Raw genomic sequence first — 56,775 nt, 5'->3', positions numbered from 1 at the left:
CACCACCCGTGAACCGTCATCGAACCAAAGTCTCTAGCCTCTCTAAATCTCTCAATCCACTCTACCATCAATCCAATCAATTCACAACTGTCACGATAAAAACTAGACTAGATTGATTACATAACCTCCTACTTATTAAGAAATATCAATGTTAAAAAAAAAAAAAAAATTATAAACGAAATCTCACTTATTGAGGGCCTCACACAAGATGACTCACAGCCCCACACCCCATGACCATTCGATTTTAGTCTTTTAGATAAGACCATTGAACCCCACTTTTTCCTGTACATTCTACACCTCACCCTGCTTTTACTTCTCACTAATCCATTTTTTCATCATTAAAAATAAAATGATGTCAAAACAAAATCCCAGAGAAAGAAGCAAGTGAGAAGATTCGAACACCTAGCTTAGACTTGGGTTTACACTACTCCACCCCAGTTCTGAATCCAGTGGCGGTGAAAGAGGTTTGAGCTCCGGCGGTGATCATCAATGGCGGTGAGGCTAACGACCTGGTTTGTGAGCCAGGGGATTAGCATTTCCGGTTCAAACTCCAGGCGCTCACATTCAAATTCGCGCTTTTCATTTGCTTCCTCCTCTCCTGCTTCTTCTTCTTCTTCTTCTTCTTCTTCTTCGTCCTGTAAGCTACGCCACCGGAATCTCAGGTATTCATTGCTTTTCTTCAATCTCTTATCAACTCTTTTTATTCAATCAACTAATCAGTTCAATTGAAACAATCATCGTGCAATATGATTATCAGAACGGTGATGTTTTCTTTCGTTTTCGATTTCGGCTTTTTCGCAGTTGTACTTGCCTGCAGAAGAGGCAAAGAGCTAGGAGGAAATCCTCTCAGGAACAGTCTTCTGCGGATTTCCTGCCAAATGGCGAAGAGGACTCTGAATCGGAGAGTGCTTCGGTCGGCATGGTCCCTCTCTTGAGCTCAGAAAGCGTATCTGATGATGATGTTAATACTATCAATTCAACCGATTCGATTTCGAATGCTCTTACTACATCTGATCAAGCAGCACCTTCGGTAATAGTTCTCTTTTATTTCTAGTTAATAATCTAATTTGGAAGTTTGATTAGTTGTCGTCTTACTATGCGGTTAATTGTTTTTGATATGCAGGAGTTGGTTGGAATGATAAGGAATGCGGAGAAAAGTATGATGACATTCTGCTCTGGTCATTTGGTTCAGTGTTTATGACTGTTTTGTGTTATGGATATGATGAAATATGTATGTGTATTTACTTGTTGTTTATAGATATTCTTCTCTTGAATCAAGCTCGGGTTAGTGCTCTTCAAGACCTTGACAAGATTCTATCTGAAAAGGAAGAATTGCAAGGAGAAATGAATGCTTTGGAAATGAAATTGGCAGAGACTGATGCACGTATCAGAGTGGCTGCACAAGAGAAAATAAGGATGGAACTCCTCGGAGACCACTTAAACCAGATGCGGAATGAACAGAATTTCAATGGTGATGGTGCGGAAACAAGCAATGGGGTTGAGATTTTTGAGAGTGAAAGTGAGCTATTTAATGAAGAAGCTCCTTTGCCATACAAAAGTAGCATCAATTCGCTTGTAGCAAATCTTAGTTCATTGAGATTAGAAAATGTGTCACTGAGGAATGATATACAGGAACTCAGAGAGCAGCTTAGTAATATGAAAAATACGGATGAACGTGTGGTCATGCTTGAAAAACAACGTTCGTCTTTGGAGTCTGCCCTAAAAGATTTGGAGTCCAAGTTGGTAGTTTCTCAGGAAGATGTTTCCAAACTTTCCAATCTGAAGGTTGAATGCAAAGGTTTATGGGAAAAGGTGGAGAATTTGCAAGTACTGCTAGATAAGTCGACCAAGCAGGCAGATCAAGCTATTATAGTTTTGCAGCAAAATCAGGAGATTCGAAAAAAGGTTGATAAATTAGAAGAATCTCTTGAAAAAGCTAATGTGTATAAGGAGTCATCAGAAAAGATGCAACAGTATAATGAGCTTATGCAACAAAAGATAAAACTAATGGAGGACCGGCTTCAGCGTTCGGATGAAGAGATACATTCTTATGTTCAGTTATATCAAGAATCTGTGGAGGAATTTCAAGATACCTTAAATACTCTAAAAGAAGAAAGCAAGAGAAGGGTGATGGATGAACCAGTTGATGACATGCCTTGGGAATTTTGGAGCCGTTTATTGCTTATAATAGATGGTTGGTTGTTGGAAAAGAAAATATCAATTGATGATGCAAAGGCGTTGAGAGAAATGGTATGGAAGAGAGATCGACGGATTCATGACTCATACATGGCATGCAAGGAAAAGAATGTAAATGAGGCTGTGACTACATTTCTCAGACTGATATCATCACAAACAAGGTAAACTTTCTACTATTGAAATGTAAAAGGTATATATTTATGATGCTATTTAATTAGACGTTGTTGATTTTTAGTTCAGGATTGCATGTCGTTCATATCGCAGCAGAGATGGCACCAGTTGCTAAGGCAAGTTCAGCTAACCTCTATTTGTTTTTATATCTTTGCTTAATTTATTAAAAAAATTGACTGCGTATACTACTTTTATTACTATATATTCGATTGTCAATTACAAATCAGGAATTTGTGGATCCTATTTCACATCCCTGAATTCAAAAGTTTCCCTTTTTAATTGGCATAGTGGCATGATGAGGATATTAGATTTTGACTTCCTAAACTAAGATCTTAATTTCAACCCATCCCGGTTGTAATAGCATCCTGCAATACCCCTCATGCCTTGTTGATAAAGTGTTTCTATTGCACTTTTATCACTTGTAGTGTAGCTTTTGCTATCTCCTTGATCTGTTGTGGCTATAAATTATATTTGGCGAAGGGTGTTGTGTTAGGTTGGCTAGCTTATATTTTCTATGAACTAGGGTGGATGGTCTATCATTTGTGAAAGAGGTCTTTGATAATGCATTTGCTTGATATATAATGTCATTAAAGTTGAATTCATTTAAATAATGTAATTATAAAATTATGTATAACTTAGTATTTTATTTTACAGGTTGGTGGTTTGGGTGATGTTGTAACTGGTCTTAGTAAAGCATTGCAGAAGAAGGGACACCTTGTGGAAATTATTCTTGCCAAATATGATTGCATGGAGTACGATCGTGTTCGTGACCTGAGGGTATGTTGTATCTGTTAATTCTTACTTAATTTGAAAACGATGTTTTTTCTACTTGGAATTCATAATTCTTTAGTAACACGTTCTCCTATACAGGCCCTAGATGTGGCAGTAGAGTCGTACTTCGATGGTCGACTATTCAAGAATAAAATCTGGGTTGGCACTGTTGAAGGTGAGCAATTTCAATTCAACTGTCTGCATGGCATATTTTAGTTCTGAATTCTCATTGTATTTTTTTGGGTTCTGCAGGTCTTCCTGTATATTTTATTGAGCCTCTTCATCCCGATAAGCTCTTCTGGAGAGGACAGGTTTATGGAGAACGTGATGATTTCAAACGTTTTTCCTTCTTCAGTCGTGCAGCCCTTGAGTTACTTCTTCAAGCTGGCAAGAAACCTGACATTATTCATTGTCATGATTGGCAGACAGCTTTCGTGGTATGGACCTTTAACCTCAATTTTTTTTTCTTTTACAATTTCTATAAACTATGAAAACTCTCTCTCTCTCTCATAAATTAGTAACCGAGTTGGTTCTTTTCTAGGCTCCACTTTATTGGGACTTATATGCCCCAAAGGGTTTAAACTCGGCTAGGATATGTTTTACCTGCCACAACTTTGAATACCAAGGGACTGCACCTGCTTCAGACTTGGCTTCTTGTGGTCTTGATGTCGGCCAGCTAAACAGACCAGATAGAATGCAGGACAACTCAGCACATGATAGGATCAATCCGGTTAAGGTATATAGTAAATGAAGATTTACCTCATACCAGCATACTTTAGGTGTAGAACTGATCCTTTTTACATCACACTTCTCTATTTTAGGGTGCAGTTGTATTCTCTAATATCGTGACAACGGTATCACCTACCTATGCGCAAGAGGTGCGGAGCGCTGAGGTATTTCTTTTGCTTCTGACATAATGTTGACTACTTGTATTTGAAGCTGAATGGACTTAGATCAGGCTCCTTGTGTTAGGTTTCTTAGGCTCTTCAGTATCACATTGATGATCAACTTATCATATTGAATGTATTAGTTACATTGGTCTCATTCTCACTTGTTGCATAAAACTCTATTATCTATGACTACAGGGTGGACGTGGTCTCCATTCGACACTTAATTTTCATTCTAAAAAGTTCGTTGGAATTCTCAATGGAATTGATGCTGATGCATGGAATCCTGCCACTGATGCATATCTCAAAGTACAGTACACTGCCAATGATCTTGGGGGGAAAGCAGAAAATAAGGAAGCTATTAGAAAGAGTCTAGGGCTTTCGTATGCCGATGTCAGGAGACCATTGGTAATTACATTTTCTGAAGTTCAAATGATTCACCTTGTGATTGTAGTAAATATGCACCTTTTACCCAGAACCTTGTTTCTCTTTATAGGCTTATGACTGTGCAAACAATAATAGGATGATGATGCAAAATATCACAGCAAGAACATAAGGAAACCACAGCACACACGAACACAGAATTTTATAGAGGTTCGACAAAAACTTTGCCTACGTCCTCTGTGTGATCTCTCTTGAGAATCACTAGCACTATGGAGAATAACAACTTGATTACAAGTACTTATTGAAATCCCTATGCTAATCCCCAACCCCTTTGCTAGATCTCTCTATCACCCTTGGCTCTACCTGCCCCTGTGTTTATATGTAGCTGAGAACTCTCTGAGATCTCTCTTTGATCTCTTCTCTGATCTGAGGACACCTTATGTGACCTCCTGCAGCCCTATTTATAGATTGTAGGTGCTGGTTACAAACATGTCACATTAGGATTCCTAAAACTATTAGAACAAGGAAAGAGAGCTAGCTTTTCTATTCCTAACTAGAATAGAACTTACTTTCCAGGTCTAAATCAATAGGAATAACTGTTCCTATTCCAAAACCCATTAGGATAATCCTAATCAACTTGGACATATCAACGAGCCAAATTCACAACAATCTCCACCTTGGTGAGTTGATACCAAACTGATTGCTGCAACCTCCAGGATATCTTGTACTTCTCGAAGTAATCCTGAAACCTTCAAGAACCTTCACCTTGGCAAGACTCTTCTTGCCTCAACACACCTCTAGTGAGGAGGTGCTCCACCTCAATCTCAACATGCTGTAAGAATGAGCAGGTTCAAGTAACACTTGAACTCCTCCATGGCAATGGTCCTGGTCAAACAATCTGAGACATTCTCCCTTGAATGAACTTTCTCAATTGTTATCTTCCTTGAGTTGACCCAACCTTCGCTGCGATGACTACGAACATCAACGTGTTTCGTCTCTGCTTGAAACACTTGATTCCTTGTCAAATTGATGACCCCATTCTTCACCACAACAACTTGTTGAATTCCAAACTCACTCAATAACCCATTAAGCCATAATGCTTCTGCGGAAGCTTCTGTTAGTGCCATGCAATCTACTTCAGTGGTAGACAACGTCGTAGCTGATTCTTTAGTTGCTCTACAGCTCACTAAACCTTCACCACAAGTAAAAACATAACTTGTTGCAGGTCTTCTCTTATCTATGTCTCCTGCCAAATCTGAACCCTCATGACCAGCATTGCATGCTTGTTCTTGTTGTCTTTCAAACACAGATTCTTGCTCCCTGGTGTCTCTCAAGTAATACAGAATCCACTTCACTGCTTGCCAGTGTCGTCTACCCGAATTTGCCATATACTTTGACACAATGCTCAATGCTTGAGCTAAACCTGGTCTTGTGCAGATTCTAGCATACATGAGACATCCCACTACTCTTGCATAAGACACATTCATCATCTCATCTAACTCCTTCGTAGACGATCTCTGCACACTCAACTGGAAGTGTGCTACCGGTGGAGTAGACACGGGTTCATATAACAGCCATATTTTTCCCACTTCTCTGTCCCTCCTTATCCTCACTCCTAGGATCTGTTGTGCAGCTTCTAGATCCTTTATGTCAAATTCCTTCCCTAGTTGTGTCTCTAACTTCGGAATTCTAGACATATCCTGACATGTAGTTAACATGTCACCTAAATAAAGTAGCAATAGTAAAACCATACTATCCTTGAACACATGATGATAAACGCAGCTATCCACTGTTGAGATTTGGTCATAATTGACCTTTACTTTCTGCGAATACTCCTTGGCCAATACCCGAGCTTTGAATCTCATGGCTTCCTCATCATGCATTCCTTCCTTTTTCCTATAAACCCACTTACAGCCAACCTGATTTCTTTCTTTGGGCTTAGGAACCGACTCCTGAACCAAGTCCTTCTGTATGGACTTCTTCATCTGTTCTAACATAGCTCCCCTCCAACTTTCCCGTACATCATTTGCTATAGCTTCCTGATACGTGGTTGGATCTCCTGGACTGAAACTTAGAGCATACTTGTCCAATGCTATGCTTCTCTGGAACTCCTGCCCAAGTGACTGACGAACCGAGTCGTAGGTTCGCAGTGCTAATTGCTCCACCTGAGCTTGTATTAATGACTGTTGTTGTTGCTCTAAGACTTCTTCCTCGATAACCCCTTTATCATGCTCCACTCGCTCAATTTGCTCCACCTGAGCTGGAGTTTCTTCCATGATCCCTTTGGTTAGAGGAACTTCGGTTGCTTTCTCTACAACATCAGTCTTCTTCTTCACCTCACTTGTCTTGACTTCATCGAACGGCATTGTCTCCTCATCAAAAATGACATGTCTACTTAGAACCCTTTTCTTGCTGACAATATCCCATAACTTGTAGCCCTTTACTCCTTTCTCAACTCCGAGAAATATGCACTTGCGTGACTTTGGCTTGAGTTTGGTTTGCTCATTGTTGGAAATATGAGCATATGCACTGCTACCAAACACCCTTAAGTTAGAATAGTCAACTGGTTCTCCAGACCATACCTCCTCTGCACACTTGAAGTCCAAGACTTTTGATGGTGACCGATTAACCAAGTAACACGCATGGTTAACTGCATCTGCCCAAAACGTGTCCGGTAATCCTGCATGCAGCCGCATGCTTCTTTCTCTCTCCAAGAGAGTTTTATTCATCCTTGTAGCAGCTCCGTTTTGTTGGAGATTCTCTTTCACCGTGAAGTGTCTCGTGATTCCTTCATCCTTGCAAAATTGTAAGAACCTTTTCATTCTATATTCACTGCCACCGTTACTTCTCAAATACTTGATTTTTCTGCCTGTTAGATTTTCTACTTCTGTTTTCCACTCCTTAAACTTGGTGAAAACCTCGGATTTCTCCCTCATAAAGTAGACCCAAATCTTCCTCGAAAAATCATCTAAAAAAGTAACAAAATACTTGAAGCCTCCCATAGACCTTACTTTTGCCGGGCCCCATACATCTGAGTGAATATAATCCAGCAATGCTTTACTTTTGTTCTCACAATTTGCTAACTTGAATGCCACCTTCTGCTTCCCAAGAGTACAATCCTTGCAGAAGTTCAGTTTGCAAACACTGACACCTTCTAGCTTACCTTTCTTGTGGAGTTCCTGCATTCCTCTTTGACTCATGTGCCCAAGGCGATGATGCCATAGCTCAGTCTTGTCTTTTACCTCAACAGAAATTACAACTCCCCCTATTATTGCAGTCCCTTGAAGCTTGTATAAGTTGTTAGATTGAATGTTGCCCTTCATCACAACAAGTGATCCCTTAAGAACTTTGAGTCTTCCCTCTTTAGAGCAATACCTATATCCGTCCTTGTCCAAAGTACCCAAAGATATCAAGTTCTTCCTTAACTTAGGAATATATCTGACATTCTCCAGCGTTCTAACAACTCCGTCATGCATTCTGATTTTCACTGATCCAATACCTAGGATCCTACACGGTGAGTCATCTCCCCTAAAAACCTTTCCACTGCTACTGTCCTCAAATGTGTCAAACCATTCTTGGATTGCACACATGTGGAATGTACAACCGGTATCCAAAATCCAATTGCTGAAAGCATTGGAGCTGGCTGCTACCACAAGGAGTTCACCGTCATCTTTATCTTGTTTGATGACTACATTGGCTGTGTTTGAACTCCTTGCCATCGCCTCTGCTCTCATCTTCCCTTCTCTGCAGTTTCTTTTCAAGTGGTCGGTAGCACCACATTTGAAGCAACCTTTCTTGTATTTTTCCTTGGATTTTGATGTACCCTTGTTACCAGATTTATCCTTCTTACTTGTCAACTGACCTGTCTCCTTGCCCTTGACATGAATGCCTCCTTGAGAGCTTTCGGTCTCCCTACTCATCTTAAAATAAGATTGAATAGCTTCGGTAATCTCATCATACTTGAGAGAATGCTTACCGGAAACGAGTCTGGTGATGAAGTGCTCGAATGAAGCTGGTAAAGATCTTAGCAGCATAAGTGCTTTCTCCTCATCTTTATATCTCACATCCACCTTTGATAAATTGGCAACACAAATCTGAAATTTATTCAGATGATCCTGCAGATCCCTGCCTTCTTCCATCCGAAGACTATAGAGTTCGTCTTTCAAGAAGAGTTTATCCGCGTCAACCTCTTTGACATTGTCCAATGTCTTACTGCTGTCCATATTCTCACCAATATGAACCTTACCTGCGTAAACCTTCTCGAGATAATCCCAGGTCTCTTTGCTGTTCATTTTCTCACCGGCACTAGCCAATACATGAACTAATACATGATCAGCAAGATGTAGCTCTATAAAGCTCTTTGCCTTCTTGTCCATCTTCTGCCAAACCTTGTCTGCCATATCAGCTGCCTTATTCTCTATCCCGAGAATAGCCTCGTACAGACCTTGTAGAATCAGGACACTTTTCATCTTCCTTTGCCATAATGTGAAGTTATCCTTCCCATTCAACATAATGGGCATCACATTGCTGCTTGCGTCTGCCTTGTCATCTGCCATCTCAGAAACACCTTGAGCCTAAGCTCTGATACCACTTTGTAGTAAATATGCACCTTTTACCCAGAACCTTGTTTCTCTTTATAGGCTTATGACTGTGCAAACAATAATAGGATGATGATGCAAAATATCACAGCAAGAACATAAGGAAACCACAGCACACACGAACACAGAATTTTATAGAGGTTCGACAAAAACTTTGCCTACGTCCTCTGTGTGATCTCTCTTGAGAATCACTAGCACTATGGAGAATAACAACTTGATTACAAGTACTTATTGAAATCCCTATGCTAATCCCCAACCCCTTTGCTAGATCTCTCTATCACCCTTGGCTCTACCTGCCCCTGTGTTTATATGTAGCTGAGAACTCTCTGAGATCTCTCTTTGATCTCTTCTCTGATCTGAGGACACCTTATGTGACCTCCTGCAGCCCTATTTATAGATTGTAGGTGCTGGTTACAAACATGTCACATTAGGATTCCTAAAACTATTAGAACAAGGAAAGAGAGCTAGCTTTTCTATTCCTAACTAGAATAGAACTTACTTTCCAGGTCTAAATCAATAGGAATAACTGTTCCTATTCCAAAACCCATTAGGATAATCCTAATCAACTTGGACATATCAACGAGCCAAATTCACAACAGTGATGCACTATTATTTTCTATAAGTTTTCAGATTAGGCATGTTTTCTCTGCTATTTGAATACACATGATTTTTACTACATTATGTCGCCAATTGAAAGAATTTAAAAACTTAACATGTTTGTGGGTTTTATAAGAAATCATACATGGGAAAATAATATCATAGATACAGCTCTATTATTTGTGTGGTCATTCCTACAGCTTTCTTGGAGCTTTATGTTAAACTCAACTTATTCATGGTAATTCTTAAAAGGGCAGAACCCCTTTTTTGTATGAAGCTATTGTTGTATCCATCTTTATTGTTTAATGGTCCGAGCTAGTCAAGATTAAGTCAGTATTTGGGCACTGCAGTTCTTTATTTTTGGAACTTGGTAGTACTCGAGATATCATATAGCTTATACAGGAGTTTTTGGTCCCCCGTTTGAGTTCATATATGTCCATTTTGTGTTAATTTTTCTCTGCATGTATATCATGTCTGAGATTTTGAGAATGACATCATTGACACACGTTATGTATTTTCATTAAGCATGACTGTTGGCTGGTGAAGCTAGGTGAATACTTGAACCTGTTTGATCTCTTGGATAGGTGGGATGCATAACGAGATTGGTGCCACAGAAAGGTGTACGTCTCATCAGACATGCGATTTATAGAACATTGGAGCTAGGAGGGCAATTTGTTCTTTTGGGTTCAAGTCCAGTACATCATATTCAGGTACTGTTCTACATTTCTTTCTATTATTTTATCCTGGCTATTTTCCTACCTGGGTACAGTTCTTTGGGTATTATGATTTTATTCATCTAGATTAGGGTTTTTAATTTTAACCTCCTGATCTAACCTTATTAGTATAAAGTATAAACCAAGCAAGGTGAAGGGGCTTACTATCAAACCCTAAACCTATCCTCTAAAGTGTCCTAGCCTTTCAAGACTCAACTCAACTTGGTACTAGAGTAGAAACTTTTGAGCTCGAATCCCCACAGCTGCAATCTGCAGTTTAATTTTACATGCATTTTAGTGGCTTGTTTGCATGCTTATACAATCAACAAGTGATAATAAATGTATGGCATTTGCTTAAGGTATAGTGGCTGTGTTCTCCTATATATGGTTGTATATGCTTAGTTATATCTCTTTTTTCTAGTGAATTGCTAGATTTGTTTCATTTTTCATACTTCGTCTAAATAATCACTTAAAGGATTCTTCTTTTATTTTGGTCTGCAGAAGGAATTTGAGGCAATTGCAAACCATTTTCAGAGTCATGATCATATTAGGTTGATATTGAAGTATGATGAAACTCTTTCCCATTCCATTTATGCTGCTTCTGATATGTTCGTCGTTCCATCAATCTTTGAGCCTTGTGGACTTACACAGGTGAAGTCTTTCTCTCCCCTGCGAAAATCTCAGCAGATCATCAATCTGTAGCTTTCTGTATTTTTTTTTTTTTTTGAGACTAGGGTATCCGAGTCTTTGACTTGACTAATCCCTAGGCCCACTGCCTCCACAACATTTGGGGAACTGGAAACTCTAGCAATTGCTAGGTGGGTACCGTGGGAGAGGGTCGAACCCCAGACCACTTGGGAGCAAACCAAGGGCCTGACCGCTAGACCAACCACTCTTTGGTAATCTGTAGCTTTCTGTATTAACTTCCTCTTTTCTTTTCTTTTTTTTCTTTTTTTTGGGTTTGCAGATGATAGCAATGAGATATGGTTCTATACCCATCGCAAGAAAAACTGGTGGTCTAAATGATAGGTGGGCACTAAATGACTAATACATATTTAACTTGCACCAAGTGGTTTTAGGTTATTGTTTCCATGGAATCTTTGAATTACTATATGTTTCTTGTACAGTGTCTTTGATGTTGATGATGACACCGTACCTCTTCAGTTTCGAAATGGATATTCATTTTTGTCTCCTGATGAACAGGTAACCATAAATTTACCTCTAGTAATGTAGCCTTCACGAATTTATAATTTCTTCTTTTCTTTTATCTGGCATTGATGCTGGAGGCTTCAGATCTGATATAATATCTTTGCCTCTCCTTAATCTTGTTAATTGTCTTGATTGTTCTCCACCTCAGTATACATATCATTCTAGTCTACAACTTAATGCATACTGGCTTCAAACTTGAAATATTGCCAGGGACTAAACGGTGCTTTGGAACGTGCATTTAACCACTACCTAAGTAAGCCTGAGAGTTGGCGGCAGCTTGTTCAGAAGGATATGAACATAGATTTCAGTTGGGATACTTCTGCTTCACAGTACGAAGAACTCTACTCTAAGTCCGTGGCCAGAGCAAGGGCGACAATTCGCCCTTAATCTCAAGATACTGCTAAACCAGACATCTCCATGCTTCATCCCCTGGAACATATTCTGCTTGGGACTCTGATAAGTTGGAGCTTGAACTGCTTTTTATTGAAGTAATCTTAGTAGCAAGCACACCAGCAGCTTGAGATATAATCCTTACAAATTTGATGCTCAAAGCGACAGGTGGTTTTAAGATGCTCTGCGCTGTCATCCAAATGCTCATTCTTTGACATTTTGATCACCATTTTTTTGTTCAGGCAACCTCTTTGCTGTATACTACTTACTAGGTTCTTAATTTGTTTATAAAGACTTGTTCATACCTTACATGGGCTGATGTGCCTTTTCTTTTCGGCTTTGACATCCATACAAGACTTGGATGTAACACTTAAACTCTATATATCTTGATGCAAGGTATAGATGAGATATGTAAATAAATAAAGAGAGAAAATTCTTACCTTTTTTGGGCAAACTAGTGTTCATTTGAGTACTCCGAATCTTTTTTCTATGTTTTTAGGTTATGATTCTCTCCTGTTCACCCTTTCACTTCCTATTTCCTCTCATTTCGTTTGGCCCCGAGCATCATATCTCCCAATTCGCAATGATGCAGGCCGAAACACCACTACATTTGGGGTTTCAAGAAAACCGGAAAGTTGGGAGCTGTAGCTTGTAGGTTGTGATGGGGTAATTTCTTAAACCAGAAAAGTTTTGCAGCTGCTAAACATTCAACTTTAAGAACCCTTCAATTCTGATCAAACTTGGAAGTCATGCTTTGAGAACTAAGAAAAGGGATAAGGCCTGAATCTTAGAAAGAAAACTTTGTTTCCTTTGTAACTTTGCAGATGATTGAAAGTTTTGCAATAGACTGATGCTTAATACTGTAGTTAGGTAATTTCATTATCATGCGATTCCTATAGTGTCTTTTACAGTTTGATTACCATTTTGATTAAAGTTTTAGTATCCAATTTACCTATTACTTGTTTGGGGAACATTAGTGACATTACAGAGCAACTAATCAAAGAATGAATTCTTGCACACAGATCAAATTAAGTTGTCCATTGATTGAAACAAATTTACATCACCGACAACATAGCAAACTAAAGATAACAATTCCAGGCTCTTCACTTTCCGGGGACAAAGTTGGTGGCGTATGACCAGGCATTGTTGTTGACTGGGTCAGCAAGGTGGTCGGCAAGGTTCTCCAATGGTCCCTTTCCGGTAACAATGGCCTGAACAAAGAAGCCAAACATGGAGAACATGGCCAACCTACCATTCTTGAGCTCCTTCACCTTAAGCTCAGCAAAAGCTTCTGGGTCATCAGCAAGGCCCAATGGGTCAAAGCTGCCTCCTGGGTAAAGTGGGTCTTCAACCTCTCCAAGTGGGCCTCCAGCAATTCTGTATCCCTCAACTGCGCCCATCAAGATGACTTGGGTGGCCCAGATGGCCAAGATGCTTTGCGCGTGGACCAAGCTAGGATTGCCCAAGTAGTCGAGCCCGCCCTCGCTGAAGATTTGGGCTCCGGCCTTGAACCACACAGCCTCGCCGAACTTGACTCCGTTGCGGGCCAAGAGCTCGGGGAAGACGCACCCGAGAGCTCCGAGCATGGCCCACCTGGAGTGGATCACTTCGAGCTCACGGTTCTTGGCAAAGGTCTCTGGGTCGGCTGAGAGCCCAGCAGTGTCCCAACCGTAGTCACCAGGGAACTCACCAGTGAGGTAGCTTGGGGGCTCGCCAGAGAATGGGCCCAAGTACTTGACTCTGTCTGGGCCGTACCATGGGCTTCCAGAGGAAACAGACTTGCCCGCAGTTTTCCTCATGGAGATCCTTCCGGTTCCAAAAACCTCGGCAGGGGCAAGTTGCACGGCCTTGCCGGCGAATGTTGGGGAGGAGAGAGCCATGGAAGCAGCCATTGTAAACTTGGAAGTAAGAAAGTAAAGAAATGGAAGAGGTGAGAATGATAGAGTTGTTGTGGTGATAGAACACAGCTGGATGAGCTTAAATAGGACCAGATCCCTTATCTTAGAAGATCAATAGGCCAATTCTCATTGGATGTGAAGTTTTGAAGTTTGATTTCCTTAGTCCAGTTGGCACCCTCAGCACCACCAACATTAACAGTGTAAGAAAAAATCTTAGACAACAATGTGTAGTACCACTAGTTCTTCCAATTGGGTATTGCCACTTGATCAATTTGGATAGATAGCCTTTATCTGGTGGAAGAGATAGTACAGGATATCCAGTGTAGGACCGAAGTACTGATTCTACCAGAGAAATGTCTCTTCAAATTTGCAATAATCTGGACCCCTCAAGCCTTGAATCGTCAATGAGGCTCAAGGGTTTGCACTGATAGCCATGAGTGAAGCAACTAATAGGGGCAATGTGCCACGTCCATTGATAAGTTTCTATAGGGTACCCTAGAGAGTTCTCACAATAAGCAGTTATTCTGAACTGAATAATCAATGGCAATGGTAATGTATATACTATTTAGCTCTGAATGTAATAGAGGGTTGATAGGTGAACAAACTCAATGTAGAAGTTGCTTATGTTCCTCTTTAGTTTTTACCTTAATCATACCAAACAAAGAAGATTCGAACTTGAGACCCTGAGCGTATTGTTTTGTTTTTATTTTTGAGATTTAGGAACATACATTCATTTTGTTCTAACGTAAAAATGATCTTGCAAGTAAACCATTTTTCAAGGTATCCAAAGTTTTATGAGATATTTTTCCTTTCTGGTGAGATATTTTGCAAAGACGTTCTCTGTCTGCCACTCAATTCTTCTTCAACCTTTTCTGGGATTTCACTTTCCTCAGTGACCGTTGAGACATCGTCACACGTCTCCAGTAAACCTCCAACCATATATACATCATTACTTTGTTGTATCTAGCTAGCTCGATCATGCATATTGCATAACATCAGTCTCAGACTTCCCTTTCAAGCTAGGTATTATTCATGATATGTTAAAGACTGGTATTATTCATATTTCATAATGCCATTTCATAAATCCATGCCCATCGATCCTTGTATATATCAAGGGTTTGTGACTAAATAAACTATTAAAGTGACTGATTGACCTGTAATGTAAACCGAAGATGTTAGACAATTATATGCTCTTCACCATTACTTACTGTCAAACTTAAACATCGATCTAAAAGATGTCCAAGCCATTCGATAATTAGCATAGATAATCTGTCGGGCACAACAATAAAGAAGCCTTTGGCATATACATCTACTCAGGGTATTGAAGTTGTTAATTATAGTTACATATATACTAGGTAAAGGATCATATTGAGTGTACCCTAGCCTATAGATTTTTGAAGATTGTTTCAAAATAGGAGGCTTTCAATGTTCTTGTGGTTGAATGTAACCCAGAACTAAGAATTGGTGATAGCCAGTGTTCAAAATTCGACCGTTGAGGGCGTGAGGCATTGTCAAATTGCCCCAAGTCTACTCCATCCCCATATACTTCATGTAACACTTCCATGTATAATTCAAGACTTTCAATATTAACCATGTTAAAGTAACCATGGTACGTAGAAATATCAACTGCACCAAACGAATAGATTTTTCAAGGTTGTTTAACTAGAAGGCTTTCATAATCATGTGGTTGCCAGCAACCCGACGTGGAAAACTCCAAGTGGTCACAGCCAGGGAAAATGATACGAGGACTTGGTAGACTAGACTATTAGAGGGTGCCACGTGGACAGAGCAAAACAAAATCAGAATCTTCAAGACCAATGAGAATAAAGCTTTAGATAGCCTAAGATAAGGAGCTTTGATCTCAACCTTCCTATTAATAATGTACCCAACCGGCCACCATTTTCATCACTCTCAATTCCATCCATCAAAGCTCATTACCTTCTCTTTTCTCTTTCAACAATGGCTGCTTCCACAATGGCCCTCTCTTCCCCAACATTCGCCGGCAAGGCCGTCCAATTGGCCCCGGCCGAGATCTTCGGAAGTGGAAGAATCTCCATGAGGAAAACCGCGGGCAAGCCCGTTTCCTCTGGAAGCCCATGGTACGGCCCAGACAGAGTCAAGTACTTGGGCCCATTCTCTGGCGAGCCCCCAAGCTACCTCACTGGTGAGTTCCCTGGTGACTACGGTTGGGACACTGCTGGACTCTCAGCCGACCCAGAGACCTTCGCCAAGAACCGTGAGCTCGAAGTGATCCACTCCAGGTGGGCCATGCTAGGAGCTCTCGGGTGCGTCTTCCCCGAGCTCTTGGCCCGCAACGGCGTCAAGTTCGGCGAGGCTGTGTGGTTCAAGGCTGGAGCCCAAATCTTCAGCGAGGGCGGCCTTGACTACTTGGGCAACCCTAGCTTGGTCCACGCGCAGAGCATCTTGGCCATCTGGGCCACCCAAGTCATCTTGATGGGCGCAGTTGAGGGATACAGAATTGCTGGAGGCCCACTTGGAGAGGTTGAAGACCCACTTTACCCAGGAGGCAGCTTTGACCCATTGGGCCTTGCTGATGACCCAGAGGCTTTTGCTGAGCTTAAGGTGAAGGAGCTCAAGAATGGTAGGTTGGCCATGTTCTCTATGTTTGGGTTCTTTGTTCAGGCCATTGTTACCGGAAAGGGTCCATTGGAGAACCTTGCAGACCACCTTGCTGACCCAGTTAACAACAATGCCTGGTCATACGCCACCAACTTTGTCCCCGGAAAGTGAATGAGGCTTTTAAGAGAGACGCGGATTTGAAATTTGAGTGTGGGATTTGTTCATGTTGTAGATTGGTGTGAAGTGTGAACCACCATGTGAATCATTATATATGGAAATCTGAATGGAGTAAATTTCTTATCTTTTTGTGTTATTTCAATTCTTGCCTTACATTTTGCACATGGATTGTATTGAAATATAATCGAACATGGGAGATAGGCGACCCCTGCACTTCAATTTCTTCTCTTCCCTGAAGCAGGTTCATCAATTTCTTTGTTACCCAGATTAAAGTTTTAGTCTTTTTGTATTTTTGGTGTTGAATTTGCTTTTATTTTGTTGGTTTTAATTGGATAGGTTGAGAAGAGATTGAAACTAGAACACCCATCTGAACAATCTACTGTATTACCATCTCCATTGTTGGAAAGCAACAAGATATTAACAGAATCACTAAGCTCACCCATATACCTTGATTTGGATCCTTCCAACAACAACAACCATTACAGTTCTAGTACACTCCAAGACAGTAGTGAAGCCCCTGAAGCATTCCTCTCATGCTCTCCACAGTTCATACCAACCCAAGAGAACCCAACTCAGCCAAATGCCCTGCCTGACCCCAAAACTATCAATGACACTGAAGGTGAAGCCATCGTCGAGGATATTGAACAGTTGATTCAACTCTTGGGTTTGTCTAGTTGCCAGGAAGGAGATGAAGAAAAGGCTGGTTTGGAGTTGAAGTGTGGAGGTAGTGAAAATGGGGGTAATTCTTGTCATTGTGAAGGCGGGTTTTATGAGAAGATTGTTGGGGTGAAGGGGCCAAAGTGTGGGAGAGAAGTGGAGAGGTTGGAGGGTTGGATTAACTACTTTTTGAATGGTGATGGGGAGGGAAAGATTGAGCCTTTCAGGCTAGCACATTTGCTTTTGAGTAAAGCTGCTTTTGTTTCTGAGGGTGCTGATCATGGTTTTGGAGGCTTGGACTTCCCTTCAACGATTGGGGATTTTCTGTGCAACGATCCTCCAACAGATTAATATGTCACAAGATCTATTCATTGTTATTGTCTCTCTTAAAAGATGGTGTTTCATAATTTCATATATCAGCTTGATGTAAGGTAAGGATGTTGAGAATATTACATTTGCAGAGTTTCTTTGCAAAAAGTTCTTAATGAATATGATTTGGTTATCCTTTTTCCAACAGTAATATGATTGTATTCATCATATATTTGATGTTGCTTGCATTTTAACATGGTACAGAAACATGCATTATTAGCTAATAACTGCAGGAGGAAACAGTAAGATGATGAGCAAATTCAGATTCTTTTTTATCTTTTATCTTATTTGATGCGTGGAACTCAATTTTCATTTGAAAAGCTTCTTTGGTAGCCAAGTAACCGTTGGACTTATGAAATTAAAGATCAGGATATGATTTTACAAAATCATGAATGAATTTGCTTGTAAAAGGAATTTTATTTCACAACAATAAACAATTATTACATGATCAGCATTGTTCCATCTCTGATACAACTTTGCAATTTCAATCTAACTTGTTCAAGATTCATAGTTCTGAGAAATACTATGACCATGGTTCTTGAACTATACTGCCTTTTTCAGCTTCAAAAGAGCAGACAACACCTCATTCACGATAGGTCGCTCCTCGGGATTTTGGTTGGTGCAAAACAAGGCTAGCTTGAGCAGCTCTTCTGCACTTGCCTCCTGTTCCTTGGAGATATTTGAAGTTAGCAATGGGTCCAGAACTTCAAGAAGCGAATCTGATCCATTTGCAAGGGCTTTCTCCACTAGTTGGTGTAAGCTCATTGGCAGCCCATTCTCTTCCATGAGTCCTGTCGGCCTTTGTCTTGTCATTAACTCCATCACTATTACACCAAAGCTGAACACGTCTACCTTGGTTGTGATTTTCCTCATGCATGCAAACTCTGCAGACATACGTTTTAAGCATATGAGTACCAGGGAAAGCATATGGCATTATAATTTTCAGAAGAAGGGTGAAACTGAAAAAGGAAAAAGAGAGAAAAGCTAAATGGAGATTAGTTTATAATTGTGAACAGCCAGCAAATTGTCACCTGGTGCCAAGTAGCCAATTGTGCCTTGGAAAGCTGATGCCGTGGAAAGGCTACTCCCATCCTAGAAGTGAACACCCAACATTCTAGCTGTTCCAAAATCACTCACATGGGCCTCCCAATCATCATCCAACAAGATGTTAGAAGGCTTCAAGTCGCAATGAACGATGGGAAAATCATAGCCTGAATGCAGGTAATCCAGTCCACTTGCTATAGAGATTAAAATATTGATTCTCTGAGAGAATGTCAATCTCCACCGATTCATCCCATCTTCATGTATAATGTTCTCCAGGTTCCCATTCTCCATGTATTCCAGAACCAAGGCCTTTAATTTCGGTGTATGTGAAGGTAATGCCAAGAATATGAACTGAGAAGGATAAAAATGCACAATTTCTACTTCCAGATACTAACCCCTTGTGATGTACATTGTTGTAGACATGGTGCATCGCAAAGCCTTCAACGAGTAAAGAAGCACTGGTCAACAATCTACAATATGCATGCAATAACATAAATGCAATGGATTGCAAGGCAATTCAAGAAGGAGATCCCTGCTCCAAACCTAATGATCTTTTGCTTTATGCTTCATTTGCCATGAATGCTTACTACCAGGCCAGGGGGAGGCACTACTGGAACTGTGACTTCGGCAACTCTGGTCTCATTTCCTTGACAGATCCAAGTATATATACCATCTATCTTGTGCCTTATTAAATTGCAGTTAGCATTCATTAGTTTGGTCGTGATAGTAATACTGAACATCTTTGTTTTTTCCACTTTTCAGGTTATGGTAATTGCACATATGAAGGTAAGTAATCATATACTAGAAGTGCAAAATAGCTGTGAACTGATATTTATTACTGGAAACGTATGAATAGTTTCCCATTGTTTGTCCTCTCATCCATTTTCCTTGGAAATTTGTAGGGGGAGAGACAGCGATGGATGACTCAAATTCGGTAATTTGAAGTTCCTTCACTAAGTATGTAATCAAAACAATGACACTTGAGTTATTAAAATGTTGACACTATTGTGTTTGTGGGAGTTGTTGCAGGGCAACTGGTGTGTAGCAAGCCCTTCAGCAAGTGATGATCAGCTACAAGCGAACATTGAGTTTGCTTGTGGCAAGGTAGACTGTAGCATTATAAGGTCTGGTGATGCCTGTTTCGAGCCAAACACTGTCAAGAACCGCGCCTCAATTGCCGTGAATCTTTACTATCACCAAACAGGTCAATCAGATACGAGTTGTGATTTTAATGGCAGTGGTAACATTGTTAGAACTGATCCAAGTAAGTATTTTCATTGTGAAAATCATTTTTAGTACTATCATTACTACTATGTGTGGTCATGATCTAGACTTGATTGTGTATGCTTGTACTGGTTATGGAGATTGCAAATTCAAGGGTAGCTGAAGCAAGATCAAGTGACTGCTCTTGTTTTACAATGATGTTGCAGTATAACCGATAATAGAGTAGGGATGAATGACTAATGTAGTTTCATGGACTTCAATCGTCAACCTTATTTTCGGACAAATAAATAAAGGCATCGGAACATTAGTTTCTGATATTGACTCTATTCATTTCCCACATTCTCCCTCAGCTGAGGAAAATTGATAAACGAAAGAAGTATGGATGCATGCCTTGCCATCTCTTTCTAGTTTCTACTATATATTAACCCCTCAAACCCTCTTCATGAATGAAAGCTTAATTGTAAGAGTTCACCACTCTGGCTTGAAATTCTGATCAAAGAAACTAGGTACTAGATAATGCTCAGGATATTCTAAATGCTTCTCACTATTAACTGATCACCATTATGGTACCACCTATTTTTTTTCCCAATGAAACAAAGCTGCAAGATAGCTCCCCTAATACAATCTAATCCAGACATATCGAAGTACAAAGCTTTAGGGTACCACCTATTTGCTAGCAATAATGCAATATGGTACCAACTGAAGTAGGCAAAGAGCCGGTCCAACTAGCAATATGGTACCACCTATTTGCTAATTGCTAGGTTTGCTTTGAGATTATCTCAATGGAAGGAATGTGGTACCACCTATTTTCCGAATGGTAGCAAATTAAGTATTCGCAAAAGGAAGTGCGAAAAGCACCAATAAAAGTGTGGATGGCTTTTCCAAAACGTCCACACAGTCCACGAGGTACCCGACAACTTTGGAGAAAGTGCAAAATAGATCGGTACCATGAAGTCCCAATAGCAAAATAGATATTCATGAAGGGAATCATGAAACAAAGATTATGGTCTCCTGGCCCAATAGCAATTTTGCTGAAAACATATACCAAACCAAATCCTCCAGGTGACCATTCAAAACCAAGGACTTATCATTGATATCCTTTATAATTTCTCGAAATTTCTGTTTTTTACAAGCATCAATATTAATTTTATCATCTTTCCGATATTTTATTTTTAATTTATTTTTAGTAAAATTTATATTGATATTCGATATTTTCTTGATATTTCTATCGATTTTTTTTTTTTTTTTTGAACTATCGATATTTCCATAATTTTTTATATTTTGGTCATTGTTCGAAACCATTGAAGCTCCTTATTATGCCTTGCAGATCTAGCAACATGTAGAAATAACTCAACCTTCCAAACTTAACAATTATCTCATCCACCACACTGAAAAAACTCTTTAACAAAACTGGATCTTATATTTCTATACTTTCACAGATTTGTAAGATCCAAGATAAATTTATAACTAAATGCTATATTAGCAACTTTAGAATGAGAAAATTGCAGTAATTTAAGATAGGATGGAGCTCTTCCTCTGCATTGAGAAGCCTGCAGTTTTGGCGAAGTTCATTAAATCCTGATCTCTAGGATCATCCAATGGTTATGCGAAAGCCACATCAGCTAACATTAGATTGTTAGTTGCCTACTTGCCTTCCTTCATAAAACAACGTTAGGCTGTCGTTGGTCCGTTAACTCCCCCATAAAATTCAAGAATCCATTGTTTTTTCCCCTTGAAAGACGAACTGGGTTCGGAATCCTTGATGAAGAAAAAAAATGCTAAAACGCTCTGTCCTCTAGTCCTTTCTTTATCTCTTCCCCAATTTCTATCACGAAAAGAATTTCAACTTTGAATTGCAAGATGATCTTGCTTTTATCCCTAAAACTATATCAGGCATCATTAAGACTTAAGAGGGCTCTTGAGATTCAAATCTGCCTGATGTTTTCTTTGTCCAGAAAGATAAGTTTTGAAGAATTAAGAGTTTAAGACTTCGATATGTTAAAAGAAGAAGAAGAGAGGAGAAAAAAAAAAAACTCAACTGGGGTAAATTCCTTTCATATAATGATGATTGCGAATTTGATTGCAGTATATCTTGGAAAATGGCTGGAAAGCAAGGCCTCTAGGTTCCCTTTTTCTTACTAGTTTATCATTACCTGAAAGAAGTTTATGGACAGTTTCATTTTGTATCTTCATCTCCCCTCTCTGCCCAGAAAGTGGTTGATTGAGAGAATGTTCAGTTCTTTTTTTTCTTTTTCTTTTTTCTGGAGTTAACGACGGTTAAGAAAGAAATACGTACCCTAGATAATATTGGCAGACGTGGCTCTTTCCAAAGACATTAGATTACTTGGAGGAAGGAGATTTTATTAACTTCACCAAAACTGCAGACGAGCTCGATCCATTTAGATAATTACATTAGCAATGAGTACACATGATAGGCATCGTGGTCTATCTTCAATCCAAAATAATGCGGGAAACAAAAGTGCTTTCTTAGTAACACAACTCATTATATTTGCTGGGGCTATATGTATAAATTACTGAAGAGAAGAAGTGGAAAATTTTCCATTTCCTTGTCCAAAGCTCTACTTCAATCGACAAGCTGGATCATGACTATTAAGATGGTGCTAATCATTGCCAACACATCCATCTCCAGAATAATGTGAGTTGATTGAAAACCTGCTTGATACCTTGTTTGGAGCCTAGGAACTGCTGCATAAAGCTCAGAAAAGAAAGATGGGAAAAAGGGAATAAAACTTATAGGTCAAGTCTGTCCCAACTTCCAAGAGAAAACACCAGTCAAGTCTGAGTGAACTATGTCGACCAGTGTGGTGGGGTAAGCCATGGATATCCAGATAAAAACAAACGCAAAAAGATTGTGTCACATCCGGGAACCGATCTTTTAACCTCTTCGTTTGCCAACGAGACAATCATCGGAACGAATTCCAAGGGGTTCTCAGACAATGGAGGGATACTATCTGTCTCCTCCCTATCTCCAGTCCTCTATAAATGCGCCTCTCAATGGTGTTCATCGCCCTCCAATTCCAATTCTATGCTGCAATGGCCAAGTCTATTTCCCTCTGCACACTTGCAGCCTCTCTGCTCGTTCTGCTTCATGCCAATGCTGCTTCTCCTGGTAACAATCCATCATTAGTCTAACATGTAAAGTTTCAATTTCTGAGGAAAGTTCGTTCAATTAGATCTGTAGGGGTGTTGCTATTTGTACTCGGGATTTGTTTGCCTCTAATCTTCCAATATTACCTTCATATTTTAATAGATCAAGAAAAAAGAAACAAAATTAGACCAGGAAAAACACCGTCTCGTGTCGTGTTAAGACACTAGGTTGATACAGACTTCGATGAACATAGGGATCTGATGATATATGTTTGTGTTTGATGAACATACTGTCTATTTTGCTTCATTTGTTGTTTGTTTGTTTTTATTATTTTTTTATTATTATTTTTTTTTTATAGATTTTATGTTACTGGTTTTAATTCTGAATAAATAGGTTAATTTCAATTTCCTTTAATCATATGAATTTGAAATTAAATCTTGCAGGAGATGGTCATACTCCATCCACTGAGGAGATTGCCAAGGTAGACCCCAAGACTTGATTGCCATATTCATATGTGAACTAAAATGTGATATACAATTATATGTGTGTACAGTACTCATCCTCAAACCCTGTTATTTATGATCTTAGACTTGGTGCGTCCCCAATCCATCGTTGACCTATACGGCTCTGCAAGACTTGGAAACGTATGCTTGCAATTATGTGGATTGCTCTTCAATTCACAGTGGGGGTCCATGCTTCAACCCCTCAAACGCCTTTAGTCATGCAGCCTTTGCCATGAATGCTTATTATCACGACCAACATCAGTGTTTTGGTAACTCTGGACTCATATCTATCATTGATCCAAGTATGTATGATATTATCTACTTTGAGTTTTAAGTGATTAGTTGCAAGCTATGCCGGTAGTGATTTAGATTTGTCATTTTCCAGGCAATGGGAGCTGCTACTTTGCAGGTAGAGAAGAGACGGTTTCCTCTGCAGCAGCTCTGGTAAAAACTTTAAAGTTAATTACAAATACTTGTTTTTACTTTATCTGGTTGCATTAGTTCTTTACAGAAGGGTGTTTGCATTCCAGCTCTTGTATTGGTGTAGTATAGTTAGCTGGTGTAAGAAGTGTAGTTTTCCATTGCAGTATATGTATCGTACACTTTACCATCTCCTTTTGTGAGTTTGTCCACTCCAGTTTTTGGATTTAAGCATAGTTCATATCAGTGTTTAAGTCTTTAAGAGTTCTTGACATCCTTGTGGCTGTATTTCTTTAGAGTGACAGTTCCTTTGTTGCAACTCTTTAAAATGGCATGGGATTGCAAAATAGTCCCCAAGTTCTGGTTGTATGTTTGTTTGTCCCTGGCTTTGTTTTCGGCTGGAGTCTAGTTAATTGTAGCTCGTCAAGCGTAGTGTGGATATCTTGTCAATATTTTATACTACCTCTTTTTGTAATGAATTGTAATGCTTATTGTGTTATTACTAATTTCAGAGTACATGGTGTGTTGCAAAGCCAACTGCCACTGACAATCTTCTACAATTGAACATTGACTTCGCTTGTAGTCATGTCAACTGTAGTGTTATTGAACCCCGTGGTGAATGCCAATTACCAGACGCTATAATGAACCACGCATCTGTTGCCATGAATCTTTACTATCAATCTTTTGGCAGAACAGATATGAGCTGTTATTTTCAGTCCACAGGCATGGTTGTGATTGAAGATCCAAGTAAGTATTTTTTGCTTTTTGGCATTTAATTGTGGAGTTTCCATACGCATGCAAATGAAATCATATCTATAATACGGTGTTCTGTACTTTCTTTTATAGGTTCTGGAACTTGTGTCTATGAAGGGGTTTTCCCTGACAGCGAACCAGCTGTGACTCCTGTCCCTGCAAATCTCAATATAAAAAAGGGGAAAAGTAGGGCCTTTTCTGCAACATCAGTTGGAGTTATGGTGATGGGGTCGATCATTGGTTGTGCGCTGGTGGCAGTGGCTATATATGTTATGCTCTGGCTTCGTCAGCCCCGCCCGCCAGTGGTAAAGGAAGTTCACATGGACCCATTGCCACAGCCATTGTATCAACCACCAGAGCCATCAGCTTCCCCAGCTCCTGTTGAGGGTTCTTATTAGTTATTATATATATAGTATGAAAGAGTCATGTTGATGGTTTTGGTTCTCTTTAGGATGGTGTAAACACGAAAAATCCTGCAACGAATTAAAGAAGGACACGTGTACAAAATAATAATTTTATTAATTTAAATGCGGGTTACAATCTCTGTAGATGCTCTTTCACAAAATTCTCCTCTGATTCGATCTCTGACGTTGATTTGATCCAAGGGTGGCGAGCACTTGATCTTGAATCGAACGGTTGTAGTGTGAGTTTCTTGCTATGTTGACGATTTGAGGAAGACGATTGACCAAGGGCTGTAGAAGCTTGATCTTGATCGGATTTAGACCACGAGAAGTGTCACGTGGCGAGCGTTCTTCGGCTTTGGTAGTGGATGAAACGGCACTTGTGTTTGGTGCTTGTTGATTCTCCACGAGCTTGATGAAGAACTTGGCAGAAGTTTTGCTTTGTAGAGGCTTGAACTTGTTCAGATTTGAACCACGAGCGGTGTCACGTGGCGAGTATGGTTTTTGATGGTGGATGAATCAGCACATGTGTTTGGTGCTTGTTGATCCTCCGCGTGTTTGACGACTTCCGAGCTTGTAGGTAATTTCCCTTGCTTGTCTGAAGTCGGCAATGTGAAGAGACCGGCTATTTGGCAGCTTGATGGTTCTTCACGAGCTTAGGAGACTTCTGAGCTTCGGAGAGGTTTCTTCCGTCTGCTTGCGTCCCTCTGTCTGTCGTCGTCCTCGATGGTGTACTTGACTCAAGGGCGATTGACGCTTGATCTTGAGTCGTATGATGGCCACGAGGGTTGACACGTGACGAGTGCTTTGGCTTGAGGTTGGTGATGAACCGGCTATTTGGCAGCTTGAAGGCTCTTCACGCGCTTGAGGACTTATGAACTTTGGGAGTGATTTTCTCTCCTTCCGCCCGAAGTCCTTCTCTTGATTTGAGAGGGGGTATTTATAGTGTCAGCGTCTCTCTTAATTTGGAATGCCTTGATGACACGTAATTAATTGCATTTTTATTAATAGCATAATCAAATCAATCAGCTTTAATTGATCGATTTAATCACGACTATTAAGGAATTGAGCCAATCAATTTGATGGCTGATTTTAATTGTATTTCATTAATAGCATAATCAAATCAATTAGGTTTAATTAACTGATTTAATCACGACTATTAAGGAATTAGCTAATTAATTTGATGGCTGATTTTCGTCTTGATTATCAATTTAAATAAATTAATATCTAATCAGCAGACGAGATTTAATACTTGATTTTATTCGGAATCAATTGATTTGATTGATCCGCTTTAATATCAATTGATTTAGCCGGAGCAAATTCATTTATTGCCGTCAGGCCTTTCATGTGTCGCCAAGTGTCATTCTCTGAGTCTGTGTGATTTTGCTGACTCACAAGCCACGTGGACATTTCATGGGACCCACATGCCGACTAAATTTGTTCAGTCATAATTTTGAGTGTTGACCGAATTGTTTAATGAATTTATTTTCATTAAATTTTTGGTGTCTACAGATGGTTTAGACTTTAGTACTCTTGTTTCTTTCCTTTCCAGTAAGTTCTCTCTCTGAAATCTTCAACAGGCCAAAAAGGGTCTATATTGAGTTGTTGTAATCTTCGTGATGATGGCATTGCATGCGGTTTATGTTATGGAAATTGTCGTGTTGAAATTGGGAGGGAAAACTAATTAAATACAAGCCTACTTGAATTCGTCCCATAATATAATACAAACATCAGGCGCACCCGTTAGAAATTGTTTTTGATTTCCAATTTGATTTTGGTCTTCTAGTTTGCAATGCAAAACATCATCCGGCCCATTGTCTCTGTGGATCGGCTACAGAAAAGAGAGACCAGTTTCTCCGTTGGATTCTTAGTACTGGACCTTGTTGATGGGCCTGTTACTACTAATCATTTTCTTTTTTCTTTTGAAAAAACTAAAAATAACACAACCGTTGTTCTTCAGCATTCCGGCCGCTTCCCTGCGCAAGTCCAAATTTCCGGCTAGATAGCTTTGCCTTTAGAGATTTAGTCATGGAATGGATGAGTATCATCCAATTGTTCTTTAACCAGATTCACCACTGGATAAGAGTTTAATTCCATTGGTTATAGGCAAGGTTTCAAATTTCGATTTCGGTACTTCAAATTTAAGGAAATTTCGGAGAAAGTTTCGATTTCGGTGGAAATTTCGATTAAAAATAAAGAAATCATATTAATTGCATTTATAAATAATATTTTTAAATGAAATTTGAGTGTGGGATTTGTTCATGTTGTAGATTGGTGTGAAGTGTGAACCACCATGTGAATCATTATATATGGAAATCTGAATGGAGTAAATTTCTTATCTTTTTGTGTTATTTCAATTCTTGCCTTACATTTTGCACATGGATTGTATTGAAATATAATCGAACATGGGAGATAGGCGACCCCTGCACTTCAATTTCTTCTCTTCCCTCAAGCAGGTTCAGCAATTTCTTTGTTACCCAGATTAAAGTTTTAGTCTTTTTGTATTTTTGGTGTTGAATTTGCTTTTATTTTGTTGGTTTTAATTGGATAGGTTGAGAAGAGATTGAAACTAGAACACCCATCTGAACAATCTACTGTATTACCATCTCCATTGTTGGAAAGCAACAAGATATTAACAGAATCACTAAGCTCACCCGTATACCTTGATTTGGATCCCTCCAACAACAACAACCATTACAGTTCTAGTACGCTCCAAGACAGTAGTGAAGCCCCTGAAGCATTCCTCTCATGCTCTCCACAGTTTATACCAACCCAAGAGAACCCAACTCAGCCAAATGCCCTGCATGACCCCAAAACTATCAATGACACTGAAGGTGAAGCCATCGTCGATGATATTGAACAGTTGATTCAACTCTTGGGTTTGTCAAGTTGCCAGGAAGGAGATGAAGAAAAGGCTGGTTTGGAGTTGAAGTGTGGAGGTAGTGAAAATGGGGGTAATTCTTGTCATTGTGAAGGCGGGTTTTATGAGAAGATTGTTGAGGTGAAGGGGCCAAAGTGTGGGAGAGAAGTGGAGAGGTTGGAGGGTTGGATTAAGTACTTTTTGAATGGTGATGGGAAGGGAAAGATTGAGCCTTTCAGGCTGGCACATTTGCTTTTGAGTAAAGCTGCTTTTGTTTCTGAGGGTGCTGATCATGGTTTTGGAGACTTGGACTTCCCTTCAACAATTGGGGATTTTCTGCGCAACGATCCTCCAACAGATTAATATGTCACAAGATCTATTCATTGTTATTGTCTCTCTTAAAAGATGGTGTTTCATAATTTCATATATCAGCTTGATGTAAGGTAAGGATGTTGAGAATATTACATTTGCAGACTTTCTTTGCAAAAAGTTCTTAATGAATATGATTTGGTTATCCTTTCTCCAACAGTAATATGATTGTATTCATCATATATTTGATGTTCTTGCATTTTAACATGGTACAGAAACATGCATCATTAGCTAATAACTGCAGGAGGAAAACAGTAAGATGATGAGCAAATTCAGATTCTTTTTTATCTTTTATCTTATTTGATGCTTGGAACTCAATTTTCATTTGAAAAGTTTCTTTGGTAGCCAAGTAACAGTTGGACTTATGAAATTAAAGATCAGGATATGATTTTACAAAATCATGAATGAATTTGCTTGTAAAGGAATTTTATTTCACAACAATAAACAATTATTACATGATGAGCATTGTTCCATCTCTGATACAACTTTGCAACTTCAATCTAACCTGTTAAATATTCATAGTTCTGAGAAATACACCATGGTTCTTGAACTATATTGCCTTTTTCAGCTTCAAAAGAGCAGACAACACCTCATTCATGATAGGTCGCTGCTCGGGATTTTGGTTGGTGCAAAACAAGGCTAGCTTGAGCAGCTCTTCTGCACTTGCCACCTGTTCCTCGGAGATATTTGAAGTTAGCATCGGGTCCAGAACTTCAAGAAGTGAATCTGATCCATTTGCAAGGGCTTTCTCCACTACTTGGTGCAAGCTCATTGGCAGCCCATTCTCGTCCATGAGTCCTGTTGGCCTTTGTCTTGTTAGTAACTCCATCACTATTACACCAAAGCTGAAGACGTCTACCTTGGTTGTGATTTTCCTCATGTATGCAAACTCTGCAGACATACGTTTTAAGCATATAAGAGGGGAAGCAATGGCAGTGTAATTTTCAGAAGAAGGGTGAAAATGAAAAAGGAAAAAAAGAAGAAAAAAAAAGAAGAGAAAAACTAAATGGAGATTAGTTTATAATTGAGAACAGCCAGCAAAATGTCACCTGGTGCTAAGTAGCCAATTGTGCCTTGGAAAGCTGATGCCGTGGAAAGGCTACTCCCATCCTGGAGATGAACACCCAACATTCTAGCTGTTCCAAAATCACTCACATGGGCCTCCCAATCCTCATCCAACAAGATGTTAGAAGGCTTCAAGTCGCAATGAACAATGGGAAAATCATAGCCTGAATGCAGGTAATCCAGTCCACTTGCTATAGAGATTAAAATATTGATTCTCTGAGAGAATGTCAATCTCCACTGATTCATCCCATCTTCATGTATAATGTTCTCCAGGTTTCCATTCTCCATGTATTCCAGAACCAAGGCCTTTAATTTCCCGCTCTCCCATGCATAGCCAAGTACCTTCACCAAATTCCTGTGCCTTAGTTGACTCAGTGTCTTGATTTCTCTATTGAAGCATTTATCTGACTCAACTGAGAATTCCTGGAGATTCAATCTCTTTATGGCTACTATCTGCTCATCTTCCAGTTGACCCTTGTACACAGTACTCAAACTGCTTGCGCCTAAAATGTTCTCTTGGCTAAAGAAACTAGTGGCATTTTCTAAATCCTTTTGATCAAACCTCTTGAGTGTCAAAGCTGCAGCACACTCTGGTTCTGGATTTTCAATCTTTTCTGGCTTACACATTTTGGTGAACCGGCTGAGGATTAGGAAAATGATCACTAGAATAAGCAGTACAGAAATTATTCCAAGCGCCACGAGAGCATACATGGTTGTCTTGGATATCCGGTGTGAACTTTTCTTGCATGTCTTGAGCAGTTTGTTTCCACAGAGATCCGGGTTTCCTACCAAGCTGGATGCATTTATACTTCTGAATAGTCCGGTGTCTGGAACAGGGCCTTCAAGTTGATTGAAAGAGAGGTTCAAGTGTTTCAAGCTGGTAAAATTGGTAAAGCTCTCACGGATAACTCCCCTCAGAAAATTCTGGGAAAGATCAAGGGAGCTAAGATGCTTCAGATTTGTCAACTTTTCTGGGAGTTCACCATCTAAGTGATTCCTTGAAAGGTTCAAGCTTGTGAAGGTGTCCATCTTAGCAAAAACTTCAGCTTGAATTGGCCCAGAAAGTTTGTTACCTGACAGATCAAGAGAGTACAAATTCCTGCAGCCTTCTAGTGCTACAGGAATCATCCCTGAAAGATTATTGTTGGAAATGTCAATGGCCTGCACCATTTCCAACATGCCAAGCTCGTCTGGAATGCTGCCATCCAAGAAATTGTATGAGAAATTCAAATATATCTGCATGCTTTTCATCCCTGAGATCACAGACCCTGGAATGGGTCCTGAGAGATGATTGTGAGAGAGATCCAGAGTCGTTAGCCGACTAAGGTGAGCCATGCTTTTCGGAATGGAACCATTGAGCATATTACCTTGGAGGTTTAAGTATGAAAGCAACTCAAGTTTTGAGACAGAATCTGGAATTGGACCGGTCAGTTTGTTTTGCTGCAACTCTAGAACAGTTAGCTCTTTTAGCTCAAAAAGTTTCTCAGGGATGGCTCCTTCTAAAGCATTGTCGTGCAGGGATAGCCCTTGTAGGTGAGAGAGATTAGACAGCTGTGGTGGAACTGGACCTGAGAATCTATTCTCAGCAAGTGTGAGGATGATAAGTTGGTTTAGTTGGCCAATCTCTGGTGGAATCTGTCCGATAAATGAATTGGAGGTGGCTCTCAAAACCCTGAGATTGGAAAGTTTTCCAAATCCGGGTTTCAGATAACCACTAAAGTTGTTCAGGCCCAAATCTAGAGTGAGAAGACTAGTGCAATTGAAGAGTTCATCTGGGATTTCTCCAAACAATTTATTTGATCCAACAGAAAGGAAATTAAGATTCGGCAACTGCCCCAGACCCTGAGGTATTTTTCCAGTTATTCTATTATAAGCCAAGCTTATAACTTGAAGATTGGTACAGTTGGCGATACTAGATGGTATGGATCCCTCAAGAAGGTTGCCATTCATGGAGAGGTTTTTAAGATTATAAAGCAACCCTATGTTTGATGGAAGTTCCCCTGTTAGATAATTTAAGCTCATTGACAGATATGTTAGATTTGTCAAGCTTGTCAAGGATGAGGGGATCTCTCCAGTAAACTTATTGGAGTGCAGGGTCAATACTTGCAATGATCTTAAAGATCCAAGCTCGGATGGTATTGTCCCGGTTAACTCATTTTCTGAAAGTCCTAAATGGGTTAATGATTTCAGCTGAAAAATGGAGAGTGGAATTGTAGAATTTAGCCTATTCTGGTACAATCTCAATGTTTCTAAGTGAACCAAACTTCCAAGCTCAGAGGGAATGCTTCCGGTGAAATGATTCTTGTAAAGTTCAAGGTTAACAAGCTTCTTACACCGACTTAGTTCAGAAGGGATTTCCCCAACAAAGGAATTATCAAACACTACCAGTTGTTCTAAATTTGACAGATTCCCTAGCTCCCTAGGTATTGCACCGGACAACTGGTTTTTACTTAAATCAACCTCTTTGAAAGCTGCCAACTTACCCATGGAAGCAGGTAATGAGCCTACAAAGTTGTTGCCACTTGCTATAAGAAGCTTAAGATTAACAAGATTTCCTATGTTTGATGGGAGTTTGCCAGTGAGGTTATTAAATTCTGCACCAAACAAAGACAAGTTTCTGCAGTTGCAAATGCTCTCCGGCATGCTTCCACTCAAAAGGTTATCACCCAAATCTAATAACTGCAGATTACTAAGGTTTCCTAGTTCTGGTGGAATTGAACCCGAAAGAGAATTTTGATACAGAGCAAGTAGAGAAAGTTGGGAGCAAAGTCCCAGCTCAGCTGGAATATGTCCAGTGAATGAGTTTGAAGTTAGATCAAGAACCTGGAGGCCTGAAATGTTTCCGAGGAAGGGTGAGATCACGCCTGTGAGCTGCTTTTCTGCCAGAGAAATTGAAATGACTTGATTTGTCGAGGGGTCACAGGCAATGCCAGACCAATTGCAGTGATGGCTTGCGTCTGACGTCCAATCTGCAAGTGTTCCATTCGGGTCGCTGGTGATGGATTTCTTGAACGCCTTCAAGGCCTCGACTTCAACCTCCAAGCTTGGCTGAGCAGACAGACCAGCAAGTAGAACAGAACAGACTATGACTATGACCAAACTGACTCTATGAGACTCCATTGTAATGCACAAACCAGCTGATGAGCAATGAATGATGATGAAGCTTTTTATATAGATACACTATCTAATCCATGGTCCCCCAAAGAAAACTGGTGTGGACTCATCACATGTCAAATCGTCGAAGAGTGATCAAAAGGAGGAAGAAAATATGATTCTTTGAACCATATTGAGTTTATAATTTGACTCTGAACTCCGCCCAAAATGACAAAACCTATCAGTAGCCTTTAGAGATAAGCATGTATCCCTTTAGAGATAAGCATGTATCCCTTGGTCAATCAAGTTTGAGCATAATGTGACTGATTATATTCCCTTTTCATTCTTGCACTCGAGGACATGAAACTTATAAATACAATATATATGGGAAGCTTGTCATTCGGGACTTAATGGAGTCTGAGCTACTTTGTGTGCCTATAACGCGGTTTAGACCGCATACAGTGTGCGCATAAAGCACAAGTTGCATATAGAGGCCAAAGTGATGAGTAGGCTCAACTCTCAGTTTTGTTTTTGGGGGATGAAAATACTAGAACTAGTACAGACTGTTTGGATTGAGCTTAGCAGAAAATGACAGGGTTGAAGATTTAGATTCGTTTAAAAGATTGGTCAAGGCATGGCCTTCATTGTCGTTAAGGATTGGTGATGAAAGGGCAAACGAGTTGAGACATGTACTGTCTTTTACTGGTAAATGTACTTCGATCGATATCAATCTCTTCACTTTCATGTGAGACTTCAGAAACAAATGAAGAGATTAGAGACCAGAGGGTTGTACTAATTGATTCCAAACCTATTCTAGGGAATCAGCTATATATGATTCTAGAACTTCTAGCTACCTACTAACAGCCCACTTGACTATGCTTTGTTGATGATTACTTTGTGATGAGTCATGACTCATTTTTTTACTACACTTCAATTCAGTAACTTTGGGATGAGTCATGACTCAGTTTTTTACTACACTTCAATTCTCTTATCGAATTGTTAGGTCTTAAGAGAAACTTTAAAACATCATTTGGTTCGTAGATTAAAAGCTATATATTTACGGTTTTTCATATAAATCATGTAAAAAAAATTCCAAGCGGACCAGACGATGTTTGTGGTTTTACTGCCCATATAATATAAGAATAAGAAAAAGGAGATAGAGTATCTAAGTCGATGTAGAAATATTTGTACTGCTATATTGCAATGAAAATGGTAACTACTCTGGCAATTGATAATCTGATAGTAGTATGGGAACTATACAACCTGTAAAGGACATACGGCTGAGAACAGGTTACCGTGACTATTCCTATACCAATTCCAGAAGAATACTAATAGCCACTTATGTGGACTTTCCCACATACACACTCCCCCGAAACGACATGGTGCACATGCGTTACAACTTAGAACTGCATTGCCATTGTTTGAAGTAGATGACAGTTTTTTCATTCAAAACCCACAACCCTACAATTGACTATGCTGTAAGTAATGCAATGTAATTTGAGATAAAAATAAATATTTCGAATGTGATAACAGAATGTGTTATGTCTGATGTTGTAATTAATGTGAAAACAAAAAATACTATAAGATATAACTTTAAACCTTATCTAACATTGTGAAGAGAAATACCACTAAATTACATACAGGTTATAACATGTCATTTAAAGTCACAGTGTGAGGATTTTCACATATAACTGATATTGGTAAGATGTAATTGCATATTAATCATCAGAATTAGCAAGATAAGGATGCTAATTAACTCGTTAATGGCAGCACTATGCCTATATATAGATTCCCCTTTGAATTGAACTGTTCGTTTCGTGTTCTTATTCAAAGTTCAATGCTATGCGTTAAGCATGATCCAACTCCCACAATATAATCGGTTCAATGTGACTAGCCACCTCCTCATCGTTAACAAGTTATTACCATAACACAACCCAAGTTACAACCTATTAATCCACCTCAATTTGACAATTAATCACTATCAATGAGCATATATGGACTATATATTTGGACCCCTTCCAACTTTTCAATGTCACACTACCCAGTTTTGTTATCTCTCAACCCCTAAACCCTAAAACAAAGCCATGGCTCAATCAAGTAGTGCTTCATCTCTTTCCATTCTGTTCCTTCTGCTCTTGTTCATCCACTTTCCTGGTATAATTGCCCAATCTTTCACTAGCAATTTTATGTTGCACATTCTTAAGTACCTAGATTGGGTTTAGTAGAAAATAAGAATTCAATGTGCTTTGGAATGCTTCAATAATATTCACCCCCAAGAAAAGGGTTTATAAAGTGATACAAGAGTAATCCTAATAGGAAACGATCTCCTACAATTATACAGAGAGACAAAACCTATATGTACAAGGAAAGTAAATATTTACAGAATATTCTACACTCCCCCTCAAGTTGGTGCATAGATGTCAATCATGCCCAACTTGTCAATTGAGTTGTCAAACACTTTCCTTGACACTCCTTTCGTAAGAACATCTGCTAATTGATCTTCTGTATACACAAAAGGGAAACGGATGATCTTCCTGTCCAGGTTTTCCTTAATGAAATGTCGATCTACTTCCACATGCTTAGTCCGGTCATGCTGAACAGGATTATGAGCAATTTCAATAGCAGACTTGCTATCACAATGAAAATCCATAGGCTTCTTGAGCTTAAAGCCCAAATCTTTCAGCACATTACGAATCCACAACATCTCACAAACTCCATACGCCATACCTCGAAACTCAGCTTCAGCACTTAACCTAGCAACAACCTTCTGTTTCTTGCTGCGCCAAGTCACAAGGTTGCCTCCAACAAATGTAAAATACCCAGATGTGGACCGCCTGTCTGTCTTATCACCAGCCCAGTCTGCATCTGTATACCCCACAACCTCCAACTCATCCTTTTTTCCAAACAACAAACCTCTTCCAGGTGCCATTTTAAGATATCTCAAAATACGATACACTGCATCCATATGCTCTTCACTGGGACAATGCATAAATTGACTGACCACACTCACAGCATAAGCAATATCAGGCCTAGTATGAGAAAGGTAAATAAGTCTCCCTACTAGACGTTGGTACCTTCCTTTATCTGTTGGAACCTGATCCGGATAGATGGCGAGGTTATGATTCATCTCGATCAGTGTCTCAATAGGGTTGCAGTCAAGCATTCCGGTCTCAGTTAACAAGTCAAGTACATACTTACGTTGGGACAAAGAAATCCCCTTCTTAGACCTTGCAACTTCAATTCCAAGGAAGTACTTCAATTGCCCAAGGTTCTTCATCTCAAATTCCTTAGAAAGATACTTTTGTAGAGGCTCCATCTCTTTTAAGTCATCCCCTGTGACAACCATATCATCAACATATACAATCAGAGCGGTAATCTTCCCCTGACGACGTTTGATGAACAAAGTGTGATCTGAGTTGCTTTGTTTATATCCAAACGCCCTCATGGACTTAGAGAATCTTCCAAACCAAGCTCTCGGAGACTGCTTCAAACCGTAAAGAGACTTCTTCAACTTACAAACCTTGCCAGTATCATAAGGCAAATTTTTCACTCCTGGTGGCATGTCCATATACACTTCTTCCTCCAAGTTACCATTGAGGAACGCATTCTTCACATCAAACTGATACAGAGGCCAATCTTTATTTGCTGCAAGTGAAATCAAGATTCGAACAGTATTGATCTTTGCTACAGGGGCAAACGTCTCTTCATAATCAATCCCATAGCGCTGAGTGTAACCTTTGGCAACTAATCTGGCTTTGTACCTGTCAATGCTCCCATCAGCTTTAAGTTTTACTGTAAACACCCATCGGCATCCAACAGTCTTCTTTCCAGCAGGCATAGTCACAATATCCCAAGTCAAATTTTTCTGCAAAGCCTCTAGTTCTTCATTCATCGCTTGAGTCCACTTAGGATCTGCCAAAGCATCCTGTACACTACTAGGAACAGATACAGTGGATAATTGATCAACAACAAGTGCATGTGACCCAGACAACCTATGGTTAGACATGTAATTAGCTATAGGATACTTAGCTTTGGTTTTGATGTCTGGTTCATATTGTTTCTTAGGAATATCCTTGGTAGCCCTCTGTGATTTCCTAGACTCAATCTTACCTACCCCAGATGATTTATTCGAAATTAAAGGTACCTGAGGAGGAAACTAGCAGCGGATTCTTCAGTTGGTGATGTAGAGAAGGGAGAGGACTCTAATAGATGAGAGCCCTGAATATTCTGTTCACTGTTAGCTTGTGATGTTCCCGGATGCATTAGTGCATTGTTGTCACTCTCAAGTTGCGTGTCAGTCTTGTGTAGCTTGTCAAGTGGTCGGTTGGAGCTAAAGGAACGGTTGGAATCAAGTCGTCGGCTTGTGCTTGTGGAGTCAAAAAACTGCTCACCCGTGGACCCCACAGTTCTACCACCTTATCTCCCTTCCACGTTCAAGTCACCATGCCCATCCGAGGGCCCCACTCTCAAGTTTTCATGCCAATCCGAGTTCAAGACTTCATGCCCATCCGAGTTCAAGTCATCAAGCCCATCCGGTCCATAAGTTTGTCTACCTCCCATCAAACCACCATCTTCTCCTGCGGACCCCACAGTAGCATTACCTTTTTCCTTTCCACTTTCTTTTCTCACGGTAGCCCTTTCTTGCTCTTCTTCACTTTGTTTTCCGCAGGTGGAGGGCCCCACGGCTGAAGAACTGTCTCCTTGGCAGATGGAAGGCCCCACGGCTGCAGAATTTTGTTCACTTTTGTTTCCTGTTTCGCTTTCAGTTGGAATTTCAGTTGGAGAAGAATTCCTAACTCCAAATCTTGATTCTAAAGCTTCTAATTCTTCAAATTCTTCAAATGCAAATAAATCTTGAGGATTTCCTTCACAACCTCTCTCCCCCTGAAGGGAAGACTCTGAAACTCCCTCTGAATAATAAGGCTCAGATTCGCGAAACGCAACATCAAGAGAAACATACACAGTACCAGTAAGAGGATCATAACATTGATAACCCTTTTTGAATTCCGCATAACCAACAAATATACACTTACGGGCACGGGGATCAAGCTTGCTGCGTTGAGGCTTGGGAATATGAACATAGGCTACGCATCCAAACACGCGAGGTTCAAGATTTGGTAGCGAAGGAAATGACAGAAGTTTATGAAGTTTCTGCTGAGGATTTTGAAATTCAATTACCCGAGAAGGAGTACGATTAATGAGGTAAGCGGCGGACTTCACAGCTTCTCCCTAATATTCACGAGGTACATGCATGCCAAATAAAGAGGCACGGACAACTTCAAGTAACTGTCGATTCTTCCTTTCGGCCAATCCATTCTGTTGAGGAGTATATGAGTTAGAAGTCTGATGTCGAATTCCATGAGATTGCATAAACTCCTGCATAGGACCATTAATATATTCTCCGCCATTGTCAGATTGGAAAACTCGAATATGCTGTTGGTACTGTGTAGACACCTTCTTGTGAAACTCTTTGAACATGGAACACACATCACTCTTGTTCTTCAATAAAGACACCCAAGTCATACGAGTACAATCATCAATAAAAGTCACATAATATCGAGCTCCAGAGAAAGACGGGATCTTGGCAGGACCCCAAACATCAGAATGAATCTTCATAAATGGAATGGGACTTTTATTAAGGCTAGGTGAATACGAAATTCGATGACTCTTAGCCAATTCACATACATCACAACGGAAATCTGAATCACTGACACCCAAAAACAACTGAGGTTGTAGTTTCTTAAGATAACCAAAAGATAGATGACCCAAACGACGATGCCACAGCCACACTGTTTCCTTAGCATTCTCTACTCCATTGACCTGATTCACTTGTCCTAACAACTGTTGCTCTCCACTCTTTGTCAGGTCCAAGTAATAGAGTTTCCCCCTTCTAACACCATAACCAAGAATCCGCCGAGTTAGAATGTCCTGAAATACACAGAACGAGGGATAAAAGGTCACAATACATGCTAGTGCTAAAATAATTTGGCTAACAGATAAGAGATTATATGCCAATGAAGGAACAACTAACACAGACTCAAGGGTTAATGTATTAGACAAAACAACAGAACAATAGAACCTTCTCCGGTAACCGGAGTTGGAGTACCGTCAGCCGTAGAGACAATGTCTTGAGAGGAGGGTTTCAGCTTTTCTAAGAGACTAGGATCATTAGTCATATGGTCAGATGCACCTATATCAATTATCCAAGAACTATTCATAGAGACCTTACCCTTCATACCTGATTGTGCTACGTTAGCGGAGGCATTAGATGATTGCTCTTCCTCTGTAGTAGCCACGACAGCTTTTTCAAGGTTTTTTCGCGATTTCTTGGTGAAATCCCACCAATCAGGGTAGCCAATTACTTCATAGCACCGTTGCTTGCTATGACCCAAATTTCCACAGACTGGACACTTTGTATTTGCATATGGATTTGTTTTACCCGAAAGGTGGCGTGGTGGAGACATGTTGTGGAGTGCAAAGGTGACAGCGTCGTCTTCCATTGACCAAAAAATAAAAAATAAAAACGGGTACGTGATCATAAAGAAGTGTGCAGTAAAGCAACAAAGCTTCATCGGCTAGTTTGCAAGGTTTGTTGGCTATACTAAAATAATCAAAGGGTATGGTAATTTTGATGTGGCTGATGGACAGGTTTGATTGATGATAATTCAAGGCTTGACTAATTCAACCAAAAAAGGTACGACACACGAGGTATGGCAGTTTTGACAAATATAATGGCAGTTTTGATATGGTGATGATGTGGGCTACTTTTGATGCGGTGATGTCACTGTGGGGTAATATTGATGTGATGATGGTCAGATTAATGATGATTCAAGAATTGTTCAGAATTTCAAAATTCAGGTATGTTCTTCGGAATTCGGGTTTTGGGTTTCAGAAGAATACACTGCAGGAAAGCCTGCTCTGATACCAAGTAGAAAATAAGAATTCAATGTGTTTTGGAATGCTTCAATAATATTCACCCCCAAGAAAAGGTTTATAAAGTGATACAAGAGTAATCCTAATAGGAAACGATCTCCTACAATTATACAGAGAGACAAAACATATATGTACAAGGAAAGTAAATATTTACAGAATATTCTACAGGTTTTGCATTCTACTGGAACTTTTTTTTTGTTGGTGTGAAATAATTTATTAAATAGATTTGAATACTGTGCAAATTAAAGTTGTACCTGTAATTTGCAGTTTTTTTTTTTTTTTTTTTTACCTTTTAAATTGTGTAGGAGGGTCTATAAAGCTTGTTAGTTGGGATGAGAATAAGACCTTTCAGCAACTGATTCAGAGCTTCTGCAAACATCCAGTTTGTCTGCAACCAATTGAAGGATTGCAAGGTGATCGATACAAGAAGGAGGCTCATGCTAAAACCCCAACTCTCTCATTAACCATGCCTCGGTGGTGATGAATCTTTACTATAAGGCGGTAGGCCAAAACAGCTGGAATTGTGACTTCAGAGGATCTGCTCTCATCACTCAGGCTGATCCAAGTAATGAATAGACTATATCAGTGTTAACTTTGATTTACATTATATGAACTTTGCTCTTACGATGATGAATTTACTGTTCGGTCTTGCAGGTTACGGCAGCTGCAATGCATACGTGCACTGGCGGACCCAGCTAGGGACAAGGGGGGGCTGACGCGCCCACTCAAATTTTGTAGAGAATGCTTGTTGGTCAGAATCAACAGAAGGTAGAAGTGTGAGAATGCCCCCACTTAATTACTTTAACAAGTATATATATAATATATCTATAAGTGGTGATGATGAAGTGAAACGTGAGCCATAAAAAACAGAAATATTTAATGCTAAATAGACATAAAAGCATAATATTCCCCACATCACCAAGATCCCACGTTCCACTACGCCCCCAAAACAAGGAAAGCAGCCACCAAATGTCTCAAGAGTTCAGACCGTGAAGAGATACAGCCTAAAGTAGCTCTAAACTGATGAGGGCAACTCTGAATCTGTGATTAACCCAGGAGGCCAGGAGATGAATCATGAATGAACTGATGAAGCATCATAAGACAAAATATTTTTTCACAGCAAACAAATCATTTTCTCTATACTTCTACTTCTGTTGATTCTAACCAACAAGGCAACAAGTACAACACAGGTTAGTTTTTCTTGTTCTCTATATTTTCACAAAAATTTTCTTTCTTAATCTTTTGAATTTAAAGTTGTAAAGTGCAATATTTGATTATTGTTGTGTGGTTTAATAGTTTAATTGGATTAGAAAAAATTAGCCTTTATTCATTTACATATTTGAAATTTACTTTTGAGCAGAAAATATACGTGTACAAGGTTTCTCGATTTTAATTGCCTAGCTAGAATAATATGAGAAGAAATCTCCATTGTTCTCTTGATTTGGTATTTTTCTAGGATTATTACTTTTAGTCGTTAATATTGTAGTAGTGAGAAGTTTTCATTTGGGTGTACTGAGGTTGGTATTTTTCAGCAAAGTGATTCCATAATCCATACCTAGCCATGAAGTTCGATCTCTTCTATAATGTCTTGTATGGAAACACTACTTCATCAACAAGTTAGAATCTTATGAAGTACCATATTCTTGACTATCTTCTGGGAAAGCCGGATGCATGTTCGGCGTAGTTTCATGTTTTACAGTGGGTCCCTCTCACCACAATTAACCTATTGTCATTAGTTCAGCCCTTAAAAGGTCAAAAACTGTTATGTCAATCTGTTCCCTCTTAAATGATTAGAAAGTGACTGGCACGAATCGAAATAATTAAGAGCTGGGGACGTTAGTCCCTCCATGTGTAGCATGTAATCGTTCTAATAACATCTGGCGATGGCCAAAACCTCCCCAGAAAATAAGAAAGTCTTGTGTCGGCTGGTACGAATCGAAATAGTTAAGAGCTGGGGACGTTAGATCCTCCATGTGTAGCATGTAATCGTTCTAATAACATTTGGCCACATCCCCAGAACCTCCCCAGAAAATAAGAAAGTCTTGTGTAGACTGGTACGAGTCGACATAATTAAGAGCTGGGGACGTTAGTTCCTCCGTGTGTAGCATTTAATCGTTCTAATAAAATTTGGCCATCCCCAGAAAATAAGAGAAGTCTTGTGTAGAAATTAGTCGAGAGTCGAGAAAGGTTTCTGTAATACCCCGAAAAATCTAAATTAAATTCCGTGGATTTTTAGAATTGATTTCACGATAGTGGGAGCGAGTACGAGGCTTGGAGAAGTTGTGGAATTAGTTCGAACGATTAATTTTCGAAAACGAACGTTATTTAGGGGCTCGCGAAAGTTGACTTTTTATACGTTCAAAATTTGGGAAAACTTCCTTCATGAAAGTTGTAGAGCTCGTCGATATGATCGCGGGCATATGCGGAACGCAAAAATCGGAGTTCGTATGAATTAGTTATGATTTTTTGAAAAAGTTTTCAATTTAGTATAAAGCTTCCATTTTCAGAAATTTCCAAAAATAGTTTCAGAATTTACAAAAATAGAAAAAAGCTGCTGCAGCCCTCGTCCCCGCCGGAAATCGCCTCCGATTTTCGTTTGGCCATATCTTCCTCCTCCGGCCACCGATCCTCACCAAACTTCTTCCATTGGCTTCGTATGGTCCTTGCGCACCTGTCTGTGGCAGCCTTGCACGGCGGCACGGCCCCTAGCGGCGGCGGCGGCCCGGTTTTGATTTAAGCTCGATTTTGGTCAACGCCTGTTTTCTCCTAGCTCCGGCCACCAAAACTTCCGATCCTTGGCTCCATGAACTCCCCTCAACCTGCTGATCATCATACTAGGAGGATTGCACCTAGAGTGACCGGTTTCACGTTCGTCGGAGCTCGGTAAGTTTTCAATCCGAAACGAAAATCTTTCGATCGGTATATCTCGAGCTGTAGTGCATCGTTTTGATTGATTCTTGAACCAGTGAGTTCTCCTTGATGTTCTTAACAACTCTCTAGAAGGGATCGAAGCCTGAAATTGAAGTTTTGACGTCGAAATCAAGCCTTGCCGGATTCTGCAAATTTCGCCGGATTCTGGAAATTTTCCGGCCACCTCGACTGTTTTAGGTAATTTCAACCACTTCCGGTCATTTTCAGCTTACATGATAGTTATGAAAGTTGTTAAGCATGATGAGAGGAAGAGGAGCAGCCCGGCCCCGACACCATTGGCGGTGGTCGGCGGCGGCTCTGCCCTAACTCCGGCGTCCCTTTTCCGGCCACCTCCGGGGGTCAAAAATATAGTTTCTGTGCATTTTTAGATTCTATATTTCAATACGATCATTTCGATATATTATACGCAATTTTTGGATATCGTATGATTAAGTTATGAATTTTTAAGTTTCGATCGATTTCGATCGTTAGATTTGTGATCTGTGAAGTTAGGACCGTCAGATGGACTTGTAGTTTTGATATGATGATCTTATGACTGTCCCAGTGACTTTGTGTGGTCATGGGCGAAGATCCGACCGTTGGATATTCGTATAAATGCAAAACAGTGATTAGCGAGGCGATTCGTGAGAATCCGTCCGTCGGATTTTCGTATAAATTTGTGGAGATGTTTGTAAGGACGATTCAGGAAGATCCAACCGTTGGATCTTCGTGATAATTTTGGAGGATGATCCTGAGGGCGATCCGTGAGGATCCGACCGTTGGATCATCATTAATTTAGAATCCGACCGTTGGATTGTTGTATTTGTATGGTTTTTGAATAAATTGCTAAGTTAAGATCGTGTTGGATTAGGTGATTGACGGATCGATTTGGCGGACAATTTGTGAAATTGTTGTTGAGCTGTTAAGAAGATGCAGCTGGATTAGAGGTGAGTAAAATCGCACATGGTTCCTTCATGAACCGAAATTTAGTGATTTATATTGAATTATAAAGGTGTGGAAAATTGTTTTAAGAAAATAAAGATTTGTTTTGAAATAATATGAACTTGATCGACTACGGTTCATAGGGCTACTACTCACAGGTAAGGAAAATGAATTTAAGTATAAAAATGAATTTCTTGTTTTTATTGCATGTGAACTATAGATGGTATTAGTAGTCACTCTTGTGTAGGTGATTACGTATATATATATATATATATATTTACGTGAAATATATATTGAAAGTTATGACATTGTGTGATGTATTGAGTTGTTCGTGATAAAGAGTAGTTGAGTAAAGTGCGATAGTTGAAATGTGTAGACAAATTATATGTTAGTGTCAAGTGTTCTCATCGTGTGTCGATGATGGTGCCAAGTATTCTCATCGTGTGTCGATGATTGTGGCAAGTGTTCTCATCGTGTGTCGATGAAAGTGCCCAGTATTTTCATCGTGTGTCGATGATTGTGGCAAGTGTTCTCATCGTGTGTCGATGAAAGTGCCAAGTATTTTCATCGTGTGTCGATGATTGTGGCAAGTGTTTTCATCGTGCGTCGATGATAGTGGCAGGTGTCTTCATCGTGTGTCGATGATTATGACACGTATTATCGTAAGATTGAACCTTGGCCAAGGTGACAGGTTACGATTCAGTTAGAGCTCTAGTCTGTCTGCCATCATACTGTTTGAGGGATAACCTCAAGTTTTTATGTGTCTTTGAGTATGACATGCTGCGTGGAGGGGTTTTTATAACTATCATATACCCTTGAGTATATATTGGAAAGGGAAAGTTTAGTTGTTTGGATGGTCATGGTGAGATGTGAGTTGATTGATGTTTGAAGTGACGTTGTGCACTTCAATTTTTATACTAAGAATCACTTAAATTGATTTGTTCTTTAAAGTCGTGCAATTCCTTGTTTACTCATACGGGCTGTCAAAAGCTTACCGGGTTTGTGTTGTTGCAATCCCGGTACACTATTCAAATTGTGTAGCGGGTAATCCTACAGGTCAAGAGAATCAGGACGGAGATCGAGCTGCGTAGAGTAGCTGCAATTGTGTCAATCTGAATTGCTTTGTGAGCCGGTGAGGTGTGTTATGCTCATTTAGAGCTTTACAATATTTCTTGTGAGAGTGAATTGTAATAATTAACTCGAAGTTTACCGATTTGGAAATTTTGTGTAAGTGGTGGAGTTGTTTCTGAGAAAAGAATTCAGAACGTTTATTTGTTTAAGTTGTTTAATTCATGTTTCGGATTTTGAATGTGTTATTCAAAATTCGGGGCGTGACAGTTTCCGTATAAAACCCTAGCAGATGAAGCCTCAAGTGCCGCCGTTCGAAAGTCCTCAACCCCAAGACTTGCTGGGAATACACAAGATTCACAGCTCAGGTGCTTGCCATGTCGAGTTCCCGGTTGTACATGCGCATCCTCCTTGGAGTTATCATTTGTCTGGGTAAAATTTTAATTCTTGCTTCTGACTATGGTCACATCTAGGGTTGTTTTGGTTGTTGTTGGGCTTTTGGGCCTCGGTTACAGAAAATAGATGTACATTAATCAAATTTTTGGGAGCTTCTGGACCTAGGACCTTTGCTTCCTTATGTACATCTACATTTGTAGTATGTTTATGTTAATGAATGAACTATTTAGCCCAAAAAAAATAGAAAAAGGAAAAAGACTATGGTTCTGATCCAGCTGAAATTTGATTCATTCTAAATATGTAAAGTCGATTGAGCTAGATGAAATTTGATTCATTCTAATTAGTCCCTTTTAAGTTCTCGGTTCAGATTTTGCTTACCAACTGGAAATAAGATTAGATCTTTTACTATAGGTCAGGTTTGAAGCAAAATCGAAAGAAATTACAGATTTATGTTCTCAGATTCTGGATTTTATTTTATTTTATTTTTTAATTTTTTTTTGACTTACTGATCAGACAGTTCTATGGTCATTGTGTTGTTGCTGTCCGTTTTGCGTTGATGGACTGCTTATCAATTTTACCATATTAGTTTGTTTGTAAATGGATCTTAAGTTCTGATGGTTTCATTTAATTTGTTTCCTCATATGAGTTTGACCAATTTTTTGCAGGACAAATTCATATTTCACCTTTGAAGGCATTTGCACAGGTAATGCCCTAGTACATGCCTATATGAACTTGTAAAATGCTAGTATATGTGCCAATATCCTCATTACTGACCTGTGTGTATATGTGCGTATGTCCTCTTGTAGACTTGGTGTGTAGCCAATCCATCATTAGGTTATGATACTTCGGAAAACGTGGAAAGCTATGCATGCAATTACGTGGATTGCTCTTCAATTCACAGTGGAGATCCATGCTCTGTCCCCTCGAACTTGTTTAGTCGTGCATCCTTTGCCATGGATGCTTACTACCAACAGGGACATGATTGCACATTTGGTGGCTCTGGACTCAAATCTATTACTGATCCAAGTATGTATTTCATTATCTCATAGGGCTGATAATTGATTAGTTGCAAGCTGTGTTGTTTGTAATTGTTTTATCATTTTGCAGGCTACGGAAACTGCAAATTTGTAGGTTCAGAAGAAATGATTTCTGCTCCAGCAGCTCTGGTAATGGATTTAAAGTTTAAATTATTCGCTATTGTAACTCTTTGCAGAAGGGTGTTTTCATTTGAGCTATTGTAAAATGTGTAGTTATATACTGAAGATGATATCTTTTATACGATACTATACTATCTCCTGTTGTGCACTGGACTTTAAGGTTTTAAGCATGTGCCTTTTCATATCATTTTTTAGTAGTTATTAACTTCATTGTGACATGTGTTTTCTTCACAGTGAAAGTTCCTTTGCTGTATTTCTTTAGAACTGAAAATGGGTAGTTTTGTTTGTTGTTGCGTCTGTTTTTGCTGAAATCTTTAGATGTAGCTTCTCAGGCTTCCCACTGCTCATACGCTTAACTCTTTTCGTATAAACTATGCTTATTGTGGTATTACAAATTACAGAGTAAATGGTGTATTGCAAAGCCAACTGCCCCTTACAGTTTACTGCAAATGAACATTGACTTCGCTTGTAGTCAAGTCGACTGTAGCGTAATTCAAACCGGTGGTGAATGCCAATTACCAGACACTATAATGAACCACGCGTCTGTTGCCATGAATCTTTACTACCAATCATTTGGCAGAACAGATTTGAGCTGTTATTTCAAGTCGACCGGCATGATTGTGATTGACGATCCAAGTAAGTATAATCGTTATCTGGTGGTCAAAGTGTAGAAATTTCATAGACCTTTCAATTTGAATTTATAGTTTGATTGTTATTTTGTTTATAGGTTTTGGAACTTGTTTGTACAAAAGAAAAGGGAAGGAAGGAGGTGCTGGTGTGAGTCTCGTAAAAAAGCATGGGAAATCTAGTGTCATTTTAAAATTGATAGTTGCGTCGATAATTACTTTTGGGTTGGTAGGGACTGTAACTGTTGTGTGCGTGTGCCGGCGTTCTCGGAATCCCTCACAGGCAATAAAAAGTGAGATGCAACACATGCCAACCCCAGCCCCCTCTCAGTCCCAGCCACAGCCATCATGTTCAGTGACAGTATCAGTTCCCTGTGAGGCGGTATCAGTTCCTCTCAGTCCCCCTCCCGGTCCTTCTCAAACACAGCCCAAGAAAGACGACGCCCAACTTGACATTGGAGGAAATTATGTGGCAAGAAATCATTGGAGGAAATTATGTGGAGGAAGCAAGCAATAGCCGTGAGCTTTTCTAGGGTTTTGGACGGCATGGAGACCTAGGGGCCGTCCCCTATATATTCCTCTCTTCTCTCAACGTCAAGGAGTTCCCACTTTTGCGTTTTACAACTTTAGAAAAAATCAGAAAACTCTCTCTAGCTTAGCCGTGTTCTTCTCCATCCTCTAGGGCAACCACGAAGTTCAAGCAAGGCCAAGAAAGAAGAGGACAAGCCGTGCACATCATCCATCACCATCCTTGAAGATTGCTTTCGAAATTCAAGAGACCATTCATCCCATCTTCATCACGGTGTAATCCGATTCTCCTTGTAACCTTTGCTTTGTAATTTTCGTTGGTTATGCCCTAGTTGACACATGTGTTTGAACAATTTTCGAATTCTGAAATTTTATGGTTAATTACTAATTTTCAGATTCATGTCTTGCGATTTATGGTTGCTTATGTGTGAGTGTTTGATTAAATTTGCATGATAGAAATCTTTTGTATGTTAATCTTATGTGGTTGCAAACACCTAGGGTTTTTATATAATTGGTGCTACGAATTTAAGAACATGAATCAACTTTTTGGTTTTGTGTTCTTGAATCAATAAGTAGTAAAGGTTTTGTACAAAAACCGAATTTAATCAAAGAAGATTGCAATTAGGTGGACTTTTTCATACTAAGTTGCACATTTGAATTGATAGCCTTTCTAGATGCTTAATGCGTTAGACATGTATGATTGACTAGCTTTCTAGGGCTTGAATGCATGTTTGATAGGATTAGTCTATGTGCTTTCACTTAGATTAATTAGCGTTGAAAGTAAAATATGGGAAATTGTTTGCTTTGAACGTTTCACATGATCAATTCCTCTTGCATGACTATGATGAACAATGATGAACTTGAATCAACTTTAATCATGAGTTTCGACTTTGATCTTTGTTCTTGCATTCCATTTGTATTTTTATGTTTTAGTATTTTAATTGTTTTGTTAACTTAGTTTAATTTTCGAAGAAAACCAAAATCAAAAATACCCCCCTTTTTCGTAAATAGTGTATATGTGTGTGAATATTATACTTTGTTTTAATTTTAATTGTTTAATTGTTTGACAATGACAGGTGTACCCTCAATCCCCGGAATAGAACGATCCCTATTTATTCTATACTACTAATGACATTTCAGGGTTAAATTATGCGCTTGCTTTGAGCGCATCAATTTTTGGCGCCGTTGCCGGGGATTGAAAAATCATTTGTTATATTGTTAAATGTTTTGTTTATATTGTGACCGAAAAAAAAAAAAAAAAAAAATATTACTTGTTAATTATTTTTTTTAAGTCTCGAAAATTAGTTAATTAATTACTTAGGTTGTTATTTTTATTGTTGAACACGAGTTTAATTGTTAGTTGTAAATTAAAGAAGGAATAGGTGAAGTCGTGTTTATTAATATTGGCCTAAACCCCTTATTGGTACCTAGTTCAGGTCCCTTAAGGTTGAGGGCGGCCTTTATTAACATTCATTGAACTGTCTAACACACTTAGGACTTTTTACATCCTAGTAAGAATATCCTATGTGAGATGGTGTCTAGGCTGGGGACAACGTTCATGACGGGTTCTGGATTCAGAAGTGCTACAAATGGGCGTAAACCTCAATGAGGGAGTAGCCTATGCCAAAATGGATCCTACCTCTTGTGTTCGCCCTCCCCTACCTGGCCATTTCAGTAAGGTTGCCCAACGGATGTAGGAGGGACTTTGTGTCTAGACGATTATACTTGGGCCGCACGTCCACTTGATTTACCGCTTGGAATTAAATTCGATATCAATAGTATTTATAGCAAAAAGAAAATGTAAGAAATTGTTGTGGCACTTAAGGTATATTGGATTAAACATAATCTTGGAAGGGTAGCTGTTTCAGCCCCATTGCACAACGAGATTCCCTGTTCCCGTACCTAAGTGTTGAAAATAATTGTAAATAAAAGAAAGAAGAAGAAAAAAAAAAAAAAAAAAAAAAAAAAAATTGTGAATAGTGACGTTTTGTACATGTGTTTTGTGTGAAAGTTTTGTGTGTAATTTGTCTAATATACTTGTAAGGAAAAGAAAGAAAAAGTAAAAAAATTGATTTATAAATGTTGTTAATTATTTGATTGTTATAAGTGTGTAAAATCGTATGAGTAGACAAGGGCCCTTTTGTTAATATTGGCCTTAACCCTTCATTGGTACCTTTCTAAGGTCTTATGAGGTTGAGGGCGGCCTTTATTAGCATTAGGAGAACAGTCTAACACATGAGTACTTTCCAAACTGAGTAAGGGGCATTACAGATGGTGTCTTAGGTTGAGACCCTGGGTGATGGGTTCAAATTGGATCTCAGAGATACTATAGACTGTGCGTAAACCACAATGTGGAAGTAGCCAATAGGGGCGTAAACCTCAATGAGGGAGTAGCCTCCGTAGTATCACCAAAATGAGTCCTCCCTCTCACTTACCTCTTAATCTGGCTATCTGGCCTTCTGAAACCACGGAAAGAGACTTATGTCTAGGCGACTATCCCTATATCGTAGCTCACCAATAGTAGTGGTTTCTATTGGGCTCGACTTACAACTTGGAATCAATTGAGTTATTAACGATGTTTATAAGTTCTAAAAAAAAAAATAGTAATAAAATACTTGTACATACCCTTCACATATAAAGTGTTTTGTTTTTACTTCTCTTACTTGTACAAAATGTAAGTCTCTTTTGTTGCATTGTGAATAGTGACGTTTTTGTATGAAAATATTAACTTGTTTTTTTTTGTTTATTTTCGTAAGTTACTCACTTTTGTACATCTTAATGTTGTTCAGGAATTCCATGAATGTCCGAGTCTTCTAAAATCCCTACCATACAAGAGATTGAAGAAAGGCTCGCTCGTTTGAAAAATCCTCCTACACTTGAGTACAGAAGACCTTCTTCCTTGCAATTCAAAGAGTACAAGTTTAACGAGCAAGGGAAGAGAATCTATCCTTCTGAGGAATCTACATCACCTACACCTACCCCATCTCCTCCTTCACGTTCACCTTCACCTGTGATTTCGTCTAACTCTACACCACCACCTACACCACCACCTGAAGAAGTTCAAGAAGAGAGAATGGCATCCATTAGGGAACTATCCACAGCAACAGTTGAGGGAGGACCCCCTATAGGTATTGTGTACCCTGCCCCTGCTGCAGGAAGAAATGCAGAGTTTGAGCTGAAGAGTGGATTATTGCACCAACTCCCTAAGTTTCATGGGCTTCCTATGGAGGACGCCAACAAGCATCTTAGGGCATTTCAGGTTGTGTGTTCTAATATGCAACCACAAGGAGCAGATGAGAACATTCTAAGGATGAAAGCATTTCCATTTTCCTTAGCTGACAGAGCCAAAGATTGGCTATATGAGATTCCTGCTGGACGTATCACCTCTTGGGACACTATGAGGAAGGCCTTCTTGGAAAGATATTTCCCAGCTTCCAAGGTCATCACACTCAGGAAGAAGCTTAGTGGAATTGAACAAGCTCCAGATGAATCCTATTCTGCCTATTATGAGAGGTTCAACTCCTTACTTGCTCAATGTCCTCAACATCAGATGAAGGATGAGACCCTACTGACATGCTTCTATGAGGGACTCTTACCCTTAGAGAGGCAAATGCTTGATGCTGCAGCTGGAGGAGCTTTTGTGGACAAGTCACCTGCAGAGGGAAAGGAACTTATTGAGAATCGTGCCCTCAACAGTCAACAATACGAGGGTATAGGGCACTCCATTCGAAAGGTACATGAAGTGGGCAGGAATAATGCCATTGAGGATCAACTGAATAAGCTCACCTTGCTCATGAACCAAGTCATAAGTTCCAAAGGACCTAGTGCATCCATAGCTTGTGGGGTATGCTCTATGCAAGGGCATGTTACTGATCAATGCCCTCAACTCAATGAAAATGGAGGATGGGAATCTGCCAATGCTATTGGAGGATACCAAGGGGGATTTCAAGGAGGATATCAGGGAGGACCTCAACGTCCTAGACATGACCCTTATTCCAATACTTATAACCCAGGATGGAGGGACCATCCCAACTTCAAGTGGACCAACAATGACAATGTTCAGAATCCTCTTGGTGGGAACTTTCAACGTCCTCAAGGGCCTACTTTTCAACGTCCTCAAGCTCCTTACATGCCTCCTCCTCAACAGAACTCTGGGAATTCCAATTCCCATTATGATAAGACGTTGGAAGCCTTGACTGCTTCTACACAAGCCTTGACAAACTCTACTCAGGCTTTGATCCAAGGACAACAGACCCATACTAAGGACATTGCAGAACTCAAGAAGCAGATGGGCCAAGTTGTGGATTTCATGAGCAAGATTCATGAGAATGGGAAGCTCCCTAGTGTCACAATACCTAATCCTAAGGGTAATGTGGAGAATGCATCAGTTGTGACTACAAGGAGTGGAAGGCCATTTGTGGATCAACCCAAGCCACCCAAGAAAGCCCAAGTAAGCATAGAGATTGAGGAAGACCATGAACCCACAAAGTTGGGTATTGAAAAGGACCCTGCAACGTCCAAGGAAGAAGTCAAGGCGTCCTCACCACCAAAGGCCAAACCGGATATTCAAGGTATTAATTCTAACTTATCCAATTCGGTTATTACTAACCCTTCTTCTTCTTGCATGCCCTTTCCACGCAGATTTGCTAAATCCAAGAAGGATGAAAGTGACCAAGCTATCTTGGAAACTTTCAAGAAGGTACAAGTAAACTTACCCCTCCTAGAGGCCATCAAACAAGTCCCTAAGTATGCCAAGTTCCTTAAAGAGCTTTGCACTACTAGGAGAGTGAACCGTGAAAAGGAGGTGGTAAAGGTAAGTGAGAACGTTTCTGCCTTGATTCAGAGGAAGATTCCTCCAAAGTGTAAGGATCCTGGAAGCTTTACTATTCCATGTACTATTGGTAACTCCAGATTTAAGAATGCCATGCTAGATTTAGGTGCATCTGTTAATGTTATGCCCTACTCTGTTTATGAAACCCTAGGTCTAGGGGAACTTAAATCTGATAATGTTATCATTCAGTTAGCTGACAGATCCAATGCATACCCTAGAGGTTTGTTGGAGGATGTGCTTGTGCAGGTTAACCATCTTATCTTCCCAGCTGATTTTTATGTGTTGGAAATGGAGGACTCCCCTGTGAGTTCCACTCCTTTGCTTTTGGGACGTCCTTTCTTAAGGACAGCTAGGACAAAGATAGATGTGTATGCAGGTTCTCTCACCATGGAGTTTGATGGTGACGTTATTGGCTTCAACATTTTTGAAGCCATGAGGTATCCTCTTGATATAAATGACTGTTATTCTATTGATATTTTGGATGACCTTGCCCAGAAAATGTTTGAGGCCATGAATGAGGATACCCTAGCCACAACCCTCGAACAAGGAGTAGGGTACACAAAAGGTGGTGCCATTATCTCAAAGGAGGAATTGAAGGACACTTGTGAAGGAAAGATAATTGAAAACGTCTCCTTCCTTGAAGCATCCCCTTATGTAGGTAAGTCTAATTCTCCTTTGTCCATTCAGTTATCTACTAACAAGACTTTACCTTCAGTGGTCCAGGCCCCAGAACTTGAGCTTAAACCTCTTCCAGACCATTTGAAGTATGTCTACTTAGGAGACAAGGAGACCTTACCAGTGATAGTGTCCTCTGCGCTTACGACTCCACAAGAAGAGAAGTTGGTGGAGATGCTGAAGCAACACAAGACCGCCATAGGATGGACATTGGCGGACATCAAGGGAATTAGCCCTACAACTTGCGTCCATAGGATACTTCTAGAGGAGGGGTCTAAACCCACTAGAGAGGCTCAACGTCGTCTCAACCCTCCAATGATGGAAGTTGTGAAGAAGGAGGTTATCAAACTCCTAGATTGTGGTGTGATCTACCCCATTTCAGACTCCAAGTGGGTCTCTCCAGTTCAGGTTGTGCCCAAGAAATCTGGGGTAACTGTGGTGAAGAATGCTGAGAACGAACTGGTGCCCCAAAGGACAGTCACAGGTCACCGAGTGTGCATTGATTATAGGAAGCTCAACGCAACAACAAGGAAAGATCACTTTCCTCTTCCATTCATTGATCAGATGCTTGAGCGCCTAGCTGGACATGACTACTACTGCTTCTTGGATGGCTACTCAGGCTACAATCAGATTGCCATAGCCAATGAAGATCAAGAGAAGACAACCTTCACTTGCCCCTTTGGGACGTTTGCCTATAGACGTATGCCCTTTGGCCTTTGCAACGCTCCAGGTACCTTTCAGAGGTGTATGGTAAGTATCTTTTCAGATTATATTGAGAAAATCATAGAGGTATTTATGGATGACTTTTCAGTCTTTGGAAAGAATTTTGATGATTGTCTTAATAATCTGGAAATAATTCTAAAACGTTGCATGGAAACTAACCTTGTACTTAATTGGGAGAAATGCCATTTTATGGTTAAACAAGGAATAGTTTTAGGACATATTGTCTCTGCTAGGGGAATAGAGGTCGATAAGGCCAAGGTTGATATTGTGCGTTACTTACCCTCTCCCACTTCTGTGAGAGAGATTCGTTCTTTCCTTGGCCATGCAGGTTTTTATAGGAGGTTTATCAAGGACTTCTCCAAGATTTCGAGACCTCTATGTCAACTGCTCCAGAAGGATGTGCCCTTTCACTTTGACAAGGAATGTCAAGCTGCTTTTGACAAGCTTAAGGAGTTGTTGACGTCAGCCCCCATCATGCTACCTCCAGATTGGTCCTTGCCCTTTGAGTTGATGTGTGATGCCTCTGACTATGCAGTTGGAGCTGTTTTGGGGCAAAGGAAGGACAAACGACCCTATGCCATCTATTACGCCTCAAGGACTCTAAATGATGCCCAAATGAATTATTCCACTACAGAGAAGGAGCTCCTTGCAGTTGTCTTTGCCCTTGAAAAGTTTCGTTCCTACTTACTTGGTACCAAGGTAATTATTTATACTGACCATGCAGCTTTGAAGTACTTGATGACCAAGAAGGAGGCGAAACCAAGACTTATCAGATGGGTCCTACTCTTACAAGAGTTTGACGTTGAAATCAAGGACAAGAAGGGTAGTGAAAACGTGGCAGCTGACCACTTGAGTCGTTTGGTACATGCATAAGACCCTCTCCCTCTGGTGGAGACGTTTCCAGATGAGCAGCTTTTTGGACTTCAGGTAAGTGAACCATGGTATGCTGATATTGTGAACTATATTGTTTCTAGGAAGATTCCTGATACCATGTCACGTGCTCATAGAGATAGGCTTAAGAAAACTGTTAAGCAATATGTTTGGGATGAACCTTATTTGTGGAAATATTGCTCTGATCAACTGATTAGGAGATGTGTGCCTGAACATGAACATAATGCCATACTTTCGTTTTGCCATTCTAAAGCATGTGGGGGTCACTTTGGGTCTAAAAAGACTGCTTTTAAGGTGTTAGAGTCTGGGTTCTTTTGGCCAACGTTATTTAAGGATGCACATGCATATTGTTTAACTTGTGATAGATGCCAACGAACCGGAAATCTAAGTTCTAGAGATCAAATGCCATTGTCCAATATCATAACTGTTGAAATATTTGATGTCTGGGGCATAGATTTCATGGGACCTTTCCCTTCATCTTTTGGGTTTCTATATATCTTACTTGCAGTGGACTATGTTTCCAAATGGGTGGAAGCAAAGGCCACTAGAACTAATGACTCTAAGGTTGTTGCAGATTTTATCAAGTCTAACATCTTTAGCAGGTTTGGAATGCCTAGAGTTCTCATTAGTGATGGTGGATCCCATTTTTGCAATCGGACGATTGAGGCCTTGTTGAAGAAATATGATGTTACACATAAGGTTTCTACACCTTATCACCCCCAAACTAGTGGGCAGGCTGAGGTCTCAAATCGTCAGATCAAGGGGATATTGGAAAAGACTGTGAACCCCAACAGGAAGGATTGGTCCCTACGCTTGGAGGATGCTTTGTGGGCCTACAGAACTGCATACAAGACTCCCATAGGTATGTCCCCATATCGCATTGTCTATGGCAAACCTTGCCATTTACCTGTGGAGTTAGAGCACAAAGCTTGGTGGGCTGTGAAGCAGTTTAACATGGATATTGATGAAGCTGGGCTTCATAGGAAGCTGCAGTTGCAAGAGTTAGAGGAGATTAGGAATGATGCTTTTGAAAGTGCCAACATTTATAAAGAAAAGACTAAGGCATTCCATGATAAAATGATTCGAAGGAAGACTTTTGTTGTGGGTCAAAAAGTTCTTCTCTTCCATTCTCGTCTCAAACTCTTCCCAGGTAAACTTCGTTCTCGTTGGATTGGACCTTTTGTTATCACTAATGTGTTTTCTCATGGAGCTGTGCAGATAAAGAGTGAACAAACAGGTAACGAGTTCAAAGTGAATGGCCATCGCTTGAAGCCTTACTATGAGGCGTTTGTGGAACACGAAGTGGAGGAAGTACCCCTCCAAAACGTTCCACCTCTTGAGGATTAAATGGAGGTACAAGTCTAGGCTGAAAGACTATAAACATTAAGCGCTGCTTGGGAGGCAACCCAATTCAGAAGTAGCTGTGGAGGAGCCTTCAACGCAGATTTGCTCTTTTCCCTCCCTACTTCTTTATTTTATGCTTTTTGTTTGTCTTTGAACTTTATTTTCGTAAATTTCATCCCTATATGCTTAAGTGTTTCATTGCATGCTTATGATTAATTACATTGAGGACAATGCAATATTTAAGTGTGGGGGAAGGGATTTATATTTTGTCTTTTATTGTTTTGAGTCATATATATTGAAAAATACAAAAAAATCGAAAAATGTCATAAAAATAAAAATTTCGTTGCTTTTGTTTTTGTTTTGAGTCTTAGGATGCCCTTTCAACTGTCTAGGATGATTCTATATCTCTGAAATCATGACTAAAAGAGGATCACGAAATTGAGATGACTTAAAATGGTATTCTTTGGTTAATTGAGATATATGAAAAATATATGCCTTGTAGTGGATATGGATCTCGTAACTTGGTACAGAATATAAGCATGTTAAGATGAGTTTTGATTCATATAAACCCATGTGAGATAATTGAACCATGTTCCTTTTTCTTGGAGTGAATGAAAAATATATTCTTAATTTCTTGGCGATGTTTTGATGATCTCATTATTCTTTCATCTTGATTGACTACTTGCCATAGATTAAGTTTGATGGACTAGAGAATGCTAGAATTCGCTCTTGTGCTTGTTGAGACGTTATATCAATACATGGCCCTGATTCTGGAAAGGATAGAGGCACCCTAGGAATTACCACCATTGCCAAATGAACCTGTGTCCCTAATTGTGCCCGTCGTGGGACTCCCCTAGATAAACCCCTTTGAGCCTACGTTAAGCCTTTTCTTTCATCACCCTTAAAATCTTTAACCTAAGCCTTAGTATAGCTATAACCCTACCCTTTGTCCTAAGGACTTAGTGGAGCTAAATTGAGATTTTACTTGAAGATTTGACGTCAATATTGAAGAATAAGAAGAGGTGAAGGTTCAAGTGTGGGGGTAAACTTGTCCATGAACGAAAAATGTATGAAAAAGCCGAGAAAATGAAAAGAAAAGAAAAATGTACACGGCTAGAAAAGAAAAGAAAGAAATATCTATGGATTTTAGTCCCCCATACTTAGTGATTTCGGAGTTTACTTTAAATTGAAGGCCCACTACAGAAAAATTTGGCCTTTGTCCATTTCACTAGAGTCAAGGGAAGTTTACATTGAAGATTGGGCCCAACATGAAGACATTTGGCCCTTTTATGTGACCTATATGGGGAAGTGAC

At 39.7% G+C, this 56,775-nt stretch overlaps 7 protein-coding genes across 14 annotated transcripts; 5 read left to right on the top strand and 2 right to left on the bottom strand.

Moving 5' to 3' along the window:
- The first annotated feature begins 292 nt into the window (after nucleotides 1–292).
- On the top strand, nucleotides 293–12,370 carry LOC133729312 (probable starch synthase 4, chloroplastic/amyloplastic). Its single transcript, XM_062156813.1, has 16 exons — nucleotides 293–662; nucleotides 802–1,030; nucleotides 1,124–1,157; nucleotides 1,259–2,357; nucleotides 2,432–2,483; nucleotides 3,022–3,144; nucleotides 3,238–3,313; nucleotides 3,391–3,575; nucleotides 3,680–3,874; nucleotides 3,960–4,031; nucleotides 4,224–4,433; nucleotides 10,189–10,314; nucleotides 10,819–10,968; nucleotides 11,285–11,346; nucleotides 11,445–11,520; nucleotides 11,737–12,370. The coding sequence occupies exons 1-16, from the start codon at nucleotides 490–492 to the stop codon at nucleotides 11,911–11,913; spliced, it is 3,039 nt and encodes a 1,012-aa protein (XP_062012797.1). The 5' UTR covers nucleotides 293–489; the 3' UTR covers nucleotides 11,914–12,370.
- A 565-nt stretch (nucleotides 12,371–12,935) lies between these two features.
- Nucleotides 12,936–13,887, bottom strand: LOC133729315 (chlorophyll a-b binding protein of LHCII type 1). The gene has a single exon (XM_062156819.1). The coding sequence runs from the start codon at nucleotides 13,806–13,808 to the stop codon at nucleotides 13,020–13,022; it is 789 nt and encodes a 262-aa protein (XP_062012803.1). The 5' UTR covers nucleotides 13,809–13,887; the 3' UTR covers nucleotides 12,936–13,019.
- Nucleotides 13,888–15,713: 1,826 nt separating this feature from the next.
- Nucleotides 15,714–16,694, top strand: LOC133729314 (chlorophyll a-b binding protein of LHCII type 1-like). Its single transcript, XM_062156818.1, has one exon. It carries the CDS (start codon nucleotides 15,774–15,776, stop codon nucleotides 16,563–16,565), a length of 792 nt encoding a protein of 263 aa, XP_062012802.1. The 5' UTR covers nucleotides 15,714–15,773; the 3' UTR covers nucleotides 16,566–16,694.
- A 346-nt stretch (nucleotides 16,695–17,040) lies between these two features.
- On the top strand, nucleotides 17,041–25,192 carry LOC133729313 (uncharacterized). 4 transcript variants are annotated; one of them, XM_062156816.1, is made up of 13 exons: nucleotides 17,041–17,659; nucleotides 18,159–18,352; nucleotides 18,488–18,818; nucleotides 18,918–18,973; nucleotides 19,061–19,301; nucleotides 19,404–19,427; nucleotides 19,544–19,575; nucleotides 19,671–19,905; nucleotides 23,418–23,455; nucleotides 23,563–23,779; nucleotides 23,863–23,921; nucleotides 24,410–24,644; nucleotides 24,744–25,192. In XM_062156816.1, exons 5-13 carry the CDS (start codon nucleotides 19,142–19,144, stop codon nucleotides 25,046–25,048), a joined length of 1,305 nt encoding a protein of 434 aa, XP_062012800.1. In that variant the 5' UTR covers nucleotides 17,041–17,659; nucleotides 18,159–18,352; nucleotides 18,488–18,818; nucleotides 18,918–18,973; nucleotides 19,061–19,141; the 3' UTR covers nucleotides 25,049–25,192. The 4 variants fall into 4 exon arrangements, with proteins under 4 accessions (XP_062012800.1, XP_062012801.1, XP_062012798.1 ...); XM_062156817.1 differs by having other exon boundaries at nucleotides 18,159–18,818; nucleotides 23,563–23,746; XM_062156814.1 differs by having other exon boundaries at nucleotides 18,159–18,818.
- A 1,838-nt stretch (nucleotides 25,193–27,030) lies between these two features.
- LOC133729311 (uncharacterized) lies at nucleotides 27,031–28,987 on the top strand. Its single transcript, XM_062156812.1, has 3 exons — nucleotides 27,031–27,507; nucleotides 27,603–28,354; nucleotides 28,849–28,987. The coding sequence occupies exons 1-2, from the start codon at nucleotides 27,457–27,459 to the stop codon at nucleotides 28,272–28,274; spliced, it is 723 nt and encodes a 240-aa protein (XP_062012796.1). The 5' UTR covers nucleotides 27,031–27,456; the 3' UTR covers nucleotides 28,275–28,354; nucleotides 28,849–28,987.
- LOC133729309 (LRR receptor-like serine/threonine-protein kinase FLS2) lies at nucleotides 28,495–32,803 on the bottom strand. Its single transcript, XM_062156811.1, has 2 exons — nucleotides 29,330–32,803; nucleotides 28,495–29,171 (listed from the first exon to the last, which is right to left on the bottom strand). Exons 1-2 carry the CDS (start codon nucleotides 32,463–32,465, stop codon nucleotides 28,831–28,833), a joined length of 3,477 nt encoding a protein of 1,158 aa, XP_062012795.1. The 5' UTR covers nucleotides 32,466–32,803; the 3' UTR covers nucleotides 28,495–28,830.
- A 9,109-nt stretch (nucleotides 32,804–41,912) lies between these two features.
- On the top strand, nucleotides 41,913–47,392 carry LOC133729307 (glucan endo-1,3-beta-glucosidase 1-like). Of its 5 annotated transcripts, XM_062156806.1 has the most exons (10): nucleotides 41,913–42,254; nucleotides 42,338–42,479; nucleotides 43,153–43,228; nucleotides 44,265–44,360; nucleotides 44,584–44,723; nucleotides 45,353–45,390; nucleotides 45,494–45,713; nucleotides 45,795–45,853; nucleotides 46,246–46,480; nucleotides 46,572–47,392. In XM_062156806.1, the coding sequence occupies exons 5-10, from the start codon at nucleotides 44,669–44,671 to the stop codon at nucleotides 46,985–46,987; spliced, it is 1,023 nt and encodes a 340-aa protein (XP_062012790.1). In that variant the 5' UTR covers nucleotides 41,913–42,254; nucleotides 42,338–42,479; nucleotides 43,153–43,228; nucleotides 44,265–44,360; nucleotides 44,584–44,668; the 3' UTR covers nucleotides 46,988–47,392. The 5 variants fall into 5 exon arrangements, with proteins under 5 accessions (XP_062012790.1, XP_062012792.1, XP_062012789.1 ...); XM_062156808.1 differs by having other exon boundaries at nucleotides 42,372–42,479; nucleotides 44,265–44,723; XM_062156805.1 differs by having other exon boundaries at nucleotides 44,265–44,723.
- The last annotated feature ends 9,383 nt before the right edge of the window (nucleotides 47,393–56,775 follow it).

This window comes from Rosa rugosa, chromosome 2 (genome assembly GCF_958449725.1).
Source record: "Rosa rugosa chromosome 2, drRosRugo1.1, whole genome shotgun sequence".
Classification (NCBI taxonomy): Eukaryota; Viridiplantae; Streptophyta; class Magnoliopsida; order Rosales; family Rosaceae; genus Rosa; species Rosa rugosa.
This window is presented reverse-complemented; position numbering and strand designations above follow the sequence as displayed.

Bases quoted from the DNA above. Each gene is read 5' to 3' on its own strand.
- LOC133729312 (XM_062156813.1), top strand. From the start codon at position 490: ATGGCGGTGAGGCTAACGACCTGGTTTGTGAGCCAGGGGATTAGCATT. The intron at 3,314-3,390 runs GTGAGCAATTTC...TGGGTTCTGCAG, and splicing joins CTGGGTTGGCACTGTTGAAG to GTCTTCCTGTATATTTTATT. The intron at 11,347-11,444 runs GTGGGCACTAAA...TTTCTTGTACAG, and splicing joins ACTGGTGGTCTAAATGATAG to TGTCTTTGATGTTGATGATG.
- LOC133729315 (XM_062156819.1), bottom strand. From the start codon at position 13,808: ATGGCTGCTTCCATGGCTCTCTCCTCCCCAACATTCGCCGGCAAGGCC.
- LOC133729314 (XM_062156818.1), top strand. From the start codon at position 15,774: ATGGCTGCTTCCACAATGGCCCTCTCTTCCCCAACATTCGCCGGCAAG.
- LOC133729313 (XM_062156816.1), top strand. From the start codon at position 19,142: ATGGATTGCAAGGCAATTCAAGAAGGAGATCCCTGCTCCAAACCTAAT. The intron at 23,922-24,409 runs GTAAAAACTTTA...TACTAATTTCAG, and splicing joins TTTCCTCTGCAGCAGCTCTG to AGTACATGGTGTGTTGCAAA. The intron at 24,645-24,743 runs GTAAGTATTTTT...TTTCTTTTATAG, and splicing joins GGTTGTGATTGAAGATCCAA to GTTCTGGAACTTGTGTCTAT.
- LOC133729311 (XM_062156812.1), top strand. From the start codon at position 27,457: ATGGGAGATAGGCGACCCCTGCACTTCAATTTCTTCTCTTCCCTCAAG. The intron at 27,508-27,602 runs GTTCAGCAATTT...TTAATTGGATAG, and splicing joins TCTTCTCTTCCCTCAAGCAG to GTTGAGAAGAGATTGAAACT.
- LOC133729309 (XM_062156811.1), bottom strand. From the start codon at position 32,465: ATGGAGTCTCATAGAGTCAGTTTGGTCATAGTCATAGTCTGTTCTGTT. The intron at 29,172-29,329 runs GTGACATTTTGC...GTATGTCTGCAG, and splicing joins AATTGGCTACTTAGCACCAG to AGTTTGCATACATGAGGAAA.
- LOC133729307 (XM_062156808.1), top strand. From the start codon at position 44,669: ATGTCGAGTTCCCGGTTGTACATGCGCATCCTCCTTGGAGTTATCATT. The intron at 45,854-46,245 runs GTAATGGATTTA...TACAAATTACAG, and splicing joins TTTCTGCTCCAGCAGCTCTG to AGTAAATGGTGTATTGCAAA. The intron at 46,481-46,571 runs GTAAGTATAATC...TTTTGTTTATAG, and splicing joins GATTGTGATTGACGATCCAA to GTTTTGGAACTTGTTTGTAC.